The 70321-nt window shown below is 45.9% G+C and overlaps 3 protein-coding genes across 9 annotated transcripts; 1 reads left to right on the plus strand and 2 right to left on the minus strand.

The window, feature by feature from the left end:
- Nucleotides 1-11896: 11896 nt before the first annotated feature.
- On the minus strand, nt 11897-26130 carry SCO1 (synthesis of cytochrome C oxidase 1). The gene is made up of 6 exons (XM_026005518.2): nt 25852-26130; nt 24832-24922; nt 21844-22041; nt 20988-21080; nt 16948-17063; nt 11897-12794 (listed from the first exon to the last, which is right to left on the minus strand). The coding sequence occupies exons 1-6, from the start codon at nt 26128-26130 to the stop codon at nt 12660-12662; spliced, it is 912 nt and encodes a 303-aa protein (XP_025861303.2). The 3' UTR covers nt 11897-12659.
- ADPRM (ADP-ribose/CDP-alcohol diphosphatase, manganese dependent) lies at nt 26129-58115 on the plus strand. 5 transcript variants are annotated; one of them, XR_011995939.1, is made up of 6 exons: nt 26129-26291; nt 31275-31886; nt 32804-32920; nt 51572-51689; nt 52039-52172; nt 54486-58115. XR_011995939.1 is itself a non-coding variant. In XM_072730362.1 (4 exons), the coding sequence occupies exons 1-4, from the start codon at nt 26129-26131 to the stop codon at nt 36696-36698; spliced, it is 1203 nt and encodes a 400-aa protein (XP_072586463.1). In that variant the 3' UTR covers nt 36699-38932. The 5 variants fall into 5 exon arrangements, 3 of the variants coding, with proteins under 3 accessions (XP_072586463.1, XP_072586464.1, XP_072586465.1); XR_011995940.1 differs by having other exon boundaries at nt 52039-52074; nt 54486-54584; XM_072730362.1 differs by lacking the exons at nt 51572-51689; nt 52039-52172; nt 54486-58115 and adding an exon at nt 36388-38932.
- TMEM220 (transmembrane protein 220) lies at nt 39284-50518 on the minus strand. 3 transcript variants are annotated; one of them, XM_072730365.1, is made up of 6 exons: nt 50374-50518; nt 49751-49780; nt 45819-45879; nt 43773-43896; nt 42380-42439; nt 39284-40700 (listed from the first exon to the last, which is right to left on the minus strand). In XM_072730365.1, the coding sequence occupies exons 1-6, from the start codon at nt 50464-50466 to the stop codon at nt 40565-40567; spliced, it is 504 nt and encodes a 167-aa protein (XP_072586466.1). In that variant the 5' UTR covers nt 50467-50518; the 3' UTR covers nt 39284-40564. The 3 variants fall into 3 exon arrangements, with proteins under 3 accessions (XP_072586466.1, XP_072586467.1, XP_072586468.1); XM_072730366.1 differs by lacking the exon at nt 49751-49780 and having other exon boundaries at nt 50374-50517; XM_072730367.1 differs by lacking the exons at nt 42380-42439; nt 49751-49780 and having other exon boundaries at nt 50374-50517.
- Nucleotides 58116-70321: the final 12206 nt, after the last annotated feature.

Raw genomic sequence — 70321 nt, forward strand, 5'->3', positions numbered from 1 at the left:
GCCCACCATTTGCTTCGACGTGGATGGAACTGGAGGGTATTATGCTGAGTGAAGTAAGTCAATCCGAGAAGGACAAACATTATATGGTCTCATTCATTTGGGGAATATAAAAAATAGTGAAAGGGAATAAAGGGGAAAGGAGAGAAAATGAGTGGGAAATATCAGTGAGGGAGACAGAACATGAGAGACTCCTAACTCTGGGGAACGAACAAGAAGTAGTGGAAGGGGAGGTGGGTAGGGAGTTGGGGTGACTGGGTGACGGGCACTGGGGGGGCACTTGGCAGGATGAGCACTGGGTGTTATGCTATATGTTGGCAAATTGAACTCCAATAAAAAATTTTTTAATTGCACTTTCTTACCAGTGAAAGTGGAGAAAATCCAAATGCTGGGTAACAGATTCTCTTGATGAGCTGTGATGGAACATGCACTCTTGCTTTTCTGGTAGGCTAAAAAGTGTGCACCGGCCATGGAGGAGAATTTTCAAAAATTCACAATATTAAAAATGCAGGTTTTTATTGGCCCAGCAAAACCACTTCTAGGAACCCACCCCGAAGACAGACGTCTACAAACAGTAAAACGTAAATGCCAGATTATTCATTGTGGCACTGAACGTAATAGTAAAACACTGGAAGCAGCCCAAGGATTTATCATAGGATGCTCACTGATTAAATTATGCTAAAGCCAGATGAGGGATTATGTAGATCTCTGGCTCTGCAGCCATAAAAAGAAATAGAAAGATCTCTATGAATGAACCAATATGGACTAATTTCCAGGATACGTTGTAAGTGAAAAAGAAAAGGTCCAGAACAGTTGTATTGAAGGGTGATAGAAGAATGTCTATACATATCTGCTCATTTTTGCAAAAGGAAACATAAGAAGGATCAACCAGAAACTAATAAAAATGGCTACTATGAGGGGAAATAGGAATTGTGACAGCTATGCCTTCTCATATGGCTTTGACTTTTGAGCCATGTCAGTGGTTTATATGTTCAAAAATAAATCTAAATAAAAAAGAAAGGAAAAAAGCAATTTTCCCAGAATTGAACACAAACAAAACAAACAAGTCTAGTGTATATCAAATTCATACCATACCTGCACATAGAAAAGACTTAATTTTAAAAATTTTTCTGCACATTCTTAGGGAGATGTATTCAAAGCATACAAAGAACTGTGAAGAAGTTGAGAACCCTTCTCAATAGGTTGTTATTAGTTGTAATACTGGATTACAGTTTGAAACAATTTATAGGGACACCTGGGTGGCTTAGTGGTTGACCATGTGCCTTTGCCTCAGGGTGTGACCCCCAGGTCCTGGGATCAAGTCCCGCATCGGGCTCCCCACAGGGAGTCTGCTTCTCCCTCTGTCTATGTCTCTGCCTCTCCCTGTGTGTCTCTCATGAATAAATAAACAAAATCTTTTTTAAAAAATGAAACAATTTATATATTTTTTGATAATGCAAATAGCTCCATGATAAAATATTCATTTTATGAGAAATCAAGATTTCACTCTAAAGAGGAAGAAGAGGGCAGCCCGGGTGGCTCAGTGGTTTAGCACCATCTTCAGCCCAGGGTGTGGTCCCGGGGTCCTGGGATCAAGTCCCACATTGGGCTCCCCTCAGCGAGCGTGCTTCTCCCTCTGCCTGTGTCTCTGCCTCTCTCTGTGTGTGTCTCATGAATAAATAAATAAAATCTTTAATTAAAAAAAAGAGGAAAAAGTATAAAATAAAAGGAGGTGAGAAAAACCCAGCCATGTTAAGTTGAATTGGACCTATTAGTATTAACCCACTGGAGTATCTGAAAGAACGATGACTTTATTTGACTATCAATTGCCTGAATAGGAAATAACCCCTGAGTCCTAAAGTAAGACTGGGTGGAGGGGTTGGCGTATGGAGGAAGGGAAGCTCTTCCATCTTCTTCGCAGAAGGCCGTGAACAGACTGGACAGAATGAGAAGATGAGAAGCATCATCATTATGGCACCTCCATTCTAGTTGGTCCATGCAAGGATCATGACTGCTGCTAAAAGCACTGGGGGAGCATTAGGGAGAAGGATATTCAGCACTGGAACCAGGCCATGGAACAGAGCACCATGCATCACATCCTGCCAGGACCACCCGGCATCCCAATGAGGGGATCCCTGTAAATACCCTCCATGGAACCGCCCTGCTGGGACGTCTAACCCGAGTCTACTCAAGCCTCCGGACAGTGTCATGTCTCTGGAAAGTAGAGACAGGAACAGATGAGTGACACCACGAGGAAGAAACCATCAGTCAAATCCAAAATGTGGGACCCTCCACAGGAAAAAAACAAAAACAAAAACAAAACAAAACAAAACAAAACAAAACCAAAAAACTGGCTGAGATAGTCTGAAATGAGTCAACATTATCTTTTTTAAAATCCACTTTAGGGTAAAAGAAACCCCAGAGATAGAACCAGATGCCGTGCATGAACCTTGGTGAGATCCTAGATTGAAAAAAAAAAAAAAAAAAAAGCAACGATGTTTGGGAGAGAGGGAAGAAAGAACAATCCGGAACCATCTGGAAACGGATTTTGGGGACAAACTGAGGCAATCTGAGCATAAACTAGGTATTAGATATTACATATGAAATTATTCTGAATTTTCTTAGGTGTGAAAATGCCACTGTCATTATGTGGGGGGCTCCAGCCAGAAACATGAGTCCTCCAGGACAGGGACCTTCTCTCTAGCAGAATAATTCGCTGTAGAGAAGCAGGTTCTGGGGTCCTCAGGACACGGGAGTGACAATGAGCAAAGAGATCCTTTAGAAACAAGGTAGCCCCCGGATCTTGTGGGAAAACGTTCCCCTTCACCAAGATTTTTTTCTCATAGTAAAATCAATATTCATATACATATTTAAATTTTATAAGAAAATGCAAGATAATGAAGGCAAATCGTAGTTTCCCTGCAGAGCCTAACAGCCGCTAATATTATATATCACTTCCGAAGATTTTTATAGGCCTATCCATATTTATCCTTTCAAAATAAACAGGGGAGATGCGTATGTATTTTTATTAAAGCAGCATGTGCTCACTGTAAAAATGAAATGATACTGGGCAAAAATGTATTTGTAATCAACTTTGTTTTTACATGATGTCCTTGGGGACATCCTTCTACGTCAGGAACTTCAGATTCGCGTCATCCTTTCTAATGGTGCCATGCAATTCCGTCATGCAGGTGTGCCACAATTAATTTAGCAAAAGCCCGCTTTTTAAAATATCACAGTGGCGGACATCCTTGTATCTTTGAGCATTTAGCCAATCATTTCCTTAGGATACGTTTCTAGAACTCGGATTACTGAATCTAGTGCTTTGGCTTCATTGTGACCATGTCACCATATCAACTTCCCGAAGGATGGCATCTACTTATTTTCTACCCCCCGCCCCCTGCAAGCCCACCTCCCCCACCGTGTAAGGGTTACTTCCACACGTCTCTGCCAATCCTGGGTATCATCGCTCTCGTCTGTGCCAGTTTTATAGGCGACAAAAATGTAACTTCCTGACGTCTTAGCTCGTTTTCCTTCTATTATGCGTGAGATTAAACCTTGTCGGCTTCTGGTCGTTTGTGGTTCTTCTATAAATAGTCCTCGTGGCCTTTGTCTTTCTTCTCTTGAGATGTTAATATTCTTCTATTTTAAGAACCTTCATATGTCAAAGATTCTGGTAATCTCTTGTGTATATTGCAAATGTTTTCCTCATTTGTTCCTTATCTCATCTGAGCCTCCCAGCAATCCCGGGGCGGCGGCGGGGCGGCGGCGGGGCGGCGGGGTCGGCGAAGCAGGTGGAATTATTCCCACTTAATTGACATAGAAACTATGACTCACTAGGGAATATTTGGGTTTCCTTGCTCGGAGCCTGGCACGCCAGGCTGTCCTCCTGCTCCAACAGAGTCCCGACGGCCTCCTTGAGGATTCTGGGAGAAATTTCTCCTATCTGGATCGAAGTTTGGTCCTCAGTTTTTCCTTTTTCTGTAAAAAAGAAAAAAAAATGGAGTTGGATCAAATGCTCCCTCACATTCTCTTTAGCTCTCCTATTTTTTGATTCTGTGTTGTGAAGCACAAGAGCGATCCGCTGGGATGAGGGCATTGTCTGTCTGTCTGTATCCTTCAAGTACGTGTGGGGTGCACGGGCGGCAGCTGGGGTGTCTTTTCCACATATGAATTGCAGGGTGAGTGTCCACGATGGTGCGTCTCTAGGAGCATTTTCTTCCTAGACCTGCAGGGGCTGGAACTGGGAATGGGACTCTGGCCCTGTCTCTCCCCAGTCAAAAGCAGCTCCAGCATTTCTGTGTCACGGCTGTACCTAGTATAGCACTAGGGTACTAGGTCAGGGTATCTACTCCCTCTTCCAGTGACACCCACCCCCCACCCCCGCAGACGTCACTAGTGGATCGTAGCACGTGCCATCTGAGCCTGGCCACCGCTTCAAAATCCTTGGCATTGTCCTATAGGAAGCAATGACTGCTTAAAATTGACCAGAGGATAAACCATTTGTCTTCCTGACACTAGGATATTTTTCCTAAAGATCACTTTCCTACTACAAGACTGGACTATGTTTGTTAAGGCAGCTTTAGGAAATAGATCCTCAAAAGTAGGGAAATAAATATAACCCATAAACATACCATCATTGTTGATGCCAGTTTGGTGCATATTTTTGGGGGGTTTATACAAAAGAAAATGAGATCAGAAGTCGGCGGCTTACATATTCACTTCAGGTATATACCGCGTGTCTTTCCATATCACTAAACACTAGTCAACGGCTCCCTTCCAGTGGCCCATGGGCGGGCGCTCCCTCAGGGGGTACCACAGCTCATTCATCCCCTGTGGCTGCGCACCTTACCGATCGCCTGGAGTTGCTCACCCTGGTCGTTCTCGGTTATTTACATTTTCCATGAGATCTACTGCTACACAAACGTTGCAGTGACCAAACCTTTGTGCGTATCTGTGGTTCCTTCCATGGGTAAGCGCATCCAGATGGAACAGTGGGCTTGCTGAGCGGTGACAAACTGCCGTCCAGAGAGACCGCCGCGGTCCCAGGGGAGGGCCCACTTCTCCACACCCTCACACTCCCTGAATGACATCCTTTTTTAGCATTTCAACAGCCTGAGAGATAGAAAATCCACTTTTAAAATTTGTATTTGATCATCAATCATGCTTTTTTTTTTTTTTTCTTGAACGTCTATTAGCTATTTGCTATTCTCCTTCCCTGAGCTGCCTAATGTTTAGATCCTGTGCTCAGCTTTTCCTTGGGGTGTTATCTTATTTCCTTAAGGACCAATAAACATTCCTTATAGATTCAGTGATGGTAGCCCTCCGTCACTATACCTTTCTGATCGAGCCTAACAACGACTTACCCTATGCTTTCTGCCCTTAGAGTCATGCTCACACAAGCTTGCTCCACTACTTTGGTCGGCCTTTCCTGCTTGCAGAACCAGGGGCCGTTAGATCTGAAACTGGAAGCCCTGGGCTCTTTCTGACAAACTGGTTTCCAGGGTCAGGGGCACACATGATTGGGCTGTGGGAAGGAAAAACTCCTCTATTTAGATGTATGTGCGTTTTAAATTTTTATAGGGAGATAGAGCAAACATGCAAAAGATAGACAAGCATGTACGTGTTTAGTTTATAGAACAATAAAACAAATACCCGTGTACACATCACTTAGGCTAAAAATATCATTTATTTGCTATCTCAGCCTTTCACATTTTTTTAAATGTGTTATGTCTGGCAACCACTTGCCAGGTTTATCCATGCAGTAGTATGTGTATATAATTTATAAATCAGTATATGTACATGTATTGGAAGATACACGTCACATTTTTTTTTTACTTAAAAAAAAATGTGGGTCAAAAAGGTTGGAGGGACACCTGGGTGGTTCAATGGTTGAGCGTCTGCCTTCAGCTCAGGGCATGATCCCGGGGTGCTGGGATCGAGTCCCGCATTGGGCTCCCCACAGGGAGCCTGCTTCTCCTTCTGCCCGTGTCTCTGCCTCTCTCTGTGTGTCTCTCATGAATAAATAAATAAAATCTTTTAAAAAAAAAAAACAGTTGGAGAATGCTGCTTAAGGAACTGTGTCTGTTTCGGGGTTCCTGCTTGAGCTCGTCTGCATGCTCCTGGCTCCCTTTGCTCACTGCTTTGCATGCGTCTTTTCCATGTGCGCATGGCTCAGGGCAGCCGCTCCTGGCCTGGCTGGGACCCAACTTCACCACAGCCTTGTGGCAGCTCCCACTGCCCACCAGCTCAGCCCCTCTCTGTTCATGTTCCTGAAGGAGGAGCTGAGTGTCCCAGGCTGAGGACTGGCCAACTCTGCTGCCAGTCCCAAGCGTGTGGGCAGGACACTCGCAGTGACACCTGGGGAAGCCTACCCCCAGCAGGGTAACTGCTCACATGTAATTCCTGCTATCACTTTTATGATTTTTTATACTTAAATCCTTAATCTACCCACATCCATTTTTATTTTTTTTAAGAGATTTTAAAATGTATTTATTCATGAGAGACACAGAAAGAGAGGCAGAGGGAGAAGCAGGCTCCCTGCAGGGGGCCTGATGCGGGACCCCAGGATCATGACTTGAACCACCCAGGTGCTCTCGTAATTAATTTCTGAATCTTTTTTGCTGAGGTCCCCCAAAATGCCGTTACAATTTTTTAAAGTAAGATTTGTTGAGATGTACATATGAGATACATGTCCTGTGTATGCCCAGACTGTACACTAGGTGCCAGACCCTGTTGAGAATGGAAGCTGATCCTCGGGGCCCCGTGGCTCACTACCTCCCGAGGAGCCTAACCGGGGCCGAGCTAGCCAGCACGCAGGCAGATTGGGCCTCTCCCTGCCCCACTTAATTACATCAGCTATTCTCGTCAGGCCCGGGCCCACTGGAGGGCCAATGGTCCTGTCTTGTTTCAATCCAATGCTCCAAAATGCCCAAGTGGAAATCCTGCATTTAGCCCCCATAAGGTCTCACAGGCTAACCAAACAGCGTATCTCAGCTTTTTTTGTTTTAATTATATCAACAGAGAAACCCTTGGCATCTGTGCTGGAGAGAAGTTCTGACAGCAAGTGATCTGTGTCTTTGATTAAAATTTGAAAAATGGAGTGATCAAACCATTACCGGAAAATGGAATTTGTTTACTGGGGAGACACTTTCAAGGGATGTGTTCCATGGAAGCAAAATTAATTAAAGAAAGAGCTTCCTGGCCAGGGGGTGGGGAGATGAATTACTTTATCATTTTGTACTTTCTTCCCTGTTGGGGAGGAGGTGGGAGGCTCTGCGGCCTACAGGGGATGGAAGTCAGTGTGCCATAGAGCGGTGCTTCTCAAGCTGTAATAATGGGTGTAAGAATCCCTGGGGGATCTTGTGAAAATGCAGATTCTGATTCAGGAAGTCTTGGGGTGGAGCCCGAGACCGTGCGTTTCTGGGAAGCCCCCAGGTGAGGGGATGCTGTGGGCGCAGGGGCCGCGCTGGGGCAGAAGGCGGGAGAGGTGGCTCCGGCCTCGGCTTTGCTGTGGACTCGCAGACGAGTTCCCAGTCGGGCCTTGCTCTGCTCCACGGCGGGGACGTGCTGGACGGTCTGCGCCACAGCTGACAGCGGGGTGGGAAAACAGCCTCAGGGCCAGCAGGGGCCTCGCGGGCCAGCAGGTGCAGAGGCCAAGGCTCTCAGCACGGGTCGGGGAGACTGGGAGGCCCTCCCTCGTCTGCAGAGTTCGGCCTGGCCCCTCGCCTTGGCGTCCTCTTCCGCACTAAACGGGTAACGGGTCGCCAGGTGCAGACCGGCTCCAGAATACTTCAGATGGCTCAAGTGCGAGGGCGGCGGCCCTAGAGGAGTCCCTAAAAAGGGAGTTGAGGGGCCCCGGAATCATCAGAGTGGCCTCCCAGCTTGACTGGCAGCGGCCACCTGCTGCTCATGGCAGCAGCCGGCGAGGAGCCTGCCCGTTCCCTCCTTCCTTGTTCTCCGCCATGTCCTGGGCCCAGAAAGCCTCCAAAAGCCTCCGAGCAAGCTTCTCTCTCAAAGCTGTGCCAGCTGGCGGTGGGGAGGGGGTCCCCGGCATCCTTCCAGCACCTTCGGTGTGGAGAGGGGGAGGACAGTGAGTGCGCACCCCCATGAGGGGAGACAGTAGCACCTGACTTCTCCCTGAACCAGAGCAACAATCCTAATGGGTGCCCTGCGCAGATGGGTGAGGCCAGGCTCTTGCTCTCAGCCCTCCCGCCGCCCCCCCCCCCCCCCGCCCGCCAGTAGACCCAGGGTCCCTGCCGTGCACGGGATGTGAGGCCTGGCCCCTTCTGCAGCCTTCACCTCCCACCCTCCCTGACTCAATGAACTGCCGGGCACGGGGCTCCTTGCTGCTCTTGCTTCCCAAGACCACTCTGGGGTCAGGGCCCTGGGCCTGGAAGGTTCCTTCTCTCCCCAAGATACATGGCTCCCTGCCAGGTTTCAGATGGTCACCCCCTGGAGGACCCGCCCATGACCAATTAATGCCCATCCTCCCCGCCACCCTCCAAACCTTTGTTTCTTCACAGCACTAACCACGGTCTGACACCAGGGAACATATTTGTGGTCTGTCTGCCTTGCTAGAAGTAAGGGGCCTTTGAGAGGCCCTCGGGGAAGAACCCCATTGGGCTGCCGGCTTCTACTGTATCATTGTGCCCTGGTCAAGGCCAAATGCCCTGAGTTTCTGGTGCGAACCTCACAGTGTTTTCAAGAAGCTTGTCCCTAAATTCAAATGCCATTTAAGCAAGCAGGTGTGAACGGCCCATGAAGGCAACGTGAGCATGGATCCAGGCCTAGGTGTGTGTTGGTTTGGGGTCCGGGGGACTGGGGGGAGCACCACTCTAGGCACGTGAGCGGAACCGTAACCGAAGGAGGGCAGGAAGCACTTACAGCCGAGCCCACCTGCTGACACATCTGTCAAGCAAGCCCCGAATGGCATCCGCACCACCACAGTTCCACGCAGCCCTCCCAGCAACCCAGAACCAGCAGTGCTGTTGGTGTTCCCAAGTGGCCGGCAAGATGAGGGGCTGCGGAGGGTTGACGTGGCCCATGGGCAGTACTGACCCAGGTTCGGCTCCTGCGGCATGGGTGCAGTTGCACGTGCTGCACACCTGGTAACACCTGCAGGACAGCTGTGTCCTGCCAACACCAGGGGCGTGTGTGTGCGTGAGTGATGGGGTCCTCGGAGCACTAAGAGGCCAAGTGAAGACTGCCCTGAACACTGATTTTTTGTCTAGCTAACCCACCACCTAACCTTGGCGAGAATACTGGGCTAATTTCACTATTTACTAAACTCGGTAATAAAACAAATAGGCAATAATTAACAATTAACAGTCATATAAAAACCAGGCAACACGCATCAGTCACGATAGAAACACATTTAACTCCGAGATTGTAACTTGAACCCGACTGGACCCTCAGGACTGTGGGAAGCCGCCCACCCAGCACTAAGCAGCAGGTGCCTGGGGGGTGGGCAGGGAGCTCCAGCTTGGCGTGTCTTGCCTCACTTTATAAAGGGATACGCTTGTGAATTTCTGGTGTAACGAAAGATTTTAAAATGTTGAGGATTCAAGGGAAATGCATCTCAATACTGTTTCCTGGTATTGGAGTAAGGGTGATTTTAAAATTATATCCTTCAACTTTTCTGTCCCAAATTTTGAGGTTATAGTAAAATTGTGGGAGAATCAATCAACTTTTTAAAGTGCATTTTAAAAATGAATAGCAAATTACGACCTCCTAGGTTCTAGCAGGGTTGAGGATGGTTGGCTAAAGGGGTTGAGGGGACCTCAGGAGTAAATACGAGCAAGCACCCATATTGTTCCAGCGTAACCATAACTCATGACTTGGATGAAGAATGCTTGCGTGGGTGACTGCTCTCTTAAAGGGAGCTTGCACACATACACAAGTTTAAATTGTACTGGATGAAAAAGATGTCATTTGAGGAATCATGGGTGATTTGAAATTTTTCATTTTTTACTCTTTAAAATATTTTAAAGTATCTCAGGGCAGATGCATTTGCAGCCTCAAATCACTCTACTGGGTTCACACTGGCCTCCCAATTCATGGTGTTTTACTGTGGATAGACCAAGTGGGTGGCTCAGTGAGTCTCAGTGCCTAGACCTCAGGTGATCGGCTGCCTCGGGGACCCCCCAATGCATTAAGTCCTTCCATGCCTCCTGTACCGGCAGGACACTTACAATTTTCAAATGAACAACGGCATTTGTAAAAATATTGATTCTATGGAAGCCTCGAGCGCGAGCACTCCTAACTCACCCAGGCAAGGATCTGCAAATGATACTTTGTCAAAAGGCAGCCTTGATTTTCATCTCCCCAAATCCAGGACTGAGAGGCTGCCCACCCAGCACATGGCACCCCAGGATGGTTGGATCCCCATGGTCACTGTGAGCCCCCCAGGGCAGGGGGACAAGCAGGAGGGTGACTGGACACGGGGACCCAAGTTCTCAACTAGGTTCAGAAAGGCTGGGACTGTCCCCTCATGAATAAAAAGCGACCAGGACGTCATCGCTGAGGCCCCTTTCCCTGCTGCTAATCCAAGCCTTTCAACTTGACACTGGAATGAGGAGCAAGTACGTTTCTTCAAAAGCTGCTGTTCCCTTTCTGGATCATGACACAAGCTCTAACTTGGAACAGCTGAGAATGAGGACTGCGTTTTTCTGGGAGCAAGCCTATAGCAAAGGGATCCACACAAATGTCCTGTGGCTTAAAACAGACCCTCTTTTCTCGTGTCTGGCATTTTAGACATATCTTTTTTTCTTTTTTGTCTTTTTAAAGTAGACTCCATACCCAGAATGGAGCCCAGCATGGGGCTTAAACTCACACCGCTGAGACGGACACCTGAGCGGAAATCAAGAATTGGATGCTCAACCAACAGGGCCCCCAGGCACCTCCATTTAGTATCTTTTGTGTCCTTTGGTGAATCCCTCGCCTTGACACGATCCCTAGCAAAGGTGATGTTGTGGTTGTTTCTCAAGGAGCCTGCCTGAGGAGAGAGAAGAGCCACTGTGGTGTTTCTCCAGGGTTCTGGAACAAAACCCCCGCACACTGGGGACTTAACATATGCCCCTCCTCCTACAGCGCTGGAGCCTCGAAGTCCCAGGGCGAGGTGTCGGCGGGGGTGGGTTCTGGTGGAGGTGGTCTGTGTCCTCATCCTCAGGGACACCAGCGAGACTGGGCAAGGGCCTCATTTTAACTCCCTTAACTCTGAAAACACTCTCTCCCCCAATATAGTTCACACTCTGAGGCACTGGGGCTCAGCATTTCACTGTACAGCTCCTGGGGGGACACAGACCAGCCCATGGCCACTGCAGAATTGATGGTTTTTCTTTTCATGTACACTGATGTATTTTTGGTAGGTTTACTGGGAGTACTGAGAGTTTAAAAGCCAAGATAAGCCTGTATCCTGTGCCTGTCAAACCCAAGTGATGGGCAAGAGCCTGTTGTCTGACTAGAGATGAGACCTGTTGCATTAGGATTTACTGAAAACTTCCAGAGAACTTCGCCCTGGGTGGCAGCTTTGGGTGGAAAAAGGTGACCATCAAACATAGACACCCAGGGAAGGTTACTCACAAAGGATTCATCCCAACACTCGACAGTCACTTTCCTGAAAGGCTGTGTGCACAGCACTGTGAAGGTCACACCACAAGGTGGGCCACGGTTTCCCTTGCCCAGATCGAGAACATGCTTCCCAGGCCTGGTCTGAGGCACCTACAGGTTGCTTACGAGTGCAGGGGCCTGCATCCCACCCCGGACTCCACGAATCTGGCTCTGGCCCAGAACGTGGGCTTTCACAAGCACCCAAGGGGCCCCCTGAGGCCGTGGGTCTCTCTTTGAGGGCTGTGTGCTGCCATGTGCACCCACGATTCAGCCACGGTAAAGGTCATGCTTGCAAAACTGAACACGCCTTTATTTCACACCCACTGCCACCCGGTCTAGGCAGAGAAGTGCCCTGTGTCACAGTCATGATCCACATTCCCTTCCATCCATTTGGTAGGTCGCTGAAAACCCGGCACATTTAAAGAAAAATCATATAAAAGATCCCTACAGAAGCTGATCTATTGGTTTTTCCCCAAATTCCCTCTTCATTAGTAAACTCAGCAGGTGCTGATGAACACAATGAAAACCTGACCGTGACTTCTGTAAACACTGAAGACCATATACACATGCGTTTTCAAGTCTAAAGATTAACTGAATGTCCAAGAGCCTGATTTGACTGTTAGCAGCCCCCAAGAACTCGAAGCAGGGAAGCGAAGGCACTATGGAAATAACACTCTTGCTGGAAAATCAGCCCCACAAGCTGGACGAGGGTCCAGGACACCAGCAACGCTGACCTGAGGGCCCTGCTGATGTGGGGAAACGCACCTGCCGGCCCCCTGCTTTCCTGAGGTCCACTCTGCTGGCGTCACGTTAACTTGGTCCTCTGGTCCCAGGTGACTATGTCGTTGGAATCTTTACAGTTCCAAGAACTCTCTTGGCTGAACCCAAGGGTAACCTGCCCCGCCCAAAATAAAGATGCTCTTGTGGTATGAAGGCCATTCTGTAGGTTGCATATACATGTGTGTGTGTCTCTATATATTTTGGCTCCTATAGGAGATAAAGCCTTTTTCCTCTTCTGCAAGAGAATCCTGCCGCTGCCGCCTCCACGCTGGCTAGCTCTTCCTTCTGTGCTCTCTCATGTGCGCGGCAATGCAACCAGCGATTTCGGCATTCTTTTTGTTCTGGCCAAAATAATCTAGGAACTGGCCATCTGGTCCAATCAAGTACATTATTATTGTGTGATCCACCTGCAGAGTAAGAGGTGGGGGGAGGGAGAGAAAGGACAATAAGATTACCAAACATGCTGCTTATGTGACTGAGTAAACGCTACAGGAGAAGAGAATTTCACATGAATGCGTCAACAACCTTTGTTACACCTGTCGTTTACAGAATGGGTCTAAGCCTGTTATAATAAATTCATGGTGACAACTATCCAAAGTCTTCTGTGTTCCAGAACTCCGCAATGACTACTGCTCTAAACACAAGGAAGAGTCTGGAATTCTTTTGGTTCCACCCGTAACATGCGCATCCACACGATCTCTGAGTCTGCTCCTAAGACATGGCTGCTGCTTTAGGAAGAACCTGCAGCTCCTTACTCCTAAATGCTGCTGACCACTTTTTATTGAGAAGAATACAGAAAACTAACTACTGCTGTTAAGTATATAATATAAATTCTAGCACAGTGTTTAGTCTTGATATCAGTGATTCAAAGGGAAATGTGGAAACAAGGGTTTTTCTCCCCTAAGAAATTTGTATACACTACGCTGAATGATCCTATCAGAAGCAGATCATCTGGAAACTAACTCCTCAGGCTGTAAATGCTACCCCTCCGAGGAGTTATCTTCAATTTATTATCTATTTTCCAGGCAGAGTTCTGAAAACATTCCTAACTCTGAGGCTTAGATTAGTCATCAATTTTTTAATTTATGTGCTTCTACCAAATCCAATTTTAAATGAGAAGACTTGGCGCCTAGAGTCCTTGGAATTTATTTCAGGCTTGACTGCTATTTGGCAAGACAAAAAGGAAGACAGAAATGTGATCACACATTACCAAGCTGGCGACACCCCCCAAAGATGCCCGCCACACATTATAGGTCTGTGAGGTTATTACTTCTTTATATACACACATTCATAAAGAGGTAGCAAATGGAAAGAACCACTTGCCTGCGCACATACGGAAGGAATGTAGGCCAAGAGCTCAAACAGCTGGTGATTTCATGTGTCTTAGAATAACGTACAGCAGGAGCGGGACAGGGGACCCACGATTCTCCACACATCTGATGGAGTCTCAACGGAGTCTCCGGCTTGCTCTTCAAGCCTTACTCTGTAGCTGGCACCTCTCTCCCTACCTTTTTCCTACTCTATTCTCTATCTCTCCCTTGAAAGACTAGAATTCCAGTGGATTTTTTTTTTTACGAGTGTTCTTAATATAAATTACGTTCTAATACATAATGAAAATATTGTTCTATCCATATCTGCCAAACTTGTCAGTGGTCACATCTCGACGTTTGGCTGGCTTGTGGGCAGAGCGAACGATTGTGTATTTCTAACAGTGTGCTTTGAAGCTCTAGTGTCTCTCGGATGGAAAAAGGAAGCTAGCATGACGCACAAGCTCTTTCACACGCCACCTTAGTCCTGGAGCCAGGTATCCTAGTCCTATGCAAACAATCAAAAGGGCTTGAGAGTGAGTTTATCATTAGTAAGTGCCGGACCTCAGCCTAGAACCTGGGTCTGTCACAATCCGCTGCTTCTGTGGACCAGCAGTGTGGCTCTTCTAATGTGTGAGTTTTCTAGACACATGTATATGCTTCTTATGTTTTTGAAAAGGTAACATGTATACATAAAAGTGAGCACAAGAATATACAGTAAACTTATGCAGTGGAAATCTGGCACTCCTTCTAGAAACCCAGAGTCCCCCTGTTCTCCTTGGAGAAGGCCACTGTCACCAGCTCCTTCTGGATTCTTCCAGAGTAAACGCCTGCATTTATTAGTGTGTGTGTGTGTGCCACCTGCTTCTCTCACTGCAAGCATGGAAGTAACGATCTACTGTAGCTGCTTTCTCGTTTTACAGGATACTGGACTCCATTCCTCAGCAGTACGTACACAGTAGCTTTAAAAAAAACGGTTGCCTGGGTGTTCAGTCTTCTCTAAGAATGATGCTGTAGGATATGGGTGTAGAAAAAAATTCCCCAAAGCAGAATCTCTAATGTAAAAGGTATTGCACTTGAAATGTGACAAACCACTCCCTGAAGAGTATGGATCAGTTAATTCCTAATATCCATATGCACAGGAATGCCTGCTGTTCCAAATTCACTCCAACAGTGGATTCCCTCTTTTCCCAAATTCGATTTTGACAGTGAATTTCAAACTTCTGACCTCTGCTGGTCAGATTTCTGAAAGTGGCATCACATTGTATAATTTCCATTCTTTCATTTTGAGTGGAACTGAATATCTTTTCTTGGGTTTGAAAGCCAGTTGTAGTGCTTTTCTTTTTCTTTCATGAGAGAGCATGGGGGACACAGAGGGAAAAAATCTTAAGCAGCTCCATACTCAGTGGATCCTGAGATCATGATCTGAGCTGCAATCAAGACATCTGGACATTTAACTGAGCCACCCAAGCGTCCCAAATTGTGTATAACACAGACTAAAGTAATAGCGTGTGTGTGTGTGTATATAGTGAATATATATATATATACACACACACACACGTATATATACACACACATATATATGCCATATATATACATATGGCAGTGACATGCATGCTCAGCTTCCAACGGAATCCTAAGTGTCCAGCATGCCCCCTTTGCACGTACTATCAGTCTGAAGACTCCACGGGCACTCGAAAGCCAGAAGCCTCCCTTCTGCTGTTATGGAGATCTCAACCCTATGGCACTCCCTCACTCCCTATAGGCCCTTAGATCTTGACAGAAGCTTCTCATACCATTTGTGGATGAAGATCTGTGGCCTCATGGCACAGAAGGCGCCAGTACCAATGAGAAACCTAAGCTGGAGAGCACCTCCCCCTACTGGTTGATTTAGCAAACGTATAGCAACGATCTCACTGGTTCTTCCTTGTTATTTTAATTCCAGTGCAGTTAATAACATACAGTGTTATATTAGCTTCAGGTGTACGATTCACTGGTTCTTATCAAAGGTCAAATTCTTAGGGCAGTAGACCAGTAGGCCTCAAAGTGGGGTCCAGGATGCATTCTAGAGGGTACAAGAAGTCTTCTTTAAGACTTAAATATCTGCATTCTAATTTTTAAAATGAAAAAGTTAATCTTTGTATTCTGGATTCTGTGCAGGACTATCTTATGACTGAATACAAATCTCAGCACCCAAATGCATGTTCATGGTTATGATCTCAGGGCACCTCGCTGTCACTGCTGGTTACAGGCAGAAACCATGAAAATGATGTGCTCTGGCTGAGTCAAGACCAACCAGTCAAGGTAGACCACACAACCCAGTGTTTCCAAGTATTTTACCAGCACATGAAGGCCAGCTGACAGTATCGTTGAGCATCTGATAGACTCTTATGATTAATCGCTTTGCCCAACCAATGTTACAGAGAAACCAGAGCCTGACAGGGAAGATATGAAAGTACTACTGCAAGGCCAACTATTAATGGACAGGAAGAAATGTCCAGATTGAGAAGAAAACTGGGTGGGCAGGGTGGTCCTGATGCCCTCTGCTGGTGTTTCACAGTGACAGCACAGGTAAGAGAAGGAACAAGGCAAGGGGGACATCCTCCCAGGGGAGAGGCTGGAGGGGGAGTGCTGGCGAATGCCACCGCAACTCTTCCATGTAAACACAACCTCCTCACTGTCCTCCATCATCCGAAAGCAAACATAAACACGTAATTGTGCAAAGCATCGAGTTCCTAGAAAAATAAACCTTATGGAAAGTCTATCTTCTAATAGCTTTCGATCTTTTCTCTTGCTTTTCAGAATTCTTATCCATTCCAAAAATGCAGTTCCCCACATTCCCCATGGCCTCACACTGCTTCTTCTGCCTCCTCCCTGGGACATGTGGAGAACCTACACGATGTTTTGAACCCAAATAAGCTTTGCCCCCAAACAATGGCTTCTCTTTATTTCCAACATGGTATCTAAGCATCATTTCTATTAAATCTAAAATACCACTTGCCATGTATTTTCCCATAATTTTATGGGCCACCTAAAAACAAAAACAGGCAATGAGGTTATGAGAATAGTGAATATACATTAAACCAGCATCCTTAAAAAAACTATACTTTTGTTGCCCTTTCAAATATCCCAAATTCCTGAGGAATTTGTGATCTCAGCTTTTCTTTCATTTCTGAAAAGCCAGTCATTTGAGCTGTACGACTGTGTGGGGCCTGAGAGCTGGCCCGTGGGAGATGCCTGAACATTTACTTACTATGTAGTCCTCATCCTCGTCCTTGGGGCCAGGGCTGTAGTACACCCTGTATGCTCGGGCCACTTGATCAATCTCCTCTTTGGTGCCTGTCAGCCCAACCAGTTTAGGAGAAAATTCTAAATAAAAAATCAGAAACACAGTGAAAAATGAGAAGCAAGCAAAACTACCCCACCCATTTTAAAAACCTCAGTTATAAAGCAGCTCCTGCTGCCACTTTCTTCCAATGGGTATCTGAACACTCCCTCGTGATTCACAGGAAAAAGAAATGCACACAGAACAAATGCAAATACTCCTTTGTAATAAAGAAGTCACAGTCACCAAGACAGGCCACATTCTGGGCCATTAAATGGACCCTAACAGATTTAAAAGGACAGAAACCATAGCAGAGTTAAAACAGAAGTCAGTAACAGAAAGGTAAGTGGAAAATCCTAAAACACATGCAGATGAAACACACTTCTGAATAATATGTGGGTCAAATAAGAAATCTCAAGAGAAATTTTCATTGACAATGAAAACTTATCAAACACACACATGCAGATGAAACACACTTCTGAATAATATGTGGGTCAAATAAGAAATCTCAAGAGAAATTTTCATTGACAATGAAAACTTATCAAACTTTGTGGGACGCAGCCCAAGCAGTGCTTCTGGGGTCATGTGGCACTGAAATTTGTATATTGGAGAAGACAGACCTAAAATCAGGAATCTAATTATCCTCCTTAGGAAGCTAGAGAAAGAAGAGCAAATTAAATCCAAAGTGAACAGAAAAGAATTAGAACAGAAATCAATGAAACTGAGAACAGGGAATCAGTAAAGAAAAAGCAATGAAACCCAAAGCTGGTTCTTTGTAAATCAGACCCTTTCAAAATGATCTTGTAAGGATCTGGAGGAAACATATTCTATGTTATTTAAACCACATTTAAAAAAATTTAGTTGTTTTTAAATACTTAGACATACTTCTGACATATGCTGAAGTTTACAGATATTGTCATGAATTAAGCAGTTTTTCACTGTATCCTGAAAAAAATGTTTGCTTCACGATTTACTTATCTCATAACAATAGTTCTCATTTTCTAGCAAATAATCTCACAGCATGCACCTGATGTATGGCTGTATGGTTTTTGGGATTCGTGTAAGTGAGCTAAAGTCATTTAAAACACCTGGATGCATCAGACTGGAGAGATGACAGTCCAACACTTATTAATTGTATTACCTTCTTCCAAAGGTAGAGAAAAAAGCCTACTGTCATTTCTAATTCATCCTAAATTGATAAACTGTGCACATACTGAAAAAGTAGGATGGCTTTTCTTTTCTGCTCTGAGAGAAAAGTAAATGAAGTCTAAATTCACTGCATATCAACACCTTTTAAAAAATAGTGTTGAAACTGTAATAATTTTCTACATATGAACTTGAATTATTTTTAATGCCGCCCCCTATTCCAATGCAATTAGTAAAGATTATATCATCATTTACTGTATGTATGTCCTGGTGAAGAATATTAGTGTAGGGTTTTTGCATTTGAATTATGAGAACTTAGCTCTCTCCTCCTCTGGGGACATTTAGGACTTGGTTAACATGTGGTAACAAATAAGTGCCAACATCACACACTTACATTGGAGATCATCTGTCACCCAATGAGTTATACCTGCTGCTTACTGCTTTAGAAAATAAACATGATATTGTTCAAATTCCAGCTAAACTTGTATGCCATGAGCATAAATTCACCTTAAATATCTAATAAGAACTGTACAACTTCAAGAAAACATAAACTTTTGTAACCTTCAGTTGGGGAAAGATTTCTTCCAAATGAAACCAAAAGAATTATCTATAAAAGAACACACTAATAAACTGGATTTCATCAAATTGAAAGCTGCTCTTCAAACCACATTAAGAGACTGAGATGACAAGCCACAGACTGTGAGAAAATATCTGCTAATCATACACCTGTAAGACTCAAATTGGGAATATGCATGATAAAGGAATACAAGTAAAACGAATAGCCCCAGAAATGAGCAAAAGTTGTGAAAAGACACTCATCAAAGACATACAGATGGTAAATAAGTACATGGAAAGATGCTTCATATTTTTTTCCTGAAGATTTATTGAGAAAACGAGCAAGTGGGGGAGGGACAGATGACAGAATGAGAAACCCAAGCAGACTCCTCCCTGAGCATGGAGCCCAACATGGGGCTCGATCTCATGACCCCAAGATCAGGCCTGAGCTGAAACCAAGAGTCGGATAATTTAACCAACTGTGCCACCCAGGAGCCCCAGATGTGTACTACCAATGGTCGTTAGAACAAAGCATATCAAATCCACGAAGATCTACCATTGAACACCTAGTGAAGTGGCTAAAATTAAAGGCCGGCCACATCAAGTTTGGTGAGGATGGGCAGGAGCTGGAGCTCTCACACGTGGCTGGCAGGAATGTAAAAATGTGCAAGCACTTTGGAAAACTGTCAGTTTTCTTAAAAAGCAGCAAGGTGCACCTACTACCTGATCCAACAATCCACTCGTATGAATTTACTCAAGAGAAATGAAAAGTATGTGTCCGTATAAAGACTTCTACATGAATGCTCTCAGCAGCTCTACTTGTAGCAGCCTCGAACTGGAAGTAACTCCAATGTCCATCAACAGAATACTGCTCAGCAATAAGAAAGCGAGCTTCTGATCAGGCTAAAGAATGCATGAGTCTCAAAAGAATTATGCTGCAAGAAGCCATTAAAAAGAGTATACAGTGTATAACTCTGTTTGCATAAACTACTAGAAAATGCAAACTATTCCATGTCAAGAGAAAGCAGATCACTGGCTGCCCAGGGACAGGAGGGGTGCAAGGGAAACTCTTGGGGGTGACAGGTACATCCATTTTTTTTGGCTGTGGTGATGGTTTCACAAGTGGAGACATATGACAAAAGGTAATAAACTGTACACTTTAAATATGTGCTGCTGTACATCAATTACAGCTCAATAAATATGTTAAATAACAAGAGCAGCTCCTTCTCCAAACATACTCTGAAATAACCTCAAAGCTTTACATACGTGTTACAATGTGTCATATGATAAAATTAAACATAAAACTATTCATTACCCCTCCCTTTGACCATAGCCTAAATCAATTTCACCATAATTAAAATTAGAATTCCAATTCCTGATTTTTCAGCACCCACATTCCTGTCACTCCTATAACAAAACAGATTTTTGTGCTCATCATTTTTCAGCTGAAAAAACTTGAATCCTGAGAAATTACACAATTTAGCCAAGTTCATGAGAACCTGAACATTCATCCTTAATTCTACCATAACTTAATCTTTTTTTTTTAAAGTGCCTTCTCATAGGTTTTAACCTGCACGTGAAGAAATTCTTCCATGAAAAGTTATACATGTGTCTGTCATAGTAAGTGTTCTGGATTTATAAAATATGTGTTGGGACCTCAATCTGTATATAAAGTCTCTAATCTCCCAATCTACATACTCCCAGGATATACGTTTGTCCTAATTTTACAGAATGGGGTAGACCTGGAATTAGAAGCAATGTGTCCTCACTCTGTACTCAAGGTTCTGTCAGCTTTATGGATATATGAAGGCCAAGTCTAGTTCTTCCTGTGACAAAAGAAACAGAGCTGTGCACTAGGAATTGAGAAACTTGTTTATTTATTTGCTTATCAGCCATAGTCACAACTCAGCCTCACCTTTTTAATCGCCTGTAAACCTGATGATATTTGTTCTCCCTATTTCATGAGGCATGGAGGTCAAATGAGTTGATCTTTCAAAAACTCTAGGAGCTTAAAGAGATGTAAAGTATTATCATTATTTTTATTTTATTTGTTAAGAGAAAGCATGTGCACACATGCATGTGAGTGGGAGTGGGGGGGAGAGGGAAGGAGATGGAATCTTCAAGCAGACTCTGCTGAGCATGAAGCCCAACATGGGGCTCGATCTCATAACCCTGAGATCATGACCTGAGGCAAAATCAAGAGTCAGATGCTTAATTAGCAACCGAGCCACCCAGGAGCCCCAAGATGTATTGTTAAAATGACATACCTTTCACATAATTTGCGATGGCTTCCTTTGTGTCCCTTTCTGGGTCAATAGTGATGAAAAGCGGAGTTAAATTTGGCAGAGTTGGAATACTGTCTGAAAGAAAGTTCTCATTGGTCAGTAATCACACTCTAAGGGAAAAGAGGAACATCAACAATTACAGAGGACAGTAGTTAATGTTACAGCAAGGTGTTGAGGAAACAGGGGAGCACATAACATTCTAGTGGAGAGGATGGGGCAGGGGATCAGATGGCCTGCAGGAGGAGCAGATGTACACATTGTCTGTGGTGGAACCAGGTAATTATCTTACCAAACACCTGCACCAGTGTGTGCCTGTTACCTGGATCACGACATGTGACTATCTTGTGTCCTGATCCAATCTGATGTTTGTAGTTTGCCCCCCACACTGTATCTCAAGGACAAGAGAGACTATCAATAAGGGCTGAACCCCCTGAAACAATCTATTTTAAGAACGACGTACCCTGCCTTCTCATTGGTGCTAATAAATGCCACTGAGTGCATATCACAGACTGCACGCCCAATTTTCTAGTCTGTCTGTCACGGGGATGAAGGCAGTGTCAGGGATGGGCATGTACAACCAAGGAAGGGACACAATGCAGAGCTATGGGAAACCCAACCTCCCCGACATGTTTAAGCAACTTAACATTTAGCATCAGAACAACTCACTCTGCTAGAGAATAAGGTCACAGGAATCAAAGCAGCAAACAAGTGCAATACTTAGATTTTGTTCTCACAATGAGCCCAAGTGATTCCAACACCCGACATGACAGTAATTCAAGAATGTGAGAAGCATGGTGACATTAAGTAAATGTACTTTTTACAGTTGGTGATGGCTTACCTATTTCATCCACGACTTGAATCATTTTTTCTAGTTCTTCTGGACAGACATCAGGACAATGAGTGAAACCGAAATAAATCAACACCCACTGACCCACATAGTCTCTGTCTGTTTTGGGCTCTCCAGTGTGCGTGGTGAGGGAAAATGGGCCCCCGAGCAAAGGCTTTCCCAGGCTTCGCTGCCGCTCCTTCTCCAGCTCTTGAAGAGATACAAACATGCACGGTCAAAAGTCAGTGTAACCACAGGCACTGAACTGCCTGATGTACAGTCAGTTCTACAGTCATGCCTGTTGCGGCATATGGTGGAAATGAGTCTGGAATGTGGAAAACAGTCTGTTTTCAAGAAGCTTAAAAAATCTTTCAAGGAAAACAAATATACAACAATGAACAAAATCAAATGAATTTTATTTTGCTATGATACATAGCAAGGACACTAAGAAAACAAAGCGGTGAAGAGATTTCTTCCTCTTCTGGAATGACGCAGTCCTGCCGTCAGGTGTGGCCATGATAGGCTGGGGGATAGGCTGCAAAAACCCAGACCAGACTGTCTGGGCCCAAGGTGGGTACCCGGTGTCAGGAGTCTTAGCCCAAGGGTCCCAAGGAGGGCACCTGACTGGGGTGGGGACAGTGGCCATGGGACCTCACACAAGGGATCAATAGTAAATAAGCATGTTAAAGACAAGAATCACACATGGCAAGAGAGGTAGAAGGGTGGACAGATGGACAGGATGCATGCTGTAGTACTGTACAGCAACTGAAGGTGCCAATAAGAACTTGTGGCTGCAATATATACATACAGAAGTAAATGCATTTTCTAGCTGGGTCCCCAGAGAGGAGAGGACCCTGGAGCAGACACAACCCAGCAGTGATGAGCCCATGTTCTGATTTCTAAAGATCACCCTCCATTAAAAGGAAACAGGGCTTTTTGGAGAAATGGCTGGTATTGGAACTATGGCAGAGAGGTCCAAGATGAGCCAGATTTAAGGAAGAACTAAGAACTTTGAAGACACGTCAAAAAGAACAGGAGCTTGCTCGGATTCCAGGGACCAATGCGGAACAATTTGAGCATCAAAATAAAGAGATTATGAAGGCATAGGAAAGCACGAGTCCATAAGGACATACATAAATGGGGAGTCTTGTGGGGGACTGGAATATTCATGTATGAAAATACACACCATAAAATACACATTAACCATGTTTTCCATAGAGAAGCCCAACAGATGCATGATCAACCTGAACATTATCAGTAATGGGACAAAATGAGATCACATGATACCAGACTAGAAGCAGTGAGAATACAGCATCACTTTTATGAGATTCCTGCTGAAAGGACACATGTGGGTTTGTCTGACTCCCTAATAATCATGAAGAATCCTCATTCTTGGTTATGAGGAATCAGACAAACTCAAACTAAAGGACATTTCACAAAATACCTGGCCTGTAATCCTCAAAGTTTTCAAGGTCATGAAAGCCACATAAAGACTGAGAAACCGCTACAGATTGAAGGGGACTACAGAGAAAAGTAGGTACAGGTATGTTTCTGAACCGGATCCTTCTGGGATAAAAAACATCAAGTTGCAAAACTTGAATGAGGTCTGAATACTGAATGGTAGTTAACATGTCAATGTTAGTTTTCTGATTTTAATGGCTACATTATGATTATGTTGGCGAACATACTTGTTCATAAAAAGTACACAGTGAAGTATTTAGAGATGATGAGACAGCATGTCGGCAAAGACTCTAAAATGATTTAGAAATACTTTTAGTAGTTTTATAATAATTTTTTAAAGACCTTATTTATTCATGAGCGACACAGAGAGAGGCAGAGACATAGTCAAAGGGAGAAGCAGACTCCCTGTGGGGAATGATGTGGGACTCGATCCCAGGACCCCGGGATCACGCCCTGAGCTGAAGGCAGATGTTCAACCACTGAGCCACCCACCAGGTGCACTTACAACAATTTTTTATAAAACAAGTATTACTGCAGGCGAAATTCCAAACTAAACTCAAAAGCTTGCATATCCTAGAACTGTCTCTGCCACTACAGTCCTAGTTTCTCAGATTTGTTTCTTTGTGAAACTGTAGGATCTTAATTTCTTATTAGAATATGAAAATCGTATAATAAAAGTGATTGTTACACAAAATCAACATCATATGTTGATATGGATCTTATAATGCTAAGATTCTAAAACCTATGAATTCTCACGTATATAATTTATTAAAAAAATTTTTTTAAAAAATTTTCATGGATTTAAAAACATCCTTTGTATCATGGCATCAAAATTGACTCTAAAGAACCATGACAGATTGAAGTGATATTTTAAAGGTTTACTGGAAACTTCTAAACCAAATCTTAAAAGCCTGGAATATTCACTAAAATATAAAGTGCATGCAAACAATTTCTAAACACTTCCCATGCTAATCTGGAGCAGTTCCTGGCACCCCCTGACCAGGTTCTCCCTATCTGTCCATCATCCATGGTCAGCCTCTGGCCTCTGCCGATACTCTGTGGTCTGCAGTGCAGGTTGGCCCTTCTTTGGCCCTCGTGAAATCTTTTACTCCTGTGTCTGCTTCCTTGTAATATGCACCTCGATGGCTGGACTATGCCTCAATCATCTTTGTACCCTCTGGGCTTCCAATCACCCACATCCAAGCCTGTCCACAAGTCTTTTCATTCTGTTAGATGGTGGTATCTTGGACTAGATCCTGGACCTGATCAAATGAAATGAAAAAATGAAAAAAACAGATGGCTTTGAAATCCAGTGAATAGTATTGCACCTATTTTAATTTCTTACTTTAGACAAATGAGCCATGCATGGTTATATAATTTGTTAACTGGGAAGCTAGGCGAAAGATACACAGGAACTCTGTAGGCCATCTTTAAAACTATTTTGCTCCTATCAAATTATCTAAAGATAAGAATTCTAAAAACAAAAGATGCTAGAAAAGAAGAATTTTATTCAGAGCTAACCAGAGAATGTCTACTTACTCCGTGTCTTTTCTTTCTTGAAGTACTTCATTCCGGCCAGTAAAGCTCCACCAATTGCAAACGTGAATGCCAAAGACTTCCAGGAAACAGGCTACTGGGGCAGAGATTTCAAATAAAGATATATATTAGTAAGATGCAAACACTCAACCCCACTGAATTCACTATGGTGGTCTTTCATAGACATGAATACAAGTCCCGATTCTGTTAAATATACAGAAGGTCTCCTGTTCCTCTGGGGGGGAGGAAGTACCCAGAGTCTGGAGGCACTTTACACCGCGGTGATCACAATCACGGAGGCATTCATTTCCAAAGGGAAACTCCGAAAGTGCATTCCAGGTGAATGAGACCCAAAGCTCAAGTCTCACGACTGTTCCCTCCGCGCAACCCCGACTGCCATCTGCTGATTTCAAAACCCGTTACTTGGGTGACTGTGCTGACTGATAACTAGGAACACAAAACAAAGAAAATTCGGTTTGACCCAACTCTGGCTTCCAGAAATAACAGAGCCAAAGCAGAAACGGAGCTCCTCGCAAATTACTTGTTTGCGCTCCTTCTCCAGTCCCGAGGTGGATGTCCACCTCCTCGGCCTCCGTCGTGAACCTCCCCTCCCGCCCGCCCCAGCTTCTAAAGCCCACCTCTCTCAGCTGTCAAGTTCTCCTGGGGTCGGAACGAGCACCTGAGAAAGATGTAGTAAGATGGCCTATCCCGCACGCAACCACGACGCGCATCTCGCCTCGCTCCCTCTCGACCCCGCCACACGGCGACCCTCTCAAGGGGGTTCAAGCGACAGAACTAAACATGCTCCCAGCCCTCAATCCCGGCCGACGCGAGGCCGAGGCCTCCGAGGAGAACGCGAACCCTATCTTCGCGGCATCCGGGGAGGAGCGGGCGCCCCAGCGCGCTGCAACCCAAGCCCGAGACGGCAGCGGCGTGGGGAAGCCGTCGGCTGTCACGTCCTCCGCTCCGGGGAGGAGGGCGCCGCAGGCCGCGGTGCAGGGAGGGCTGCAGGGCCGCACTCACCCCGGGCTTGGAGGGGCGCGTGGGGTCTCTGCGGCCCTTGGGCTCCGAGCCGGACGACCCCGGCGGGGGCGGCATCGCCGTGCTCACGGGCCGCCTTCCCGGGCCGCGGCCAGCGAGCTCCGAGGCCCGCCACGCGCAGACTTGCCTCCGCCAGACGCCGGCGCTGGCGTCGGCGCCGTCGGCCGGAGCCCAGACCCCGAGCCCGCGAGGCAGCAGCCGCCACAGTCGGGCCCCCGGAAGCCGCACGCCCGGGCCGGGGAGCAGCCACAGCCCCGCCATGACCGCGGCGGACCGCGCCTCCTCTGGCCCGCCCCCCGACTTCCGGCGCCGCGGCCACTTCCTCCGGAAGTCGCAGGGGGCCGCTCTTTCCGCTCGGCTCGCTGGTGGCGAGGTCGCCCAGCCGGTAGCCAGGGAGCCCGCGGCCGCGGAGCCGGCGCGCGGTAGGTGGTTCCTCGCGGCTGGAGGCGGGTCCGGCCGCGGCTGGGCGGGGGCTTGGCGGCGCGGGCGGGCGCGGGCGGGCGCGGGCGGGCGCGGGAGGCTGCGGCGGGCTCGGGCGCGGGCGGGGGCGCGGACCGCCCGGGCAGCACCCCCAGCCGCGCGGCCCCCGCTGCATCGGTCCTGGGGTGCGGGCCGGCCCGTTGCGCTCGGCGTCCGGGACTTACTCCCAGGGGTGGCCCTGGGCGGGCTGGGGCGGAGCGCGGCGCCGAGTGTGCGCTCCCGGTGCGTCGGCTGGGGGCGAACCCCGCACCCCCCGGCGACCTCGGGGCACCTGTGGCGCCGGGCTTGCCGGGCTTCAGGTGTGCGGATGACGTCCTCCCTGGGACCGCGCCTGGCGCCAGGCCGGGGACAGCCCAGCCGCCCTCGCGGGCTCAGAGCATCCTTCTCTCTGGCTGCGGAAGCTGCAGCTTGTGCACACGCGGCCTCTTTGCCTGTGTTTCCATCCCGGTGTCTGCACCCCTAAGGCCTCCGCGCTGGATTGGCAAAACAGAAAAACACGTGGGGCGGGGGCAAAGAAAAACCCTCTACTTCTCCTCCTGACTTCAGATTCTGCTCCTGCGTGCCTTTTATCAGGGAGCTTGCCCCGAGCGAAGCCCCCGCGTGCCCCACTGCGTGTGGGTGTGCAGCCGGCATAACTCGCGAGTGAGTGTGCTCCCCCCTCCACAGTCAGGCTGGACTCTGCTGATACCCGCATTTCTTCATTCCCGAATTGAACCGGGATTTTCTGGAAGTTTTGCACTTCTTTTTTTTTTTTTAATTTATTCAGGAAAGACACAGAGAATGGCAGAGACACAGGCAGAGGGAGAAGCAGGCTCCCTGCGGGGACCCCGATGCAGGACTCGATCCCAGGATCACGCCCTGAGCCGAAGGCAGATGCTCAGCCACTGAGCCCCCCAGGTGTCCCAGGTTCCGCACTTCAGTTCCTTCTCAAACTAATTTTTCTGCCCTGAGGTTTCCCGTGGGTGAGGGTTCTACTTGCCTGTTTCCGTGGCTATTTCCCCGCCCTGGGAGAAGTTTTTCCCCCAATTGCCAAAAAGACACAAAAATACTTTCCTCATTCAGGCAGTGAGCATCTAAAAATTTTCTTCATCTTTCTCATTGCTCCACTGTGTGTTAATTATGTCAGTCATACAAATTTTCTACTCTATTTTGTTCTATAAAATGTTTTGGTTTGTTGTTTTGGTTATCTTGAGGTTCACTAGGCAGATATGTTTTCAGGTAATTAAAAAGTAATTAATGTGCAGGTAGTGCCATGTGATTTACAAAGTAGATTACAGTATGTTAGTTGAATCTCACAAGTGCCCCTGAGAGTTATTTCCCTTTAGGAAAACCTGGGACTGCAGTTCACTTTCAGGTCTTCCAATTTCAAAGCTTCCAGCAGCCATCCTCCTGCCTCTTAAGTAAAACCTAGGTAACTTCACAAATAACGGTGCACTCCAAACTTTTAGAATAAACCTCACTTAAAACTCGGGATTTTCCTTTCTTTTCAAGAGCACATTATTTCCTTGGATCTTCTGATTTGTCCAGACTTTTTTTCTTCTCTAAACTTTTTAAAAACTCCATAGACATTTAGAAACATGCAGAAAAGCAAGAGAGCACAAACCTCACGTGCCCATTATCGGCTTCAGCAGTCATCCTCCACTCACCCACTCTGTGTGTGTATCTGGTGGAGGATGCAGGGTATTTTGACAAAGTCCCATGGCATTGGCACATTTATTAATTCTGCATTTCCTCACTGGAGGTGTCTGGGGTTTTTTGTTTGTTTGCTTTTCCTCTCTCTGTCCACCCGAATAGTCTTTTTGAGCTCCCTGGCACCTCCCAGAACCATACGATAAGAGACAAAAGGCACGAACTAGTGGATAGCGTTCCCTGCCCACTGGGGTTTTTTGGACCCGCCTGACTTACTTCTGATCCTAACAGTCTTTCCTTACACATAGCCTTGTCTCTCCTGCTTGCTTCACATCTTTCTTTTAACAGATGGCAATATCAGTTTGCATTTCTGTGTTTAAAAGTAATGTCTTTATTTTGTAAAACTATATGTTCCCTGCCGTATGTCTTTGACATTTCTGATCTCTTTTCTTCCCCCAGAATACATTACTGTTTTGAAGTGTGTGGCCCTCGCTGCTTCCCTGCACATTGCTTAATTTTCTTGAAAAAGTTGGCAAATCTTAGTTTACCCTTGAGTTTCTTCTCTAAATTGAACTGTATTCCAGTGAAAGGTGTATCTGATGGGACTTTTCATATAACATGACAGGAATCTTAGAGCCAGTTCAATTTGACTAGATTCAGAGGAAAATTTATTTATTTATTTATTTATTTATTTATTTATTTATTTATTTAGAGAGGGAGAGAGAGTGTGTGAGCGTGCACACATGAGCATGAGGGTGGGAGGGGCAGAGAGAGAGAGGGAGAGAGAATCCTAAGCGAGCTCTGTGCTGAACGCCGAGGGGGGCTCCTGAGATCAAGACCTGAGTCGAACCAAGAATCAGACATTTAACCAACTGAGCCGTCAGAGGAGAATGTAATGGCTGATGGAATTGAATGACCAAGAGTAGTTCTAGGAGGAACAGGTGGATCCCAGTATTCAACTGATGTTTCTAGGACTTGACTTCTTTGCATCATTCAAATGTGCTTCCTTCCAGGTTGGACTTCTTCTCAGGTAACCTTCCCCAGCAGCTCCGGCCTTCATCATCAGCTTCACAAATGTGGTTGCAGCAAAAGCCCCTGCGTTAAGGCTCAGGGTGATATGCTTACTCCCAGCTGATCAGAGGGAAACTGGGCACTTACAGGCCAGGGCGGGGTCATGTGTGTGCTTTTCAGACACGTGCACAGCCAGGGGGTAAAGGTCATAGCACATGCAGCAATGCAGGGATTTGTGTGGATGCCTAGAGGGACTAGGGCTGCTATTACCAGAAGAATAGGAAATGAATACTAACTAGGCAGGCAAAAATAATGGCTTCTCCTAGAAGATCACTAAAAGCTCCCTCTGGGAGATTCGCCATACAGATCATCACCTTACAGCCTCTGAGTTTGTTTATTTATTTATTTTTAAAGATTTATTTATTCATGAGAGACACAGAGAGGCAGAGACATAGGCAGAGGGAGAAGCAGGCTCCCCATGGGGAGCCCTACGTTGGACTCGATGCCTGGACTCCGAGATCATGACCTGAGCTGAATGAAGGCAGATGCTCAGCCACTGAGCCACCCAGGCATCCCTACAGCCTCTGAGTTTAAAGACAAAAACAAACAAACACATTTGGCAAGGGATAAAAGCCTCCCCAGAATCCACTTTCTCTTAAGCTCTGGTAATCATGTTCCAGTGATAACATGTACCCAGTTATCTTCTGTTTGGATTCTCCTACTAATCTGTATTTTGAATCACAAATATTTGAAACCAAATAAGACTACAGATTTTCATCTAACTTAGATGAATTTGATATTTAATGTATCTGAGTTCTCCACCCTTCAAATCAGATGATCTCACCCACCCTGCACACATAATAGCTGGCCTGGTATCTACTGGGATTTTCGGATGGGGACTGCAGAAGGAAGCGAGCAAATGAAAAAAAAAAAAGTGTTAGAACACCAAGCTGCTCTTCAAGATTTCCAGCCTTTTTCTAGTGCTGCTTTATACCTGTGTTAGGGCTAGTTCTACCCAATCCAATTAAGGAAGAAAGGAAAGTAATTGGGTGGATCACATAGAATGTGTGTCCTTTAGTGACAGTGATTTCGGAATGAAAAGAGACCTCTGATTCTCAAATTGAAGTCTGGCTCCCTTATGGGCTGTGGAGTTGTCACCCCCACCTCGGACAGCAGCCCTCTGTCAGCTAGGATTTCACACATCTGTGGATGATTAAAGAGAACTCAGTAGCTGTAGGGGCCACTGGAGACCAGGAGTCTGAAAGTAATTTTAGAAATTCCACATGAAGTTGTTTTAGAAACAAGGAGCTTTAATAAGCTTAGATGCCATGGTGCAGTCTATTGCCATAGACTTTATAGTAAGAGTAGTTGATTCTTTAGGGTCATGGCCTTTGGTTTTTAATTTAATTCTTAGTTGTTTTGGCTCTTTTGAGGCATTACAAATGGTTATTTAGATTGTAAATAATCTAATAAAAGATTTTCAGGTCTAACTCCTTTGTTCTCGGGTAGTGTGGCAGGGCACAGATCACATGTGAGAAGAAAAGATGATGTATTTTCCGTTTTGGTTATGAGGGTAGTTAATATTCATGTTAAAAAAAAAGCTGGCTCAAATTCGAATCCAGCTGTTGAATAACCAGGAACCATTTCTCAGAAATGAAGATCATTACATCAATAATATAGCTAGTTTTTGTGCTGGATTTTGTTTCTTTATTTAAAATGATTCCTCTCCTTTCTTCATCTCTTCCCCCTGTTATTCCAGATAGAAAATATGAGCAAGTTCTTTCAAGCAACCTACACACCAAAGAAGAGAAAAGATCCAGCCTGACACAAAATAATCTGTAGCAGGAACCTAGCCAAAGTACAATGAACAAGTGTAATATGTAACTTTCTATAAAAAGAATCCTGAGGTTGTGATAGAATTATTTTTTGTGTTTGTGGAAGAAAGTACTGTGTGTATGTGTAAAAAAAAACTAGTGTAGATTTCTTAAAAATCACAAGTTCTACCAGATGTGAGTTTGACTTTCCTGGATTTAGAATGCCTGTTCAATGATAGGATGATACCTTTTTTTGTAAATTGTTTCTCTTCTGAAGAGTAGAGGTTATTTTACAGAGAAGAGGACTAAACTGTTTGAAGGACTTGGTACTTTGTCTCCAGGACAATTGGACTTGAAGGCTCATGTGCTTCTCTCTTTATTATTAATAGTTTACCATCCTCTTCGGCCCTTTTGGAAAAGTAAAATGTTTATAGCATAGTAACGTTTTTTTCCTTTATCTCATTTATCTAGAAAGCTGTTTGGAGGTTATGGACGATAAGCCTGGAACCCTGAGTGAGAATTCGGAGCTTCTCTTCTCCTTTGGGGTAATAGCAGACATTCAATATGCTGATTTAGAAGATGGCTATAATTTCCAAGGAAACAGGCGGAGGTACTACAGACATAGTCTTCTTCACTTGCGGGGTGCCATCGAACACTGGAATACAGAGGGCCGCCTGCCCCGCTGTGTGCTTCAGCTTGGAGATATCATTGATGGATATAACGCACAGTATAAAGCCTCCGAGAAGTCGCTAGAACTTGTTATGAACACTTTCCAGATGCTTAAAGTCCCGGTTCACCACACGTGGGGGAACCATGAGTTCTATAACTTCAGCAGAAACTACCTGACGAATTCTAAACTTAACACAAAGTTTTTAGAAGACCAGATTGTGCATCACCCTGAGACTGTGCCTTCGGAGGATTACTATGCCTATCACTTTGTCCCGTTCCCTCACTTCCGGTTCATTTTACTGGATGCTTACGACTTGAGCGTCTTAGGTGTGGATCAGTCCTCTCCAAAATACCAGCAGTGTCTGAAGATACTGAGGGAGCACAATCCAAATTCGGAGTTGAATAGTCCGCAAGGTGAATTATTCCTTTGAGCTGAGAATCTAATACATTGTCTTTACATTCTTCAGCTACCTTTTATTCAGCAGGAAGATGGATGATTAAGGTAAAAGTATATTGTCGCTGTCGTTCAGGGGCAGGATTTCTCACAGGCCTCACGGCGCATGGATTGGTTGCAGCTGGTTCAAGATTCATTCATTTAACGGGTATCTGAAAGCCTGCTCTGGGCCAGTCCCTTTTTCCAGGGCTAGCTCTTCAGAGCCAGAAGTAATGCTGACAGTGTCACCTTTGTGTATGAGTTTTTGTTTGTTTATTTTGTTTTGTTTTGTTTTGTTTTAATGGGATGGGTGGAGTGGAGGAAGCAAGAGAAGTAGGTGGGCAGGACAAACCAAAAACAAACAGAATTATGTCCGCAGCAATAAATGCTGCCAGGAAAATTATGTGTAATTTTAAAGATAAGGACTTAGAATAGTGTTTTAGCTTAGCTGGTCAGAGGTGGCCTCTCCAGGGAGGAAAAACATTGAAGCAGAAACTTAAATGCTTGGAAGTACATCGAGGTTGTCCTTGGGAAGTGCGGGATGGGCGGAGTGTTCAGGAGAGAGAGGGGGACAGATGGAAAGGTGCTGAGTACAGTGACACCCTGGCATCATTAAAGGACACAGGAAATGGCCAATGGGGTGCAAGGTGACTGTCTCCGTAGACACAGTCAGGAGCCTGTGTTTGGTGTTCAGTGTAACATGGAGCTAGCAAGGTTAGCAGACAAGTGGGATACGGGCAATTTATCTGTATGTTGCTCTCAATTCTTGTCATTTCCTATTTAAGTCAAGTGCTGCCACATTTTCCTACAGAAAAGTACAAGTGTCCCCATGTTAGCCAAGTGTGCATGCCCAGAGGAGGCAAGAGCTGATGTGTCTGATGTACTGCATTCATTTCAGGACTCTCTGAGCCCCAGTTTGTCCAGTTTAATGGAGGATTCAGTCAAGAGCAGCTTAACTGGTTGAATGAAGTTCTTACGTTCTCTGACACAAACCAGGAAAAGGTGGTGATTGTGAGTAAGTATTTATATTACTTGATTATGCCAGCATTTTAGAGAATGGGAAAGTGAGGTTTGAAGGTATACCTAATAATATTTATGTTGTGGTGTCTTCTTGCTGTCAAATGAATACCTTCCTTTCTTTATGGAGAACCTGAGTATAAAATCGATGTGTACAGTCCAGTCAGGAAAGGACTATAAAGTAGGGAAAATGTCTTGCTGTATGTTAGTGCCTGTGAGATGGCCTTTTAGGTTTCCAAGGAGAATTTCAGCACCTGGGGTCATTTTTGTAGTACACTTGACCCTTGGACAGCATGCGGGTCAGGGGCACTTCCCCCCCACAGTCGAAAATCCATGGATAACTTGTGACTCCCTAGGAACTTGACTACAGATGGCCTACTCTTGGTTGGAAGCCTTACCGATGATGGTTGATTGGCACATGTTTTGTATGTTATGTGTATCGTATACTATCTTCTTAAATAAGTGAGGCAGAGAAAAGAAAATGTTACTAAGAAAATCGTAAGGAAGAGAAAATGCACTCACTGTATTTACTGTAAAATCATGTGGATAAGTGAACCCACGGAGTTCAAACCTTTGTTCATGGGTCGACTATAACATGTGAGTGAGAAATTCAGGCCAGGCCCCATTCCAGACCTCAGCCTCAGGATACCTGCTGCTCAGCACAGTGGCCACCAGCCAGAGGCCTCAGCTGTCTGGTGGAACCAGAGCTGGTAATGGCATGAGCATTAGAGACGCTGCTGGCAGTGGGTACTTCAGTTCTGGACTGTCTGCCACATGCCCGTGAGGAAATGAGACTGATGTTATTTCCACCTAGAATCATCTTGCAGATGGGCTGTCATCACAGGTTGTGGCAATCAGGAGGTGCTTAATACACACTCAGCTCCAGGTGTGTGCACACATGTGTGCCCACATGCACGCACATGGAGAACTGAATTCTGGATTTGCAGTGTGGCTGGTGTACTTGGTTTGGGCATGGAGTTTAGATCCTAGGTGTAGAATTGATGTGGCATAATGGCTGAGCTGCCTGTGCCCGGGGTCCCAAGGGCAGGGGACTGTTCTGTATGCATTTGTTTCTGTGCACTGTGTGAGTCTGGGTAAGTGTTTGAACTTATAAGCTTCTGTTTTTCTCTGGATTGCACCAAATGGAATTAGGAACATGAAAACCCCTTGAAGATGACAAGCTATTCTGATAGCTGATGATCTAAAAGTACACCTCCATAAATAGTCGTGACTCTTCACCGAAGTGGAGAAAACGTGTAGGTGGAGTGGGAGTGTCTGTGCTGCCATGGGAGTACCAAGTGTCATCCGAGGCTCAGAGAAAACAGGGTGCCCTGGGGTTATTGGCGTGATGTGACATTGGCTCTTCAGTAGGTGGTCTTAAAAATTGGGACACTTCACTTGTCTCTGCTGTTTGGTCGCTTCAGAGAATACTGGAGCTGAGAGGGACCTACGGGTCATACCGTCAACCCTTTCATCCTGAAGCTCAGGAGACTGAGATAAATGACACAGTTCTTTCGGTAGTTCCTGCTTTTGGCTGAGACTGAAGTCCACCCCATCTCCTTTCCCACCCTGTCCTGGATTTCTCCCATTTCCTTTTATGCCCCCTGTGGATGTTAGCCGTGTCCTATATTCATACTCCCTTCTGTGAGTTCAGACACCTGATGAACAAACCCTTGATCACAGTTTTTTTATAGCAAAGTTTTAAATGGCTAATAGCAATTTTTGTTGTTGTTGTTCTCCTTTGCTCTTTGACTTCCATTTTGGGTATTGAGAGGTCATTTTGCCTCTGCCTCTGGGGTTTGGGCCATGCAGTTAGAAGGCTGGCCTTGCTATTTGTTGCAGCAAGAGGGGATGTGGGGTGGGGAGTCCAAAAGTTCGGCTGTGAAAAGGTTAAGTTTCAGATGCCTGTTAGGCATCATTGGAGACATCAAGTAAGGAGTTTGGATGTTTGAGGCTGAAATGCAGAGTGAAAGTCTGGGCTGGGTATAAACACGTGGGAGTGGAAAGAATGCCAGAGACATTGGAGATGGTATAATTACTAGGTCACATTAGGTGTAAACAGAGAAGCACAGCCCAGGGACCAAGCATTGAGGCCCTCCTAGTAGGGAGTGGGGAGATGAGCAGCCCACCAAGGGGAGTGATAATTCATGGTCATCGAGGTTGGAAGGAAACAAGGGGGACTGGTGGTGTCCTGGCAGTCCAGCATTTCAAGGACGGGGAGCAGGTCACTGTGTCAGAGGAGTCCAGAGTCGTGCCTCAATCTGGGGAGTCACCAGCCTCTGTGGACTCTGAGACCTCATCATGGCTTCAGGAGTGGTCGTGTGTGCACGCACCTGTGGGGGGTGTGTGTGCGTGCCTGTGCCCACCCGTGTGCCCACGCTCACTCATAAGTTCTTCTGACTCTTTTGACTCTTTAGGAATCTGTTAACACCCCCCTTTTTAAATTGTATTACAAACTGATAGGTATTAGAATAAAAATATTCATAATAAAAATTTAGAATAAAAATAACCGTTTATAGTAACAAAACAGGAAAGTGATTTAAGGGGAAGAAGCAAAGCTGAGTGAGCTTTTGTGCCTGTGCTCCAGAGTGATACATGACATGACCGCCTGTGTGTCTTGGCGTCAGGAATTCGAAATTCTCCCGGCTCTCCTTCCATGTATCTCCTGTAGGACCTAGGATAAATATGCCCTGCTTTACCTCACTTTTCTCATCTGTAAAATGGCTCTGGCTATGTGATCTCATGGAGGTGTTTTTTTTTTTTTTTTAATATATATTTTTTTAATTTTTATTTATTTATGATAGTCACACACAGAGAGAGAGAGAGAGAGAGAGAGAGGCAGAGACACAGGCAGAGGGAGAAGCAGGCTCCATGCACCGGGAGCCCAACGTGGGATTCGATCCCGGGTCTCCAGGATCGCGCCCTGGGCCAAAGGCAGGCGCCAAACCGCTGCGCCACCCAGGGATCCCTCATGGAGGTGTTTAAAGCAGCATGAATCAGTTTTAAAGCACTGTCTGTATGAATGACATATAACCCATGACTCATCCCTACACTGTTCTTAAATTAGGGGTCTCTCTTTCTGTGTAAGAGACTGGACTCCAGCATGGCATCTGCCTGGCTTCTGGCCACCCTTGTGGACCATTCTGCATGGGCCTGCCTTGGTTTTTCCCGACACTCGTGCCTCTTTGGACGCTGTAGGCTGTAGGGATCTCAGGGGTTCTGCCCAGATGGAGGCCTCTCCCCGTGTGCGTGGACTGTCTCCCACTCTACGCCGCAGAGATGAGGCTGTAGATGAAGCTGTAGTTCTTCACGTACATGGATTCTCTGTGGTCTTAGTCTATTGGAAATAAGTAGCAATACCCCCCCTCCTTTCTTTTTTTTCCAGGTACTAGTTTTTAGCCATTTGTTTTGATGAAAGAGATATTTCTTAATTGGCTCATAACTTTTCTTCTCTTTAACTAACAGGCCATCTTCCCATTTACCCAGAGGCCTCTGACAGTGTGTGCCTGGCCTGGAATTACAGAGATGCCTTGGCAGTCATTTGGTCTCACAAGTGTGTGGTGTGTTTCTTCGCCGGTCACACTCACGATGGTGGCTACTCTGAGGATCCTTTTGGTGTGCACCACATCAACCTAGAAGGGGTTATTGAGACTGCTCCGGACAGCCAGGCCTTTGGCACGGTTTATGTCTATCCTGACAAAATGATGTTGAAAGGGAGAGGCAGAGTTCCAGACAGAATTATGAATTACAAGAAGGAGAACGCTTCCCAATTTTAGTCTGATTTACCTGTTTACCTTTACAGAGTGGTGGTTGAGTGTTGTTTTTATCTCCCCCACCCCCCAGAAATCCTCAGGCTCATTGTTTAGGATTCTATTTGCACAACGAAATGTATTTATGGCCTCAGTGTGCGTTAGCTCATGAGACACTCTGAAATGTCATTTTTTGGGATAACATATCCAGTGCTGAGGATTGGAAACAGAATGAATGAAAGCAGCATGAATCAGCCAGGGAGGAGACCGAGGGGGCGGAGGGTGGTATCATTCTCAAAACTGACTTCATTTAGCCTTATTGGAAATTTTTTACTTTTTACAAGGAGGATGTATTCATGTATTACCTATGTAATTTAAAATTCGTAATAAAAAAATACGCTCAGGTAAACTTTGTTTATCCTGCTGTGTGAATAAACTTTGGACCTTTTTTGCTCAGAATACCCATCATGTTTGGACATTTATAGGCTTATATCTGTGTTTTATAAACAACAAATAAGCTGTTTCAGACAGATGTGTGGTCTCTCCCACATGAGGCTATGAGCAGGGCCTCCTGAGGAGTCATGTGGTCGCCTTGTGATTCTAAGCAAAGCAGGACCAGAGGCCAGTGCAGCTGTGTGCCTGCCGGCCAGGTCTCTTTGAACAACAGCTCATCTCTAGCAGCCAGAGACCACAGGGGCTCCATGAATTTACTCCTCACTCCCTCTAGACAAATGGAGCATGTTAACTCGGTTGTCCTACATGCTAAGGCTTATTTGTGGCAACATTTACTAGAGAGCAAAGGGACCATTAAGTGTAGAGGAAGTTTGACTCAGGACCTAAAAAACATCAAGAGAGTGAAAAGCAGTTCGAGTCAGCATCCGTGTGCCCCCATTCTGGGGCTGCTGTGGCAGATTACTGCCTCATTGGTGGCTTCCAGCAGCACGTCTGTGCTCTTACAGTTCTAGAGGCCAGGAGCCTGAGCCATTTGCCTTGGGTTGAGTTCAAGGTATTGACAGACCTGCCTTCCTGCCACCAGGGACTCCGTGCAGCGGAACCCGCTTCCTTGCCTTTCCCAGCTTCTAGAGCCCACTTCCTGCAATCTATTCCTGGCTCCTGGCCCGTCCCTCCATCCTCAGAGCCCACATCATAGCCTCTTCAGACCTCCCTCTGCCTGCCTGCCTCTTGTCAGGACAATTGTGATTATCTCCAGGCATCCCCTGGAGGATCCAGGATTCTCTCCCCATCTCAAGATCTGCACCTTGATCGTCTCTGCAAAGCCTGGTTTGTGATGCAAGGTGATGGTCCCAGGTTCTGGGGACCAGGACCTGCATATCCTTGAGAGCTGTGAGTCCCCCCACCAGAGAGGTAACTAGTGTGCTTCCTGCATTCACTGACCTTACCACCCACAGATGCAGACGTGTGCAGAAGGGCCTGGGTGTGTGGGGGCCAGGGGGAGTTCAATTTTGTTTAACGGGATCAGAAATGACATGAAAGAGGAGGAACATGGTTTTGACAGGTAGGCAGAGTAGACTCAGCAGAGGTCAGAGGGCATGCAGACTGTAGGAGTGATGAGGGATGCTGTGAAGATTCACCAAAAGGTACCTAGGATCATGGCAAGACATAGCACGGGAAGCTAACAGGGCCATGTCGTGAAGAGCCTTGAATGGTAAGCCCACAGTTGGAACTGGGCTTGTCAGACCACAGGGAGCCCCCCATTTCCACTGGGGAGAATGTGATTGGATCCATGTCCCTGAGAGGCTGATGGAGACCAGTGCCAGAGGGAAGGAAAAAGGCGAGTGGGAAGGCAAGAGGCTTGGGTACTAGAGACCTGGAGTTCACTGAAATTCACTTGAGAAATAGAGTTTACAACAATCTCAGTAAGAAGGACTCCTCTCAGGAGGCAGTGCTCTTCCAAATTTTTCCATACTTATCAAGATACAAAAGGAACTGCGTATAATCTTGGAATTCGTAGTGATACCGGAGGTGCAGATAGGATGAAAGTATATTTGGAACACCACTTTTTTTAAAAAAATTGGAATATTACTGTCTTTTAAGTAGAGTCAGGCATTACCTGGAGGTTACATAGATCCTATATAGAATTTGCAAAGGAATCCATTTTTTCACGTGTGATTTTAGTAGTTACATTAAAAGAGATGTAAAAACCGTTAAGTATCACATAAGCTAAATGTTCACTGGAACACTGAAAGCCTTCATATGTATCTTATTGGCCCTTAAAATAAATTTCACATTATTTGCTTTAATGTTGACTAGATTTTTTTCTTCCCTTTCCCTCAACTAAATCTTAATAGAGAATTTTGCCTGTCCAGTGGCCATTGTGTAAAACAAAAAACCATACATACCTTCTTTAACAAATATCTATTGAATAGTTAATATTGTATTAAAGGGTGTAAAAAAGACACTTGGCCAGACTTATTTCCACTCTTTTGATAGAGAGTAGAAATATTTTTTGAGTGAAATATTTCCTCAATCTCATAAAATGAGATTTGGACTCCAAAGTTTAAAGATAGCATGTATAAAAAATTTGCCATCCAACAAAAATACAATGTGAGCCACAGAAGTAATTTAAAAGCAGTCACATTTTACAAAGTAAATGCAAACAGATAACCATAACAATTTTAATTGATATAGTTTATATTAACTCAAATATATCTAAAACATCATTTCAACATGTAATCAATATAAGAACATTTTACATTTTTTGTACTGTCTTTAAAATCCAGTATGTATTTTATACTTTATAACCCATCCATTGGACATGACAAATATTTTCACTGGAAATACTTGATCTATATTTAGATATAAAACTTGAGGTTAAAGAAGTAGAGTCACATACACAAGTTGTTCCAAAACACTTTTACAAGTTTTCTCATAATTGAATTATGTTTTAAAATTAAAATGAACAAAGCAGAATTTTACTGTCCCATTCTGGCCACATTTCAAGTACTCAGTGCAACACATTATGGTTTTGTTACCATGTTATGCTACCATGTCACGGATGTATGCACCACAGTGATGTTCTCATGTCTGTGCATGTGCGTATGCACGGTGGTGACGTTACTAGGTTGTGTGTGTGTATGCATCACGGTTATGGTAATGCAGGTTGTCACACTGGAGAGCACAGCTCTAAAATGGTCTTCTCCCCAGGGCTACCTTTGACATTTATTATTATTATTTTTTAATGTGTATAGATCTTAGTCTTCTTTTTCATTTACAATGGTTAATATTCCCTCTTTCCTTTTGGTCCCAAATTCCTTTATGCTACATGCTCGTTCATTTGGCATCTTCGTTTCGCTCATGGCACTGCACCGGTCCTGCATACAGTGAGTTCAGGCCAGGGGTACAGCCCTTTCTTGAACCTCTGTTTCCATCACAGCACTCAAACCCTGCTTTCCTGTTTTAATCACGTGTAATCCCTTAGGAGCACTTGGTACTTTTGGAGTGCTCTCCTATTCTCCAGTTTAATCCTTGCAACTACTGCACAAGTGAGTAGGAGATCTGGCATTAATCCTATTTTGCAGATAAAGATATCCACCAGGAGGTTCATATGTTTGCCCAAGTCATATAGATAGATAGTGGTAAGCTGAGTTAGAATTCATATTTCTGAACTTTTGTTCTGCTGCCTTTTCTACTACATGGTGACACAACATAATGTCAGACCCCTATCTCTTACCAGTTCCCTGCAATCGTATGCTGTATTGTAGGCATCCTCAGAAAGTTCTTAGAATTTTTTAAAAAATCATCTCTAATATTAGCTCAAATTACCTGAAATAAACTCCTAGGAAATTGGCTTCTTACATATATTGGCTGGTTACATATGTTTATAAACAGTTGATCAACAATACTCATTTTAAGAACAGGATTCTTGACTTCATTTAAATTACTGTTTTGCAGTGAGTTGGCCAGGAGGACCGCATCTCCTTGTTGATGTATATGTAGATCCAAGAGATAAATGGGAGGAGAGTGATTACAACGGCAGTAGCCAACTGAATTCTTCCACCAGCTGGATTCCTATAAAGACCCACAGGAATTATTAGCAATAAAAATCCAATAAAAATTATGGGTTGCTTTGGAAATAAATACAAAGGTGGAATTAGGTGAGCACATTTTGTTTTTACAAAGTAGGCTCCATGCCCAGCCTGGAGCCCAACGTGGGGCTCAAACCCACCACCCTGAGATAGAGACCTGCAATCAAGTCTTGGACACTCAACCGACTGAGTCACCCAGGTACCCCCAGGAGTTCTTCATTCTTAATGCAAATCTTTGTTGTTGTATGTGTTGCAAATGGCTTTTCCCACTCACATATTGATGTCTTTTGAGGAACTGAAGTCACTGGTTAATTAGGCAGTGTTAAAATTGATCTATTCCTTATGATTTCTGCATCTTTTTTAAGAAAACTTTGCCTCCCCAAGGTCTTGGAGATTTGGGGTTATCTTCTTTGGAAGTCTTACTGTTCTGCTTCTCACATTAGAGCAATCCACCTGGAATTGATGCTTATGAAAGTTAGCTAGGGAAAGATTGTCCATATGGGCTTTCCCTTGATCCCACACTATTTGTTGAGAAGTCTGCCTTTCTTTGCTGCACCTGCACTGCCACCTCTGTCATAAGTCAAGGGTCTGCTCGTGTGTGGACCTGTTTCTAGATTCCACTCTTTGATTAGTTTATCCTTTTACCAGCACAGGTTTATCCCTCCACTTTCTTAGGTGGTCTTTAATTTCTCCTACAGTGTTTTATAGTTTTATTTGTAGAGATTTTGCCTATGTCTTTCTAGATTTACTCCTAGAGAGTTGATTTCTTGATATTATTATTTATGATTAACTTTGTTTTTATCATTTCTGTTACTTATTGATAAAAATGCAGTTGGTTTCAGTACATTCATCTAGCAGTCATGCTAAACTCACTCTAGTAATGTCATAGATTCTGTTTGATTTTTTTTTTGCATATGCAATCATGTCAGCCGTAGATAATGAACATTTTTCTTTTCCAATTGTTGTGCCTTTTATTTCTTTTTCTTGCCTTTTTGGACTGGCCACAATACAAGCTAGAGCAGTGTTGAGCACGAGTTGCAATGGTGGCTAACCCCTGCTCACTCCCGATCTCAGACACAGTTTTCAGCTGCTCACCACTGAGTATCAAACTTTGGTGCTGATGCCACTTATCGGGTTCAGTTCCTTTCTACACCTGTTTTCCAACAGCTCTTGTGAACGGATGATGAATCTTACCAAATGTTCTTTCTGAATAGATTGAAAAGACAGTTTATTTTTTCTTTTATTCTGTTAATGTGATAGAAAACAGTGGCTGGTTTTCAAATGTTAAACTGTGTTCCTAGAATAAACCCAACCTGGTGGTTGGGTTATATATTGTGGGATTTGATTCCCTAATTTGATTCCCTTTGTTTAGGATTTTTCAGTCTGCAGTCATGAGACTGCTGTGTAATTTCTTTGCTTTTCTTCCCTCTCCCTTTTTTTAAATGTTCTTGTCAAGTTTTGGTATCAAGATTATTCTGTCCTTGTAACATGAATTGTAAAGTGTTCCTTTTTTTCTGTTTTCTGGAAGTGTTTGTTAAAGGTTTCCTTAGGAAAAGGAAAGATTTCTTTCAAAGATTCTTGTTTGCATATACTTTCACTTGCCTATCTGACCTCACCAACCTGAAGATATCTGTTTTTAGCTAATGAGAGCTGAAAACTTACTTTGATGAACTGTGACATAGACTCATCCATACTGTGATAATCACCAGACCAAACAGCTCCCTATAAAACAGCATACATTTCAGATTTTTGAAGTAACTGCAAGTGAGATGCATATCATCCCATTCTCCCCATGACCGCTAGCTTCTGCTGATTATTGGATGACCTTCCCCCAAGATATACAGGATCTACAGAATACTTTCAAATCTGGTCATGAGTCAAAAATTACTAAATTCAAAGCCTTATATGAAAATAAGTTTCATAAAGCCTTATATGAAAATAAGTCTCATCTTCTGAGGTAGATGTGAATTCCATCCCCATTCCCCAACTTCTAAGTGGACAAAGAAACCCAACAAAACAAAACCACAAATAAATCACTTATTTCAGGTCATTGGGAAGAATATAGTACAACCAAGGAAATTACCCCAGATATATCAGGCATCAGTTTTACATTGTTTTAGAGTGTTCACTGTTAGGCAGGATGAACTCAGATCCATAAATAATTTGAGTGCATGCTGCAATTGGGTCACATCTTAGTGGAGACAAATGATTTTTAGGAGTCAGACTAATGATTCTGGGGTGGGTATATGCTTCTAGAAATATGTGTTAAAAGCACACATCTTTTACATAAAAGTAGAAAGGTCATGTTTGGCCATGGTACCACTGGAAGCTCACCATAACTCATGGGCCTCATGGCTGGTGGAGCTGAATCAACCCATTTGGCTTATAATCCCATGGGCAGACCCAACCTCATTTGCTATCCAGTTTTCCAAGGATTAGGGCCTACAACAAAGTAGCACCTCTCCAGGAATGATTACCTTATCCATCTCTAAATCTTAGTGTTAGTAGATGTTAGCAGTAGGATGGACGGAAAGGAAAAAGGGGCTGTGCGTGAGGCCAGGGAGTCAAGGGTGGGGTGAAGCAAAGGAAGAGATGAGAAAATAGGGATGACATGAGACATTGCAGGGCAAGGCTGATGGGAGGTTGACTTAACATATTGACCTCTGAGGGAGCTGATCACATCTGTAGATAAGATTTTTGGCCAGAACCACAACTAAATCAGAATGCTGATGGAGTTTTCACCTTGTAAGAGTGGACTATTACTGTATGGTGTTGTTGCTCGTTCATTGTAAGGGAGCCAAGGTCAAATGCCCAACGGTAACATAACCAGTATGCTGACTGCCTCTGGTAGTGGTTGTGGAATGTGGTACGTGATGCTGGGTGTGAATCCTGGCTCATTTTCTGTTTCTTCAGCTTATCAAGGAGATAATACCTTCCCTGCTCCTCTGGGTGCAGTTAGGGTAGCTGAGTCATCACGGTGCAGATACGGGGTTACAGAGGAACTGATTTCTCAGCTCCACCCCACCCCTTCCAAGGAGCAAAGGTCACAGCTCACCTGCCTTCTTCCTCATGTAAGATGTTATGTTGGGAGTGAAGCCAGAGGTGGCACGCCAAGCTGACAGCCCACACGATACAAACGAGTATGTGTATTGTGGAGACACTCTTCCAGATAAAGTTGCCTAAAAATAGATATTCTGGTGCTGTTAATCATGGAACCACATCCCAGAGAAAAATGATTTCTTTGTGTCTGCTCTGCCATAGTCTCCTATTAGGTAAAGCCTTCAAAAAAAGCTGGGGTGGTGCCCGGCTGGCTCAGTCTATACAGCATGGGACTCTTGATCTTGGGGTCATGAGTTCAAGCCCCACACTGGGCAATAGAGGCTACTTAAAAAAAAACCTGGGGTTTAAGTTTTGTTTTGGGGGACATCAGAAAGGTTAAAGCAGTAATAATAAATTCAGGTGGACATTTATTTTGCAGTTTCCAATGTGTCTTGTTTCTAAGATAACTACCCCTTGTTTTCATTGGGGATCTGTCCTTCCCACATACCAGGCCATGTGTCCCAGACTATTGGACCTTAGCTTGATTAGTCAACACATTTCATCCTGTTAGCAACCATGATTTGGCTCTGGATGAACAGACGACAAATTGGGGCCCACAGCTCAATTCTGAGACTGCTGCGGAGCTATCTGAGAAGCAGGTTTGATCTTCTGTTGGACAGAGCATCACAGAGAAGTGAACTTTGAGCTGTCGACTATCATGAGGGGCCCAGGATTGAAGCCAGAGCGGCATATGGTGGGACTGTGAGGTGCGGACAAGTTTAAGTTCTGAGCCACCACCAGCACCTGAAGCTAGCACCACCTCTGATTTTCTCAGTCCAGTATCCCAGTCCGTCTCCTTTTGAACTCATAGCCCATTTGGGTTTGTTCCTTGCCTGCAACTAATGGAGCCCTGATACACCTTACAGATGCAGACAAGAGTTCCAGGCACGTACCAGGAGCCTGTGCATCCAGAGGACAAGAGTGTTCCCCACCCACTTGGGAACCACTGGTCTTTATTCCAAGGCCCCTGATTACTTTGAGGGCCCACTGGTTTTCATAACCCTGAAGAATGACCCATCAGGACTTACAGTCCCTATTAATAAGAAAACGTTAGTAAACAATGTAAAATGTATTTTTTTTTTTTGCTTATTAGGCACTGTTTTATGGTATAAAACTGTCCAACTCAAGGTTTACTGAGAGTCTTTGGGCCATAAAAGGTAAAGCAACTATGTTTTGCCTAGCATGGAGGTAGACAGCCTGTGGGCAATAGAAACCAGCTATTTTAAGCAAATTTTGTTACCTGTATACCCACCTGAGATGGATATAGATCTTCCAAGGAGCAGGTTACAAAGTCTATGATAAAGCCTCTGTTTTACAGCCATCTGTTCACATTCAACAAGCATTAAATACCTACCACATTCCTGGCCATATTTCAGCTAGGCTTGGGCAAAGATAGGCTAGACCCAGTCCCACTTTTAAGGGACTTACAGCCTAGCAGAGGAAAACATATAAAAGCATGCAGTAAATTGCTGTAGGTACTATGATGGCACAGAAGGAAGTTAGGGAGAACAAGATGTATTATGAAAAACCTAGACATCCGTATGGACATTATATAAACCGTTTCCCTAAATAAGTAGCCCATATACACACATGTTGATTGAAAAAGTGGTTACTGGGAGTGGTATTGGAGTTAAGAAGAACTGATAAAGAGGAAACACATAATAGACCCTGGTTGCCACTGACTCTAGAGACACAAGGTTTGTACTCTGTTGCTGATCAGCGTGCTGACCAAAGCCCTTCTCTCTCGTGGGCTACACTGCACAATCGTGTTCCACACCAGCGTAAGTGACCTTGGGTTCCAAGCTGATAAGAGGCTATCTTGGTGTGGCAGGTCCGTGTGAAGTCTGCCTGAAGATGGGCAAGGGTGATCTAGATTAAAATTAGCTCCTCTTGTTATCAGGAATGAGGAGACCTGGAGAGCCCCGTGTTTTCCCCCGAGAGTCTGTCGTTATTGTCAGATATCTGATCTGCTACGTGTCTGTGCAGAATCCAGCATCCATACCCGTGACAAGAGGGTTAAGTCCAACAAGCAGGCTCAGCGCTGCAGGTATCATGTACACCACCTGTGAGCGAAGAGGGAGGAGATTACATGGGGTAAGAAGTATGCCTGACTTAGGAGATGTTCAGAAGAATCTAGGGAGTACACAGAGGTGGCCCCGGGGGCCGTCCTGCTGCAGGATTTGCCAGTCCTTGCAGTAACAGTTGAGGAAGTTGTAACTTCTGCTGTTATGGCACTTGCCATGCCAGGGTGTAATTTTACCTACCTTCCTCCTAGACTGTAGTCTACTTCAGGAAAAACTGGTTCAGCTCTGCGCACTGGCATTGAGCAGAGCTTGGGTCTCAAGACACATTGACCTCCAGAGTTTGTCTCAAGCAACGTCTGTGCCCACGTGGTCTTTCCCCACTCACACAAAAGCAACTGCTCTGAAAAGTCTGGCAGGAGCAGCCACGGTCAGCTGGACGGCCATGCTGGGTCTGACCCTGTGGCCCACCCTGCTTAATACTCCAGTTCTGCAGGTGAGACCACAGAAAGTTGACTTACAGTGTCCACATCAGGTAAGATCAGGCTCATCATTTTGGAAACTGCTGACAAGCTGTTTGGGAGTGTGGAAGCCTGGCCTGAGGAGGCCTGTTTTCAAGCCTGATGCACAGCAAGCCAACTCTAGCCAGACCTGCTCTGGCCTGTGTGTTGTGGGCAGAGAGCGAGTAGAATATGAATGGTAGGTATACAGGAGGCATGACGAGTTTCCAGGAAACTTAGCTGCTTACCCGTATCAACCATGATGCTCATGTCAGAAATCTTTCCTTATCTGGAAGTTGTCACAGCTGTGCATTTTAAGTGCTTTGCTTTCACCAGAGAAACAGGTCTGTCTTGATCCCAGGGAGAGAGGGCATCTGGATTACACACTTGGTGTTTATCTTTCCTACTCCATCCCTGATGATGGCCAGTCCTGACATCTGCAAGTCTGGTCACCTCTCACACATAGGCATTCATGCTATTGAGGGTTAAGACCAGACCTTCCCAAAGTTCAGTGTGTATACAAATCACCTGGAAAGCTTGTTAGAATGCAGATCTGATTCTAGAAGTCTGGGGTATGGCCAAGTTCTGCTTTTCTAACAAGCTCCCAGGGGATGCTGCTGCTGTTGTTCTAAGGTCCACACTTGGAGCAGTAAGGAGTGGTTTTCCCCTAATGAAAACCTACATGACTTAACCACTGAGAAAGAGAGGAAAGGAGAGAGAATGAGAGAGAGAGAGAGAGAGAGAGAGAAGTTACACACACACCATACAACATTTAACTGTGCTCTCTGTTAGAAATGTTTGGCAGAAATTTTCTTAAAATGTGCACTCACATGTATCAGGTATCTGTTATTAACAGATTAAGGGATCTAAGATCTTATTTCTTTATATTGTAAACATATGAATAAAGTAACCCTTTCCATAGTGGGTTTTCATGGCAGTTGTGCCATGTTAATCCTTAAATGCTTTTCTCTATCTCAAATAAAATAAAGAATTTTTTTTGAGGACAAGGAGACTGAAAATAATGGTTTCTAGTACAAGGTAATATAATACACAGTATAAATACTCAATAATGAACTCAGTAGAACCCACTTATAAGGTCTTTTATTTTTTATGAGCCAGCCAAGCACCCCCCATGGCATTCATTCTTAATGTCTCTCTCCCTTGTCCACCCGCCATTATAAAAGCCAATTTGTTTTCCCAGCCTCTTCAGCTAGGGGTGATCATGCTCCAGCCATAAATTGTAAGAAGTCTTGTAGGGGCAAGGCTGATACTCAGAGCATTTTAACAACCAGTATGCACAGACATTGACCAAGCAAGATGGATCCCAGAACATAAACCTTATGGGTATATGCAGATACTGCATAGTGGCCTGTCTGAAGGGCTTCTTGGGTAACATTTCCTCCCTGATAAAAGGGAAGAAAGCACAGGAGGAAAAATTGTTTTGCTCCTGTCTTGTTTCTTCCTGCTTGGGATGCTCTCATCTGGGCAGGATGCTTGGAGCTGCAGCAGCCATTTTGTGAATATGAGAGGATATATCACCCACACATTGGAAGTGACAGAGAAGAAACCCAGAAAGCCCAGGTCTTTGATGACATTGTGGGTCATTAAGCAGCAGCCTCTCGACTTCTTAAGTGAGATGCTCTCTTTTTATAACCTCTTGCTAGTCAGATTTTCCATTATTTGCTCCTGTATGCATCCTAATACAGGCATCCTCCCATGAGCAAGATGAAGTAGGGGACATGAAAATGAGTCAGGTGTGGTACAAGCCCCCAAGGCCCAGTTACCCAGTATTGGCTCATCTGTGCATGCTTTCACGCAGGAGTCAACACAGAACGGCTGCCATAGGAAGGCTGTGTGTTAGGTTGCCTGAGGACCACCAAAGAGGAAGAACTGGTCTCTGTTTTCCCAGAAGCTGGCATGTACAGAACCAGCTTGAATGTAAAGCAGAATGTGTTAGCGTTAAAGGTTCAATGGAAGGACAGTTGGAACCTATGGAAAAGAGACAGGGATTTTTTGAGATAGACTTTGAAGCTAGAGTATGACATACAGGAATCCTAGGGGCAAAGTGCAGTAAGTATTATAGGTGGATCAGGCTTCCAAGACCAAGGTGGGAACGTGGGTTGGAGCCACACTGGTAGGCCTTGAGCACCCCGGGGAGTTGTAACTCAGGGATCTTGGGAGATGAGGGAAGTTTTTGAAACAGGAAGCAAAAATGCAGATTGTTCAAGGAATGCAAGAGCTTAGAGGCAGCTCCGAGAATTAGGAAGCTATTACAGGAGTCCACCTGGGAAGTGATGGAGGGTGAAACTGGCAAGAAGGGAGGATGTCTTTGGGGACATGGTGTCACCTAAGCATAAGGTGGGAGGGAAAGTATACACATACCATACAGATAAACAGTTAGACCTAGATTGGGTTTGGCTGGATCGCTTTGTTCTTCATTTTATTTTTTGGAAGGATCTCAAAGGTGGTGGCAAGGAACTGAGGGATGTTAGAGATGCCTGTGGTTGGGACCAAGGATGTCCCCGACGATGATTTCTGCTGACAGAAATGGGTGAGTCTGGAGGAGGAGGGGGTTTAGGAGGAAAAGAGGCCGTAGGGACCTTGGGGTGTTGGAGGGGTCAGTGTGACATACAGGTGGACAGATCTAGCAGTCTTATGGAAATTCAACATTAAGCTGGGTGTTGGGAGGCTTGCCTGCAGGGAAATAATATTTGGAACTCAGGATATGGACCAGAGTGCTCAGGAGGAGGCAATTTGATTTAATGCAAAGGCATGTGATCTGGACAATAATAGATGTCAGAATAAGTTCTACTGCACTAAAAAAAAAAAAAAACTGACTGGAATTTTGCAATACTGATCCAAACACTTTCATTCGTTGCCAAAACATCTCATTGGTGATACTCCACAGTCCTACGTATCTGTTTTGAAAGAAACTGGGCAAAATCCAGATAGTTCTGAAAGTGTATGGAACGATCCTCCTCCAAATAGTTCCATCAGAGCACCGGCTAAATGTATTCTGTAGATTTTTCGGGCTTTAACTACTTTTTATAGACACAACTCACTGAATTAGAACCTCAATCCCTAAGCCTGCCATTTTCTGGTCAAATGTTTGTTGGAGTTTCTGGGTGGAAACTCAGGAGGAACGGTTCAGTTGACCTTGGGAGGTCTACTGTGTGTCTTGGGAGGGAACACTGCGGAAAGGCCCCTCAGGTCTCGGGAAAATCCTGAATTCTCTCTCAAACACACATTACATCACCCCTCTGATCCCTCTCCCCTGATATTTTAGGGAAGAGGGCTTACAAGTGATCCGATGTCTAAGTTTTTATGTACACAAGGCAGGGAGGCGGGACTAATCGACGAGGCTGTTTGGTGCGGGCCCGCGGCTCCTGCCGGAGGGAGCAGCGCCTACTCACCATCCACAGTTCTGCATCTGGGTCATTCACCTGCAACGCCAGAACACGGGCGTTAGCAGACATCGCGTGGTGCTGCAGCCCAGCTCCGCTCGCTCCGCCGCAGTCCTGCTCGGTGCAGACGCTGCTGGGCGGCGGGGCCACACGAGGGCCTAGAGGATCGGCGGGGTCGTGGGCGGGGGGGGGGGGGGGGGGGGTGGCCCGGGGCCGCTGGCCGAGCGCAGCCACACGCCGGAGCACAGAACCGCACGGAAGTCGGAAAGAGGTACTGGGGGGGCCTCCAGGCTTCGGGAGTAAGGACGGCTGGGGGGGGCGAGGCGGACTCGCGGGGCCGAGCCGTGCCGGGCCCCATCCCGGGCCTGTCCTCTCGTCCCGCTCCTCCCAGCACGTGGCTCGTGGGGGGTCGGGGGGGGGGGGGTGCCGGCGGTCACGTGGACTCGCCACCTCTCGGCCGGGGGAGGGGCGGGGCGCCGGGGCGTGACCCCAATCTTCGTCCCCTTCCGGCAGGGCCGGGTAGTCTACACCGCGCGCCGGGCCGGGGCGGAGCTCGAAGCCCGGCGCCCTGCACCACCCGCAGCCCCCTCGCCCGCCGCCCGCCGCCCGCCGCCCGGGGCCGAGGCGCTGACCTGCACCAAGGCCGCCAGCGCGAAGAAGGCGGCCATGAGCCAGCTGCAGGCCCGCCACAGGCCGGGGGCCCAGCGCCCCGCCGCAGGAGCCATGGCTGCTGGCGGCTCGGGACCCGGCGACCGCAGGGCTAGGCTCGGCACCGGGCGGGGCGTCGGGGCTGCGGGGCGGGGCGGGGAGGGGCGGGGCGGGCTCTGCACCGGGCGGGGCGTCGGGGCTGCGGGGCGGGGCGGGGAGGGGCGGGGCGGGCTCTGCACCGGGCGGGGCGTCGGGGCTGCGGGGCGGGCTCGGCACCGGGCGGGGCGTCGGGGCTGCGGGGCGGGGCGGGAAGGGGCGGGGCGGGCTCGGCACCGGGCGGGGCGTCGGGGCTGCGGGGCGGGGCGGGGAGGGGAGGGGCGGGCTCTGCACCGGGCGGGGCGTCGGGGCTGCGGGGCGGGGCGGGGAGGGGAGGGGCGGGCTCTGCACCGGGCGGGGCGTCGGGGCTGCGGGGCGGGGCGGGGCGGGGAGGGGAGGGGCGGGCTCTGCACCGGGCGGGGCGTCGGGGCTGCGGGGCGGGGCGGGGCGGGGAGGGGAGGGGCGGGCTCTGCACCGGGCGGGGCGGCGGGGCTGCGGGGCGGGGCGGGGAGGGGAGGGGCGGGCTCTGCACCGGGCGGGGCGTCGGGGCTGCGGGGCGGGGCGGGGCGGGGAGGGGAGGGGCGGGCTCTGGACCGCGCGTGGCGTCGGGGCTGCGGGGCGGGGCGGGCTCGGCACCGGGCAGGGCGTGGCTCCGGGGGCGGGGCATGGTGATGGCTGGAGGCGGGGCTTGGGGCGGGCTTGTCGCGGGGGCGGGCGCCTGGGCGGGGCGGACCCGGCATCTGAGTGCCCTGCTTCCCGGCGCCGGACCTCAGGTCGCTCAGGTGTGGTGTGGCCGCTGGCCGCCGCCCTCTCGGTAGGGGACGTGGCACTACTTGAGTCTAAATACTTCTTCCATTGGCCTCTCCCCCAAACGTGGCGGTGGGGAGGAAGGCAGGCAGGCAGGCGCGGTGTCCCTATTTCACAGATGAGGAAAGCGGGTCCCGGAGCGACTGGATGGATGGCTTGTCCCCGGGGCCCCAGACAGCCAGATTCGGTCACTGCTCTGCTGGCAGACCGCAAGGGCCGGGAGGGGGGTGGGGAAACTGAAAGGTTTTTTTTGTTTTTGTTTTTGTTTTTGTTTTTCAGGGAGGCCGACCCCGGGAAGACCGCAGGGCTCAAGACTCCACAGTGCTGAAAATACTTCCAGGCTTCCATAGGAGAACGAGGGACAGGGATGGGGGTGTGCGTGCAGGTGGCAGTGCAGGTCGGAAGCATCGTGGTCTGGGGGCAGTCGTGGGCGGGGTCTTGCTGGCTCAGGGCAGGCCTTACTGCTTGAAGGGGTGGTTCGGTTCCGGCAGGGTCAGCTTTGCCCCAGTGAAGAGATCAGCTGGAAAGGAGTTAGGAAGCTTGAGGTCAGCTTGGGGGTGGTTGGGGTCCACTTCCAGCGAAGGTCGTGGGTGGTGGAAGGAGGTCATGTTTAACCCTGTAGGTCCAGCTCTGCTGCCTGGTCACCAAGGCAGCCTTCCTCACAGGAAAGAAAAAGATCGGGAGCCGGGGGTGGGATGGGGTGTCTGTGTGCCTTTTCTGATTAGTATTTATGCATTTCTTTCCAGAGCTGGAGGAACTTTGAGTGCCCCGTAAGCATTATGGTAATTTCGTAGTGACGACAGTTCTATTAGCATCTTACACAGCTCACAGCTTTTCTGCAGACAGGCTCATTTATCTTCATGGGCTTTTATTATAAAAGGTATTTACATATTATACATATTTACAATTCTTTCCCACCACCAAAACCAACAAAATTTCCACACGCGTTGCTCATGAATTTCTTATGAACCGAAGACACTGAGATATTCACCGTTCTCCTCTCTCACTAGTTTTACAGTCTTTTTTTGTTTTGTAATTTACCCTCTGATGAGGCTTTCCCAAGCTCATTTACACATCCATAGGCCTCAACATTTTTGCTGTTCTAAGGAGTCTTTATCACTTCAAATCATGAGCATGAGCTCCTGTCCTCCTCCTTTTAGCTAAATCTCCTAAAATGCTTTAGGGAGTTTTTCCCTCCTGTTGCGTTCCTATTAAGGAATGCTTATTTCAAGAACATCACCAGCTGGGCTCCTGGCCCTGTGCTGAGCGCTGGATGAGGAGGGTGGATTTGCCCTGTGCACTTCCTGAAGGGAGCATGCAAGTGGGCCATGGGCTGGCTACCCAGGGATAAGGGCCAGGCAGAGGACAGGCTCCTTAGTGAGTTCCACTGCCAAATCAGCCCTGGGATTAGGGACCAGTGACTACCCTCACTGTCCTATTCCTTATCGGAGGAAAAATATAAATAAATGAAGGAGAGGGTAGTGTTCTAGGCTGAATCAGTCCCCGTGCCAATTCATATATATGTTGAAGTCCTGACCTTAATGGCAATTGGGGGAGAGGGCACAGGTTTGGGTAGCAGCCCACAAGAGAACATGAGTTGGGTTTCTAAAGGCAAAAGGGAATGTATGCATATGTCATTTACGAAGAATTTTGATTGGTGTTGGCTAGACATAACGGGTTGCCAAGGCTGTCACTAAGCCAAAGTCCATTCCTGTAGCACGCAGCAGGTGTTCATGCAGAGTCCTTGGAATATTTCTGACTTGGCCCAGTTTATAAATTCTACCCAGTGAGGATGTGCTGAAAGCCCACCTCCTTAATGGGCTCCTGGCTCCCTTTGTAAAGCCCCTTGACATAAGTGACTCCATTTTATTTCACCTTTCACCGGAGCTAACTTATTTAAGAGATAAGTTAAAATGAGGTCATTGGGGTGGACCCTAGTCCAATATGACTGGTGTCCTTATGACAAGAGGAGATTAGGACACAGCACATGACACACACAGAGGGGAGGCCCCGTGACGACACAGCAAGAAGATGGCCATCTGCAAGGCCAAGAGAGAAGCCTCAGAAACCAGCCCTGTTGACACCTTGACTTTGGACTTCAGCCTCCAGACTTACAGTCAAAAAATAGCTGTCTGTAGTTCAAGCTCCCCAGGCTGTGATGTGTTGTCATGGCAGTTCTAGCAAACTCGTATAGGGGGTGATAGTATCTGCTCTGCCAACCAAATAGGAGTGCAGGTGGCAAGGAAAGAATGGTGTGAAAAGTGGCGTGCCATAAAGCCACAGTGTAGTTTTATAGTTTCCACTATTGTCTGGAACCTTCCAGACTGCTGTATGGACGTATGTTTTCATTTGTGCAGGGTTCATTCCCCTTCTTATAGGATTAGCGTCCCTGTTATTTGGGAAGGGCCCCTTCTCCCGCTATTGGGGCATGGATACTCAGAGCGCTGGCCATGGAGTCCCCTCTCCAGAGATAGGGAGGTGACCTTGGCCTGCTGGTTGGCATGACCCATCCTCCTGACCACAGCAACTGGATCTGGGATGGTGTGTGCCTCAAACTGGCCGACCATATTGCTAGGACCTGTGTTGGACTAAGGTTGCCAGATAAAATACAGGATGTTAGTTACATTTGCATCTCAGATCAACAAGGAATAATTTTTTAGTATAAACATACCCCCAATATTTGCAAATACTGAGAACTGTAGCTGGACTATGAGAGGGGAGCTTTCTTTTTGCTGAGTGTGTTGGTCTGATGGCACGTATGCCAAGGCTGCCAGGAGAAAGCTTTCCTGAAGTTGGATTCATGTAGAGGAATCCAAGCTCAGAGATAAAGAGGGTGGGTGACATCTGCCTGCCTGATGACATCCCTTGAGGTTCTAGAACCATCCATGTCTGTCACTGGGAGCTGCCTCTCCATATTTCAGTGTTGTTAGCCAACGAAGTCCCATCTTTATATATAAGCCTGTGAGTTGGGTTTTTGTCACCTGTGACTCCAAATGGTGACTTGTAAAATCCTGATTCAGTAGTTAAGTGGATGCTTAAAAAGCCTGTTTGTTCAGATTTTGCAAAGACAGGGAAGAGAAGCCTCGTCTGAAAAGTAATGAGAAATAAGTTTAAATGAAGCCAGTATCCCAGAGAGCTCTTCACAAAGAGTCATTTCATCTTCCATTTTAATTGCAATGTCACACTGTTGCAGAGACGGTACCATGTGGATGGAGGCAGGGGCCTGTTGTGCTGGCTTCTGCAGAGAGGCAACTCCGAAGGCCTTCCTCCTGCCGGGCTGTCCCCCAGCTGCCAGGTCAGTGACAGCTTCATGAAAGCAGCGAGAGCCACTGGTGTCAAGTGAGGGGGATCGGCTTCTCCGCCAGAACCTGACAGCGCCTGGGCAGCATGAGGAGATCTGTCCTCAGAAGACTTGGAAATAGAGGTGCTAGTTTTTTCTCTGCAAGTGGGATTTTGAATTCAATGCCAAGAGATGGAGCAGGGACTGGCAAACTCATATAAAGACACAGCCGGCCTCCCAGGGCCTCACTTGAGATTGAGGGAGAGCTCGTGAATGTTGAGCATCTCTAAAAGGAGTGTCAGCAGAGGGGGATTGGTGGCTGTGGAAACCCACAGAGTCGTGTCCATCCGGAGGGCAAGGGCAGGCTCAGCTCAGCCCAGCACAGGCCGGAGAGGTGCTTTGCCCCCCTGGCCACGGACACTCACATTTCCTCATCAAGCCATCCTCATGGAGCCTGATGTGGACCAAGAGGCAATTCACAAGCGCAGTTCCTCTCTTTGCTGTGATTCTAGAGAGAGTGTGGCCTCCCAGCCAGCTGGCCTAGGGTGGAGAATGAGCTGACCTGCTGGCACCACCCATCTGGTCAAATTCTTTTCTTACTTTTCTTTTTTCGTGAGAGACACACAGAGAGAGGCAGAGACATAAGCAGAGGGAGAAGGAGGCTCCCTGTGGGGACTCGATCCTGGGACCCAGGAACATAACCTGAGCCAAAGGCAGACACTCAACCACTGAGCCACCCAGGTGTCCCCCATTCGGTCAATTTCTAAGTAAGAAAGACACATTCACTAAACATTTATTCCAGCCTCCCTATGTATCAGGCGCCATGCTAATGACTGACGATGTGACTGTGAACAGAACATTCATGGCCTTACCCCGTGGCGTGGACACACTGAACAATAATCACACACACAGTGGCAGGTGATCCCAGCAGGGGATTGTGGGAAAGCACAGACGCTCTTGGGGTTGTGTGAAACAAAGAGGAGTCAGAATTTTTCCAAGGGCTTCCAGAAACTTCCTGGAGAGGGAACTTTTGGGAGGGGCACCCTGAAAGATGAAAGGGGAGTGCAGGTGAAGGAGGCATCGGGGTGGGGGGGAGTGCCTCACAGAGACAGAGGAGCAGGTCGGAAGGCCCCGAATCCAGAGGCCCAGCAGGGCGGTATGTGAGTGCAGAGAGATGAATTTAGAAGGGTGTGGGCTGAGGAGGTCAGTTTTCCATCAAGTGCAATGAGGAGCCCCCAGAACCCTGAGCTAGGGGTGGCAAGGCACGGGGAGTGCTTGGGGATACACTGCAATGCTGCTGTAAGAAAGCTGCTGCAAGATTGGGTTTGTTGTAGGCGCAGGTGTGTGCAGATTGTGAAGGTTAACACGTACCGAGCCCTCAGGGTTGCGGCAGTATTCTGAGCACTGTGTATACGTGAACTCATGCTGCCAACAGATCAGTGGGGCAGGTACTGTCATGATCCCCACTGAACAGATGAAGGCACAGAGGTGCGCACGCTTGTCCTTAACTCCAGTCCTCAAGAAAGACCCCAGCTCGTCTGACCCGTGACTCAGAATTGGACTTCTCCAGGTGCATAGACAGGCCGCCTGTCGGTTTAGGAAAGCCCAGAGGGAGGTAGGCCCCACGCACTCCCTCCCACCCCGTTACCTGGAGACTGGGTGGGGGCGCTTAAAGGGTGACCTGCAGGCCTGCTTTGATGCTGCTGTCTTGCCTCCGAGCCCTTTTAAAAGACCAGAAAGATCTTTCCGCCCATACCCTTGACCTTTGGAGCCTGATCACAGGAAGCTGTACTTGGAAGTGGGAAAAGCCCAGTGACTTCGGAGGCCTCTTCCGTCTGCACCCGGGCCAGGCTGTTAGGACGGCGGGTGGGCTCTAGGTGGCGGGCTTCTGCAGCCGATGGAGCCCTGGGCGGGCTCCTTGGAGGCCGACTTTCTGGGGGGCTGCAGAGCCTGGAGTGGCCGAGGACAAACAGAACTTTGTACCAGGAAGTACTGGTGTCTGGACGGGCGTGTGGCCGGGCAGTTGCTGAGCTCGGCTGTGAGCTGGCTGAGCTGCAAATTGTTTGCCACCCCGAAATTCCGGGCAAGTCCGATGCGTCTAAGGGGAGCAGTCACTTCTAGTACTAGGGCGAAGGTAAATAATGATGATGACAGCGACCAGGCACTGAGTGTTTACTGAGGGCCCTAGGACATCCCTCACACCCTAACCTCACCACAACATGTGCATCTCCACATCTAAACCTGGCACCCCCTCTCCCATCTCCCATCCTCCAACACCTGCCCCCGCCCCACTGCTGGCCTGCCCTCCCTGGAGGCACCTTCACCCCCTTCAGTTACTCCTTGGATTGGTTGCCTAGGCTTGCCTTAGCTGGGTGTCACAGAACTGGGGACCTAAAGAACTGTATTCTTTCACCATTCTGGAGACCTCAAGTCCAAAATCAAGGTGTCCACAGGGACCCACTCCCTGCCCAAGGCTCTGGGGAGACTCTTTTCTGGCCTCTTTCAGCTTTTGTGGGGTGGGGGTGGGGTCCTTGTGGTCACATGACTGTAGTCTCAGATGGACTGGGATTGTTGGATTTAGGGCCCATGTGGGTGGTCCAGGATGATCTCACCTGCAGATCCTTAACCCCAGGATCGAGACCTGAGCTGAAGGCAGACCCTCAACCGCTGAGCCACCCAGGCATCCCAAAGACCCTGTTTCTAATAAGATCACTTTCACATGTTCCAGGGGCTAGGAGGGAGGCAGACCTTTTCAGGGGCCACCATTCAATTCACTGACACTCACTGCAGAAACCTACTGTTATCCTGGACACCTCCAGCCCCTCCCTCCCCTGTGAAGTCCACTGCCACCCACTGTGGCTGACTTGTCTGCTCAGTGCCAACACCTGCTCCAGGCCATCAGCATTTCTTCCCTAACTTCCTCACTGGTTTCCCTGTGTCCACCTGTTGTGGATCAAACTGTGGCCCCATTGCCATGACTCACATATTGAAGCTCTGACCCCCACCCCCAGTGGTGATTGCTTTGGGAAATGGGGACATTCATGAGATAAAGTTCACGAGGTCACACGGGTGGGGCCCTGATCTGATAGGACTGACGTCTGGTCCTACCAGACGTCAGAGCTACCAGAGGGACATCTGGGTGGCTCAGCTATTGGGCATCTGCCTTCAGCTCAGGGCATCATCCTGGGTTTGGGATTGAGTCCTGGCCCCACATCAGGCTCCCTGCAAGGAGCCTGCTTCTCCCTCTGCTCTCTCTTTCTGTGTCATGAAAAAATAAAATATTGAAGAGGAAGAGGAGGAAGAAGAAGAGGAAGAAGAAGGAGAAGAAAGAGCTACTGGAGCTAGCTGTCCATGCAGGAATGGTGGAAAGCCACATTAAGGACACAGTGAAAAGCTGGCCATCTACAAGCCAGGAAGAGAGAGCTCTCCAGAGAGCAATCACTGCCCGCTACCCCCCCTCCCCCCACCACCACCGGTGTCACCTTGGTCTCAGACCTCCTGTCTACAAAACTGTGAGAAAATAAATTCCTGTGGCTGCAGCCACCCAGCCTATGCTATTTTGTTACGGAGACTCCAGCAAATGCATGCACATCCCTCCCGGTCCCTGCACTCCCTGCAGCCAGCGGCCTGGGTCAGATACACGTCCCAGACCTCAGCTTAAAATCAAGCCTCCCACTGTTCCTCTCTCCCTGCCCCACACTATCCAGGCAATTCCCTTTCTCTCCTTGCAGCACTAATAACAATGACAGTTAAATCATCAACCTCGCAGCTAGTTGTCTAGTTGTGCGGTGTGTGTAACCCACCAGCCTGAAAACCCCTTTTGTTTCCCAGACTTGGCAAAGTCAGGACACAGCAGGCACTTGTTACTTACAGTTACATGAAAGAGCAAAAGAATGAGCTAAGCTGCTCCAAATCTGATAAGCAACTCACACCCTTTAGGTGTTTTCATTCCCAGCGGTCAGATGGGAAAAGTAAGGCACAGCGTGGCGAGGTGACCGGCACGAGGGCACCCAGTTAGTGACACCGGGGCACGGAAATAGGAATCCAGAGCTTTCAGATTTCAGAGACACGGCTCCTAACAGCCGTGAGCCAGACCCAGATTGCTTTCAATGAGGAGAGAATTCTTAACAGAAAAACGGAAGCATCCCAACTGGAAATTCATTAAAGAATGATTTCCTTTATCAACATACTTAATTGCAGGGAACAGGAGATGGATAAACAGTCTGTGATAGGTTCACGTAACGGAATGCTGCTAGCAAAAACACAAGAAACAAACTGCTAATAACATGCTATTGCATTAGTGAGTTGCAAAAGCATTGTGCTGAGCCAAGGAAGCCAGGCACAGAAGAGCATGTGCTGGAGGATTCCATTTACGGGAAACTCTAGAATTGGCAAAATCATCTATGGTGGAAAAACATCAGATCAGCGGTTGCCTCCGGGGTGGGGTTGGCGGGGGCAGCAGGGGCAAGAGGGAACTTTCTGGGGGTGATGACAACGTTCTGTGTCTCGACAGACGTTTCGGTTCCCCAGGTGTGTCTGTATTTGTTCAAAGTCTGTTTGCAAACTTTATCTGAAAAAAGGAAAGCAAATATTAAACTTGACTTAAGTGATGTACGCACCGAGGCGTTTACAGGTGAAGGATACTACTCACGTCTGCATCTCACTTGAAAACTCGTCAAAAAATAAGATAGTTCGGGGTGCCTGGGTGGCTCAGTGAGTTAAGCGTCTCAGGGCCAGAGAGGTTGTAGATTTTGGAAATGAGCGGTAGATGGCACCCACCTCCTCCCCCAGGCAGCAGGGGTAATGGAGTTGGTCCTCAGAACTTGCTCACCCGTGGGCCCAGTGGGAATCGATGACATTTCACCTAAGAGCTAAGCAGAGAGAAAGCCTGGTCAGTTGTGGGAATGCAAACAGTGCAACTAAAACACCAGGCAGTTTTGAGCTGCATCAAGCTACCGGCTGCAAGGACCCGGTGCTGGCATGACCCACGTGGCCCTAAATTCAAGGCCACCCTCCCAGGGGCTGCAGGGGCGAGGAGCCTAGACTGGGCAGGATGAGACAACTCTGACAGTGAGTGGGGTGACGTCGGATGCCTGGCTCCTCTGCCCTGTCCCCACCACTCACTGGTTACGTGGCCCTGGGCACCTCTCCGGGCCCTTCCCGGCCTCAGCTTCCTTAGCTGCAAAATGGAGACAGTCACATTTAGCTGGCGGCCTGCGTGTTGGGTTACAGATCATGACCTTGTCGAGGTCAGCTGCCACCTCCACTTGTGTCCATCTCGTCAGTTCCCAGGTGAAGTCTCAGTGTCCCATGCCCCCGTTTGTCAGCAGCTGATGATGCCTTGCTGATCAGCTCCCCTGCCCTTGACATCCGCACTTCCCTCTGCCACAGAGCCCAGCCTCCCTGGCCCCTCTCCCAAAGCCTCTCCTTTGCTCTCCCTGCACCCAACCCTTGGGTGTGATTTCATTTTAACCTGTCCAAAGCCAATTTTTTTTTTTAAGGTTTATTTATTTATTTAGATAGAGGCAGAGGGAGAAGCAGGCTTCATGCAGGGAGCCCGACACGGGACTCGATTCCAGGTCTCCAGGATCACACCCTGGGCTGCAGGCAGCGCTAAACCGCTGCGCCACCGGGGCTGCCCTTTCTTTTCTTTTCTTTTACAAAAAAATTGAGATAAAGTTGACATATAGCATGATATCAGTTCTGGGGGCTCCACAGTGATCGTGTACGCTGCTGGGTGATCGCCACACTAAATCTCATTACCATGTGTTATTTTCCATAACTCGGTTACAGTGAATAACGCTGCAGTGAACCTAGAGGCGCAGGTATCTTTTTGAATTAGTGTCCTTACTTTCTTCAGATGATGAACACCCAGAAGTCATATGGTAGCTTTATTCTTTAATCTTTCGGGGACCTCTGTCCTGTCTTCCATGACGGTGGCACCATCTTACATTCCCACCAACAGTGCACAAGGGCTCCTTTTTCCTCCGCATCCTTACCAATGCTTGCTGTTTTTTGTCTTTTTTGATGAAACAATTCCAACAGGTGTGAGGTGATAACCTCTTTGGGGTTTTCACTTGCATTTCCCTGATGAGGAGTGATGTTGAGCATCTTTCTGTGTGCTTATTGGCCATCTGTGTCTTCTTTGGGAAAATGTCTGTTTAGATCCTCTGCCCATTTATTTTTTAATCAGATTGTTTGTGGGGGGTTGTGCTATTGAGTTTATGTGAGGTCTTTATACATTTTTTGGATGTTAACCTCTTACTGGAGGTACGATTGGCAAGGAGTTTCTCCCATTCAGTAGGTTGTGTTTTCGTTTTGTTGATAGTTCCGTTGGTTGCAAAGAAGCTTTTTGGTTTGATATAATGTCACTTGTTTATTCCTGCTTTATGTTACCTTTTCCTTTGGAGTCAAATCTAAAACTTCAATGCCAAGACTATGTCAAGGAGCTTACTGCCCGTGTTTTTTTTTTTTTTTTCTAGGAGTTTTAATGGTTTCAGGTCTTACGTTCAAGTCTTTAATCCGTTTTGAGTAAATTTTTGTGTATGATAAGATAGTGATTTCTTTCTTTTTTTGATAGGGATTGCATTGAATCTGTAGATTGCTTTGGGAAGTATGGACATTTAAACAATATTAATTCTTCTAATCTGTAAACAGGGAATATCTTTTCATTTCTTTGTGTCTTTGTCAATTTCTTTCATTAGTGGTTTGTAATTTCAATGTAGAGGTCTTTCATCTCCTTGGCTAAATTTGTTCCTAGGTATTTCATTCTTTTTTGATGCAATTATAAATGGGATTATTTCCTTAATTTCTCTTTTCAGTAGCTTATTACTAGTTTATAGAAATGCAACAGATTTCTGTATATTGAATTTTGTATCCTGTGACACCACTAAATTCATATATTAGTTCAAACAGGGTTTTTATGTTTGTCTGTGTGGAGTTTTTAGGGTTCTCTGTATAAATTATCATGTGCATCATCTGCAAATAGTGGGTCTTCCTCCCCACCCCTCATCCCCATTTGGATGCCTTTTATTTATTTTTCTTGCCTAATTGCCATGGCTCAGACTTCTAATAATGTTGAATAAAAATGGTGAGAGTGGGCATCCTTCTTTGTTCTTGGTCTCAGGAAAAGCTTTCAGGTTTTCATCATTGAATATGATGTTAGTTTGGGTTTGTCATATATGGCTTTTATTTTGTTGAGGTACATTCTGTTTTACCAACTTGGTTGAATGGTCCCTTATTATTATATCCCATTGATTTGCAGATGTTGAACCATTTTGCACCCCTGGAATAAATCCCACTTGATCATGGTGTTTGATCCTTTTCATGTATTGTTGAATTCTGTTAATATTTTGCTGAGGATGTTTGCATCCATGCTCATCAGGGATAGTGGCCTATAATTTTCTTTGTTTATGCTCTCCTTATTTGGTTTTAGTATTGGGTTAAGGCTGGCCTCATAAAATGAGTTTATTATTTTTTTAAAAATATTTAATTTATTTATTCATGAGAGACATAGAGACAGAGGCAGAGACAGAGGCAGAGGGAGAAGCAGGCTCCCTGTGGTGACCCCGATGCGGCACTTGATCCCAGAACCCCAGGATCATGCCCTGAGCCAAAGGCAGCTGCTCAACCACTGAGCCATCCAGGTGCCCCTCATAAAATGAGTTTAGAAGTGTTTTTTTATCTTTCAATTTTATGGAATGGTTTAAGAAGGATTCTTTGTATGTTTAGTAGAATTCACCCCAGTAAAGATATCTGATCCTGGACTTCTGTATGTTGAGACCTTTTGATTAATGATTGAATCTCTTTACTAGTAATTGGTCTATTCAGATCTTCTATTTCTTCATGATTCAGTCTTGGAAGATTGTATGTTTCTAGGAGTTTATCCATTTGTTCTATGTTTTCCAGTTTGTTGGCGTATAATTGTTCATACTAGTCTTTTATTATCCTTCCTTCATATTTCTATGGTATCAGTTATAATTTCTCCTCTTTCATTTCATTTTATTTATTTGAACCTTTCCTCTTTTTTTCTTGGTGCATCTAGCTAAAGGCTTGTCAATTTTGTTTATCCTCTCAAAGAACCAGCTCTTAGTTTCATTATCCTTTCTTTTGTTTTGTTTTTAAGTTTCTATTTCATTTATTTTTGCTCTGATCTTTATGATTTCCTTCCTTCTGCTACCTTTGGGCTTAGTTTGTTCTTCTTTTACTACATACTTTAAGTGCAAAGCTAGATTGTTTGAGTTTTTCTTGTTTCTTGAATTTCCTTGTTAGAATTGCTTTTGCTGCATCCCCTCAATTTTGCATTGTTTATTTCCATTTTCATCTGTCTCAAGTTATTTTCTTTTAATTTCCCCTTTGAATTCTTCATTGATTCATCGGGTTTTCAGTAGCATGTTGTTTAAACCCTACATATCTGTGATTTCTTCAGTTTTCTTATAATTGATTTCTAGTTTGTTGTGGTTGGAAAAGACACTTGATATGATTTCAGTTTTCTTCAATTTATGGGGACTTGTTTCATGGCCTAACATGTAATCTATCCTGGGGAAAGTTCCATGTGCACTTGAGAAGAATGTATATTTTCCTGCTTTTGGATGGGATATTCCGTATATAACTCTGAATCCCATCTATTATAAGGTATCAATTAAGGCAAGTGTTTCCTTATTGATTTTCTCTTTGGATGATCTATGCATCAATGTAATTGGATTATTAAAGTCTCCTACTATTATTGTATTGCTGTAAATTTCTCCCTTTAGGTCTGTTAATATTTGCTTTATATATTTAGGGCCTTCTGTGTTGGATGAATAAATATTTACAACTGAATCCTCCCATTGGATTGACACTTTTATCGTTATGTAATGCCCTTCTTTGTCTTTTATCACAATCTTTGTTTTAAAGTCTATTTTGTCTGACACAAGCACAGCTACACCAGATTTCTTTATATTTCCATTGCAAGGAATATCTTTTTCCATCCTTTCACTTTTGGTCTATGTGTGTCCTTAGGTCTCATATGTAGATGAGTCTTTTTTGTTTTGTTTTGTTTTTACTTAGTTCAGCCACTCTCTGTCATTTGATTGGAGGTTTTATTCTATTTACATTTAAAGTAATTTTTAAAAGTAATTATTTTCTGACAGTTTTTGTAGTTCCTCTCTCTTCCTTTCTTCTTTTCTTATTCTCTTCCTTTGTGGTTTAGTGACTTTCTTTAGTGTTATGTGTATATTCCTTTCTTATTATCTTTTGTGTGCCTGCAATAGATTTTTGCTTTATGGTTTTTGCTTTTTTAAAATACTTTTACCATGATATTTTTTACCACAGAGCAGCATATATATATATAATAAATTGATATTATATATTATTTATTAATGTGGTATTTTAAGTTGATAGCTTAAATTTGTTTTTTTTTTTTTTTTAATTTTTATTTTTATTTATGATAGTCACAGAGAGATAGAGAGAGAGGCAGAGACACAGGCAGAGGGAGAAGCAGGCTCCATGCACCGGGAGCCCGACGTGGGACTCGATCCCGGGTCTCCAGGATCGCGCCCTGGGCCAAAGGCAGGCGCCAAACCGCTGCGCCACCCAGGGATCCCGATAGCTTAAATTTGAATGCATTTTCTTTTTTTCTTTTTTTTTTTAAGATTTTATGTATTTATTTATGAGAGACACAGAGAGAGAGGCAGAAACATAAGCAGAGGGAGAAGCAGGCTCTTCACAGGGAGCCTGATGCAGGACTCGATCCCAGGACCCAGAGATCATGACCTGAGCTGAAGGCAGATGCCCAACCACTGAGACACCCGGGTGCCCCAATTTGAATGCATTTTAAAGCCTCTACATTTTTACTTTGCCCCCACACGTGTTTTATGTTTTTGACGATATATTTTACATCTTTTTATTTTGTGTATCCCTTAACTAATTATTGTAGTTACAGTTCATTTTTACTACTTTTTTTTTTCAGCCTTTGTTCTATCTTTTTAAGTGGCTCATACCTCTACTATATATTCATTTCTACCAGTGACATTTTTACTTTAATATGTTTTCTTGTTAATGTCTTCTTATCTGCTTAAAAAAAAAAATCTCTTTAACATTTCTTAAAAGGCCAGTGTGGTAGTGATGAACTTTAGCTTTTGCTTGTCTGAAAAACTCTTTATCTCTTATGCAATTCTGAATGAATGATAGCCTTGACAGAATATTCTTGGTTGAAAGGTTTTTTTTTTTTTTTTTTTTTTTAGCACTCTGAATATATCATGTCACTTTCCTCTGGCTTGCGAAGTTTCTACTGAAAAAAATCGGCTGTTAGTTTTATGGTGATCCCTTTGTATGTAACAAATTGTTTTTCTCTTGCTGCTTTCAAGATTCTTATCTTTAATTTTTGAAATTTTAATTATAATGTGTTTTGGTATCTACCTCTTTGAATTTATCTTATCTGGGACTCTCTTTGCTTCCTGGATCTGGATGTCTGTTTCCTTACCCAGACTTTCCTTCCCCAGGTTAGGGAAGCTTTCAGCCATTATTTCTTCAAGTACATTTTCTACCCTTTCTCTCTTTTCCTTCTGGGACCCCTATTTTCTAAGTGTTATTCTGCTTGCTGGTGTCACATTGGTCTCTTAAGATAGCTTTACTTTTTTTTTTTTTTTTAAGATTTAATTTATTAGAGAGAGAATGAATGTGGGGAGGGGCAGAGGGAGAGAGAGAAGCAAACTCCCTGTGGATCAGATAGCCTGACTCAGGGCTTGATCCCAGGATCCTGAGATCATGAGCTGAGCTGAAGTCAGTTGCTTAATCAGCTGAGCCACCCAGGCACCCCAAGATATCTTTACTCTTCCAAATTCTTTTTCTTTTTGCTACTCTGTGTGGGTGAACTCCACTGCTCTGTCTTCAGGTTGCTGATCTGTTCTTCTGCTTCATCTTCTGTCAAACCCTGCTAGTGTCTTTTTCATTTCAATTATCATATTCCTTAGCTCTGTGACTTCTGTTTGGTACTTTCTTACATTTTCTGTCTCTTTGTTGAAGTTCTCACTGTTTGCACCCATCCTTCTGCGTTCAGAGAGCATCTTTATGACTATTACTTTGAACTCTTTATCAGACTGATTACTTATCTCTGTTTTATTAAGGGTTTATTTATTTTTTCCCGAGATTTTGTCTTGTTCTTTTGCTCGGAACATATTCCTATGTTTTATCCTCTTACTGGACACTCTGTGTTTGTTTCCATGTAATATGCAAAACAGCTGCCTCTCCCAGTCTTGAAGGAGTGGCTCTGTGTAGGAGAGGAAACTTATCTTTCAACCTTGGCCTAGCTCTTAGTTGTCTCTTGTACTTTTGTCATGGTCAAAGTAGCCTGATTTATTCTTGATAGGTTGCAATAAGTTCCAATTGTTGAGGGTGTGCCAAGCGTGTTCCAGAAGGAGTGATCTCAGTTAGTACCTAGTTTCAGGCTGATTGGAAGCCAGGCCCTCAGGCAGCAGCTTTTAACATATGTAAGTAGATGCAGTCCTGTGGAACTGCAATTATTGACCTCTGGGAGAGGTCAATTATTGACTGGGAGATCTAAAGGTATCCCCTGGATGCCAGTTGAAAGAATCAGGGCTTCAGACAAGTATATAAACTCTTTTCTGGGAGGTACCAGCAAGCTGTGGCCAAGGCCACAGGAGACTATAAAGATGGTATCTTTCTGCCTATATTCCCTGAGAGTGCCTTTGTAAACCTTAAATGTGTGGCAAACCTGAAGCCCATCCACAAGCAAATGATCCTTTTTCACAGGCAGAATGGCTGTGTGTTTCAGTTTCTGTGCAGTGAGTGCCCTGAGTGGGCTCTAAGCTGTCTTTTTGATTGTTACAGTCCCAGGGGGCCCAGAAACACAAGACCCCTCTGGCTGCCAGAGACAGGTGATCAATAGGTGTTTCCTAAGTAAACACACTTTCCGACTAGCTTTAGCAAGGCCGTGGGAGAATGTTGAGGGTGGGGCATGTCCACAGCTTTATTGAGGCAAGGGGTGAGTGTGGAGACAGTGCATGCTCTTGGCTTTAGTGAGGCCAGGAAAGAGCACCTGTGGTAGAACCAAATTCTTGATGCCTCCCCACCAGCCCCCCCACCTTCAGATCTTCATTTTGTAAATGGCACCACCAATTCTCCCATTTTCTCAATCCAAAATGCTTGAAATCATCTTTGACCTATTTTTCTCTTCTACGGTTAATTCACTAACAAATCTGTTGCTTCCACTTTTGAAATATATTCATAGTAGGGTCACTCCTCTCCACCCTTGTGATTAGCACTGAAGTCTCTCACCTGGACTGTTCCATTTGCTGCCTAATGGCATCTCAGCTTCCACCATTGTTCTCCTAAATTCTGTTTTCTCCATAGTAGCCAGAACTGTTCTAAAGGAAAACAAAACAAAACAAAAAAAAGGACACTGGCGTGGCTCAGTGGTTGAGCATCTACCTTTGGTTCAGGTCATGATCCTGGGGTCCTGGGATGGAGTCCTGTATTGGGCTCCCCACAGGGAGTCTGCTTCTCCCTCTGCCTGTGTCTCTGCCTCTCTCTGTGTGTCTCTCATGAATAAATAAATAAAATCTTTAAAAAAAAAAAATCAAGACTCTCCAGTGGTGCCAGAATAAAGTCCCATGTCTAGCTATATCTTCCTATAAGGCCCATGACCTCTCTGATCTCGTATCCTACCTTTCTCCCCTTTGCTCATTCTACACCATACCTACTGACTTCCTAGGTGTTCCTCCAACATACCAAGCATGTTTTTACCTTTCCCAGTGGTTTTTCTTCTACTTGAATTATTCTTTCTCTCTGTGTGACTTGGTGTCTCACTTCCTTTAGGTTACTCTCAGATGACACCCTATCCTAAAGACTATACTACTCTATCTGAAATAGTACCCCATTTTTCTTCCTACCCTTTTTGCCTACTTTTTTTTTTCCTCATAAACACTTCTCATTGTTTAAAATTGTATAATTATTTGCTCTTTTTTTTTCTTTGAAGAAGAAGACTCCGTGCCTAGCATATAGCCCAATGCAGGGCTTGAACTCACGACCCTGAGACTAAGACCTGAGCTGAGATCAAGTCACACGCCCAACTGACTGAACCACCTGGGTGCCCCTTTATTTGCTCATTTTAAAATTCGCTTTCCAATTGAATGTAAACTCCATGACAAGATAGACTTTCTATATTTTTACCCATCACCGGATCCCCAACACCCTGAACAGCCTGACACATGGTAAGCTTGACAATAAAGATTTGTAAGGTGGATGAACAAATGAACAAACTCTTAGCTTAGTATTGGCTTAGAAAATGCTCTCACAAAATGATGTTCATTACCATAATTGTGGTCCTTTATGGAGAAAAAGGACAGAATCAGTGGGGGAACACCAACACCTGATTCTGGTCCTAAATGAGACCTGAGTGGAAAAAAACTTAATTTCTTGGGCAGTTTCATTGTCAGTGTGAGTCAGAAGTTGCTTTGCTGACCTGGAAGCTGTAGTGTCACGTGACCCAGAAATTACTGCCACCCCCTTCCTGGTAAATAATTTTGTCTTGCTACCTAAACCCCTTCCTCATTTGGCTCCCGTTTCCCTGTTTCTGCCTGGGGAGCATTTCTTTGAAATGACCCTAACATACCATCACTCAGTGATGACACCCCAGAGCATAACACTTTTCTGTGGCTGCAAGATGGTGCTACTGCACCTTTCCACGGAGTCTGTTAAAAGCCATTTATCACAAATCTGCTGGGCATGCTCTGAAATTAGTTCAGCTTAGATGTTGGCCCTTCTTATCTCTGCAGATAAATAGATACAGCCCTGCATATCACCTGTGGGAAGTGGGGCCTTTGATCTCCGTGGGGAAACCTGCTTTATAGCTCTTTTAAAAATTGAATTATGTTCTGTGTAAGTGTGCTTTTTAAGACATCATCGTCTGTGGAAAGAAGCAGGATTCATTTATCAGAAAGGAGATTTTAAGTTCTACAATCAAACAGATATTGAGTGCTTTCTTGGTTGATAATGTAGTGCTTGTGTTTGATAAAGTCCAAATACCTGATCAAAAGCGGCAAGACAAAAGAGGAGATTGAGAAACACACACATACAGGGGGGCGAGGTGGGGCAAGGGAGAGGGAGGGAGGGCCTCAGGCCTGAAGAGAGGAAGGGAGAGGGGGAGTGAGTTAACCCTTCACATTTGAGGATGAGTGATCCCAAAGGTTCAAGCTGATGACTGACATGGGAGCTACGGTTGCTTCTGCCCCAAGCTGGTGAGCTGAGAACGAGGAGCAGAGTGAGCCTTGCTCTTTCCTCTCTTCATTTTCCTTCCTTTTGCTTCCCCCCTATCTGGGAAGAACATAATTTGCTAGAGAGGCTTTGGCAGCAGCCTGGCCCAACTACCAAGCAGCAGCTTGGGATGGGCAGAAACTTGGGTCCCCCCAGGAGTTACAGGTGTTCCCCTGAAATCTGAGAGGTGATGTGACTTGTCGGGTCACAGAGTGGATTGAGGGCAGAGCTTAGCTTCTGCAGATGCTAAGCTTCCCTCCTCCTGCCCACAAACGTACTCACTGGAGATTTTCAAACCATACTCCCTGTTGGGGAGGAAGGAGGTAAGGTGGTGATTCTCCAGGGCCCCTGCCAAGGATCCAAGGGCGGGGGGGGGGGGGGGGGGGGGGGGGGGGGCGGGAATGGAAGGGGATCAAGTTGCTGTGACTCTCGGTGCCCCACCCCATCTTCAGAGCAGCTCCACTCAGTTTTGTTTTCTATACTGTGCATCTGTGGAATATATTAACAGCAAAGATTTGAAACAACTGCAGATTTAGAGTACATTAGAAAGACATATTGAAAACTAGAGTACTTCAAAACACAGATTCTGGAACTGGGCTACCTGGGTTCAAATCCCAGCTCTAGCTCATACTAGTTTTATTTCCTTGTCTGATGAAGGGCTGTATGAAAGCAGTAGTACCCCATAGCATATTAAATGAGTGGAAATCTGTACAGCACACAGAAAAGGCACTCCATGGCAGACACTTAATAAATGGTAGTTGTTTTTAACCCTGAGATGGGGAACCCATGATAGATTAAGCAGCTGCTGCTAACTGCTCATCAACTGGGAAGTCAGAATTCCGTTTAATGACTAGTTCTTTCAATCCAACCATTTCATCCTTTAATATTGACGCTTGGTCAAATTAATGAAGACATTGGATTGAGTTAGTCCTTTTGGTTGGAAGAGAGACAAAACACTCTGGCCAGTTCAGGAAATAAGTAAAATGGGATTGGGGTGGAGTGGCTAATATAAGAATGGCACAGGCAAAAGGAGAAGATGGAAATCCCAGAAAGGGACCAGGGTGGATTCTTGATCCTCAACTTGGTATGAAACGATTCCTAGAGCCTGGGAGTGGAACATGGGTCTGGGATCCACATCAACTTCAGGGTTGGGTTTTGCAGTAATGGGCCATCCTTAATGTGGCTCAGCTACTTCACTGTCCATTTATTCTTGTGTCCCTTGCTGGCTTATTCACTCAGCCACTGTGTCTTTCTTCTCTTCTATATCATTCTGCCCATCTCCCAATCTCCACTCTCTGTTTTTTGCTCCCCTCCCATAGCGAATGGCATCATTACCCTGATCAAATTCCCGAGAAAGCATATCTAACTAGTCCAGCTCCTTTTGGTCTCCCGGAACACACCATAGTTTGCTTGCCAGCCCAGGATAGACTGTTGGGGGCGGGAGGGGGGTCCACCAATACCCATCATTGTCCAATCAGCTTTGGCAGAGCTGGGAT

This window comes from Vulpes vulpes, chromosome 12 (genome assembly GCF_048418805.1).
Source record: "Vulpes vulpes isolate BD-2025 chromosome 12, VulVul3, whole genome shotgun sequence".
Classification (NCBI taxonomy): domain Eukaryota; kingdom Metazoa; phylum Chordata; class Mammalia; order Carnivora; family Canidae; genus Vulpes; species Vulpes vulpes.

Excerpts from the sequence above, each read along its gene's own strand:
- ADPRM (XM_072730362.1), top strand. The coding sequence starts at position 26,129 with ATGACCGCGGCGGACCGCGCCTCCTCTGGCCCGCCCCCCGACTTCCGG. Across the intron at positions 31,887-32,803 it reads GGAGTTGAATAGTCCGCAAG|GACTCTCTGAGCCCCAGTTT; the intron begins GTGAATTATTCC and ends CATTCATTTCAG. Across the intron at positions 32,921-36,387 it reads GGAAAAGGTGGTGATTGTGA|GCCATCTTCCCATTTACCCA; the intron begins GTAAGTATTTAT and ends TTTAACTAACAG.
- TMEM220 (XM_072730365.1), bottom strand. The coding sequence starts at position 50,466 with ATGGCTCCTGCGGCGGGGCGCTGGGCCCCCGGCCTGTGGCGGGCCTGC. Across the intron at positions 45,880-49,750 it reads CAGATGCAGAACTGTGGATG|GTGGTGTACATGATACCTGC; the intron begins GTGAGTAGGCGC and ends CTTCGCTCACAG. Across the intron at positions 42,440-43,772 it reads TTACATGAGGAAGAAGGCAG|GGAGCTGTTTGGTCTGGTGA; the intron begins GTGAGCTGTGAC and ends GCTGTTTTATAG.
- SCO1 (XM_026005518.2), bottom strand. The coding sequence starts at position 26,130 with ATGGCGGGGCTGTGGCTGCTCCCCGGCCCGGGCGTGCGGCTTCCGGGG. Across the intron at positions 21,081-21,843 it reads TCAAGTCGTGGATGAAATAG|ACAGTATTCCAACTCTGCCA; the intron begins GTAAGCCATCAC and ends ACTTTCTTTCAG. Across the intron at positions 17,064-20,987 it reads CATCGCAAATTATGTGAAAG|AATTTTCTCCTAAACTGGTT; the intron begins GTATGTCATTTT and ends TTTTTTATTTAG.